The sequence below is a fragment of the Benincasa hispida genome, chromosome 10 (genome assembly GCF_027475165.1).
Source record: "Benincasa hispida cultivar pf3 chromosome 10, pf3_genome.v1.1, whole genome shotgun sequence".
In the NCBI taxonomy this organism is placed as follows: domain Eukaryota; kingdom Viridiplantae; phylum Streptophyta; class Magnoliopsida; order Cucurbitales; family Cucurbitaceae; genus Benincasa; species Benincasa hispida.
The window spans coordinates 57,975,530-58,047,618 of NC_143487.1; the positions used below are offsets into that span (position 1 = coordinate 57,975,530).

Consider the following 72,089-nt stretch of genomic DNA (forward strand, 5'->3'; position numbering starts at 1 on the left):
TCCATCCATTCATAGTGAAGCATCTTCTCTGTGCCGGGAGTGAGATTTAGTGAAAAGGGGAGGGGGAGGGGAATGGAGGATGGAAAAAAATTGTGGAGAAGAAAGAGGGAGGGGAAAAAATTCTAGAATTTTACTTGTTTTAATTAACTTATATATATTTAGTGCCACCTTCCTATATTGCTAAAAGTATTCAATATTTGGTGGTGTTGGCAGATACGTTGCTAATTCAATTGAAGGAACTCTTAGACAAGAGTACCTGTGAGCGAAAGCGGATCTTTCCAATTTTATTGTGACAGAATTTCCACACATACATTCTAACAAACAGATATGCATTGTAAACACTAATTGTTGGCATGTTTTAAAAGATAAATACAAAAGACCGAGGGAACGTACCAGTTGAAGACTTTCTTCAATAAACTCGATCTCACCGAGAGCGAACTCCTCACGCTCCTACTCATCTAGCAAGCAATCGCCCAACAACACCACGATCGTCTACACGATCAGCAGCACAAAAACACCAAGCGAACGGGGACGACACCACCACTCGAAGCCCTCAGTATTCTCGGAGTGAGAATCCAAAGGGTGAACTTTAATGGAATTGGTAGAGGGGAGGAGGAAAAGCAATTGTGTACAACAAACAAGCAAGTGGGAGAAAGGGATGACTATCCATAGTCGGGTACTTGATCGTTTAGGTTGGGGTATACGATCATGTAGTAAAATCTAAGGGATCGTCTATCAAAAGGTAAGCGATCGTTTAGTTATGCTCGGTGCTCTAAGCGATCGTCTAGCAAAGGTAAGCGATCGTTTACAAATGCAGGTGTACGATCATTTAGTTAGGGTGCTATCGTATAGGCTCTCAACACTAAGCGATCATCTAGTAATCACAACGTGAGTAAATTTCCGTGTCTTCTGCGTATCTCGTATGCAAAATGAAAACTATTTTCATTTTATTCTTCAGTTACTATAACTAAATTGAACTTCCCACTTTCGCACGAACCCGGAGAAAACTTCGACCAATTATCTCATAACCGCCCAATTATTAAAATAATGAATATAATCATATTTTATTCTTAACCTATAGTTTGATATCATATATCAATTATATTGTTTTCTCCTCTACTTGAAATAAATCATATTTATATCCAAATTCCTCCAAAATAATGTATCTCACACATTTAGTCAATCATATCGTATATAATTAACTAGTTCAATTATATCATATATAATCGAACTCCCTCTTGTCAATTCGAACATTTCAAACTGACTCAAAAAATGATTCTTAACTTTTATCCAAACTACCAAGAGGAACTAATGGACCTATGGCTCGAAGCTCCAATGGTACGTGAATAATTGATTAAACTCTTTAACACGAGATCCTCCATCCGTTAACTGCCAGGCATTCCACTAAAGACCAATAGTTGAACTCTTCTTACCACAAATATATTTATGTGTCCATCGGATATAACCAATCATGAGTATGATAACCCTTCACAGATGCTCGTAAGTACAGCTGGGCCAAATTACCGTTTTGACCCTGTAGTTACATCTCACTTCTTAAGTACCATTGTTCCCTCTAATGAACAATACAACATAGTCCAACTATGTGTGAACACCTCTTGGGCCAAGAGAAGGTGTGTGGCACCATATCGTTCAAGTCCTAGAATCAGCCCTTAAAGGAGTTATCTATCTACTCGCCCCTATTTCGGGGAAGGAGTAAATGTCATCTTGTGTAGCTGAGTTCCCAACTTCCAAATCAGACGAATCCCTAAAGTGGTAGGTTTGAGTCGGCGACCTGGCCACTCGCACCCATGCAAATCAAAGAATCACCCTCAATGGAAGAAGTTCCCAACTCACTCAGGATTAAGGTCATGTTACGTATGGTCATCCTAGTAAAGTGAAGTCTCTGTCATGAACGGTGTTATATAACGAGACATTAACACTTCGTGGTCAGGTCTTATACAAACTCTTTGTATAGGACACCCTCGCTCGCATGTCCCCTACGTGAATGATCAGGATCAGATCATCTGCGACAACTCACAACACTTGTAACTATTCCACAAAGCGGGCCGCATCTGTAGCGTTACCAAGATAAGGTTTCCCTCCTATATCCATATACTACAGACCATTTTGGTTATCTCTTAAGACATGATCCACTTGTATGTCACCACATATATGCCTAAGCTACATAAAGAAACCAGGGATTTCAGTTTATTGGTTTGTGATAAAGCAAATAAAATATTCAGATGAGCAAAATCAAGAAGTGAAGTAAAATATCATATATTATACAACACAAGTGTTTACAAACTATAGGACACGAGACTTTAGGGCACCAACCCCAATAATCTCCCACTTTTCCTAAAGTGAAGTGTTCGGATTCTTCCTCAAGGCTGCAACCTTGTTCATCACATTCATCTTCTGAATCAATAATTCCATTTCTTATGACCATGAATTTTTTATTGACACAATCTTTGCTCATGTGCCCAAATTCTTTTCACTTCCAACTTTGAATGGAACTAGATTTCTCTCTTTCCTCCTTTGAAGCTTCATTCTTTTTAGTATAGGTGCTCCCGGCTTCCACTCTTTTAGGAACCACAAACTTCCCTTTTGCTTCACCCCTATTCACAAAATCATCCTTGTTCCAAACATTAGAATTTGAAAAGGTATTAGCTTTAGAATTATACCTCTTGGAATGTTCCTTTTCTTCTCTCAATTTTAATTTTGATTGCATAATGATACATATCTTCCAAGTATAGTTGTGGATATCTATCGACGATATGAGCAATTTCTCTAAACCTCTAAGGAATCTAGACATGGTGTCTTCTTCTTCTTCTTCTCGAATATTTGCTCTTTCTATCAAAGTTTCCATCTCTTAATAATATTCAACTACACTTTTTGTTCCCTGCCTCAAAACTTGCAATTTAGTTCTCAAATCTCTTTCATAATGTTTTGGAACATACCTCTTTCTCATGGCTTCTTTAAGTTCTTCCCAAGTTTCAATGAAATCCTCCTCTTTCCTCCTTCTCTTGGATTTGAGATGTTGATACCAATTTCTCGCATGGTTAGTGAATTCGGCAATGGCAAGTCTCATCTTCTTATTCTCACTGAATGTGTTGCAATCAAACACATGTTCTATCTTCCTTTCCCATTCCAAGTATGCCTCCGCATCCGACGTTCCACAAAATGGTGGAATTTTGAGCTTGACTCCACTATCTCTATCTTCATGGATTCTTTCTCATCGTCTAGGGTGCATATTATTTCTTCCTCTTCCTCGAATTTGTCTTTCTTCTTCAACTAAGTCAATTACTTCATCATCTTCTTGTAAGACTCTTTGTTGTTGTGCCCTTCTTTTTTGCCTATCTTTTCTCATCATTTCCATCATACCTTGAATGGCTTGAAGAATAGCCATATTAGTATCTTGTACTTGTGGTACTCCTTCACCCTGTGATATTTTAAAGTTAGTAATAAAAAGATCTCACCACACTTCTCACCAATTTCACTCAAGAACACTCGTGTTTATCACTCAAGGGTAGGCTTTTGGTACTAGGTCAAAGATATAAGGGTTGGCTTATATTTTTGGTGCAATCTCACTAAAAGTTTGATAAAAACCAATTCAAAATGATCAACTCTCACAAACTAAGACTAGAGTAACTAAACTTAGGCTAAAAATAAAACAAATCTGGATTTTTTTTTCAAATGAATGACAATAAACTTTCATGTGCTTTGGATCTTTGATTTCTTTTTTTCTTTTTTTTTTTACTATTTTTTTTTTTTGCTGACTTTTTTTTCTTTATGATCCAAGAGTTGATTTGAAGAAGTTTTCAAGACAAGTTATAGTATGTCTTGTTACAAGATGTAAGCAATTGCTGTGGAGAAAAAAAAAATGAAATAAAAAAATTGAAATAAAGTAAAGATAACACCTCTAAAGTTGGCTAAGAACGATGAACAAATGCTCTGATACTAAATGATAAGTGCTTGCGATGCTTGTTGGATGCAAAGTTAGAGGTCCTTTTAGGATCCTTGCAAACACTCACAAAGAAAGCTAACTTAGATCAAACTTAAAATCTATGATGGTCACTCTTAGATCCTAAGAAAACTCACTCTAGAATTATCTTGATCAAGATTAATCCAATGAATTGATTTAAATATCAAATCTAAAGCAAGATTTGAAAGAAAAAGACAACACCAAAGGGTTGAATAAGCACAAGCTTTTACTATGGATAATCTGAGTTTTGAAGAACATTACAAGCCATTTTATAGGCCAAATGGTCGTGGATAGACCAAGAAACTCAAAGGTCATTCAGATACAATTAATTGCAAATTGTAGAAAATAACACCTAGAAACTTAAAACTTAATTGCATACTAAATTATAAGTCAAAATGCAAAATTAGGAATATAGAAAGTCTTCAAATTGCCTTAAATATCTCCTCTAGAAGGCGGCAAAGTAGATATGCACGTTTGACAAGGTTTGACATCACATTTCCCCATGCAGTGCACACTTGACAGCATTTTCTTCATAAAATCAGCATATTTTTTTTTACCACTGTGTCATCTTCCAAACTATAGGACTTTTCCCATACCATCTTCATGCCATTCTCTTCTTGACTCATTGAACTAACATTATATAAAACTTTGGTCTCAAAATTATTTATTAGTTCTTGTGAATTTGCTAGTTTTTAAAGATGTAGTGTGAATGGCTATTGAATCTTCTTTGTCTTACTTCTTGTAATTGGTCCTTTAGGTACATGCAATGGTTCAATGGTTGAATTCACATCACGAACCTTCTCATTTGCCCGTGTCCATCGCTCGTATGCCTCCCGAACATTTCGAGCGGCATTGAGAGTTGGAATAGAAGAACAGACCTCCGTAAGGACAAACATGAGATCCTCGATGATTAGTATCGTCGTGATCATATGTTTCCATATTGAAAAATTGTCGCCAGTAAGTTTCTCGACGCTAAGCAAAGCTAAAATGGTTGTAACCATTTTAAAACTTGTTGTTGAAAAATGAACAAACTTTTATAAGATTTTGCTAAACTGCATTTTAACCAATTAATTTTAACAAAACAGTTTCCAAGTACCCTAAGTGTATAGGACTTTTATTTTGCAATGGTGCCCCAGCAAGGCAGAACAAACATCACCGGTGGAGTGATCAGATGTCCCTTCACTAGGATGAGGCATTCTCAACCATTAGGCAGAACCAACTCTTGAAATTGAACCTAGCAACCACCATTTATTTGGTCCAGAACTGTTAACCCTCAATAACTATGCGTAAGTGTGACCCCTCGCTTTCGGTGCCAGAGTCCCACCCTAATGAGCCCACCGTAGGGAAGAAGTAGATTAGAACAAGAGATTAAGTAACCTTATCCTCTTCCAGGAGATCAAATAAAGAAACGCGCAAAACTGTCATTCTATAGGGGGACACTCCAAGGGTGCCTCGAGACGATGGGCATAAACTTTATCCAATCCAACGAGGGATACCGTGGGATATGTTGTCGCACTTCTCGCTCCTACTTACTATGAACATTCTCTCCATCCACCTTGATATTAACCTACCTAAACACCATCCTTTAGGGGGAGACTCCCAGGGTGCCACAAGGCCGAGGGTAGATCTCACGATGTGGACTATATGGGAGAAACGTGAAAGGTTTAAATGAAGCATCATATGCCCCAAGTACCTCCCACTGAATGTTCAACCTAGGGGTTCGTTAACCTAGACAATCCGACTACTGATTTTAGTCTAAGTCATCTTTTTAAGTCCGCTCATAAACAACTTTTGTCTATGAAATAAACAAGTTCAAATAGTCACATTTAAACACTTTAATGGACTGTTCTTAACTTGCATGCATGCATCAAATCTATCTAATTCACCTTTTCAGGTAGGTTCCCAAGTAAGGGTGTTACGTTTCCGTCAACTTAAATACCCCAGCCTAGACAGAACCCGCCTTAGACAAAAGGTCCCTTATAAATAGATTTACTACACTTTAACCTTTTATTAGTCCATTTAATCCTTTTAAACTGATTAAAATATTAAAGCCTAAAGGTTGCTAACCATATTAGAACCGTGAACTTAGGTCTATGTCATCAAGTTTTAAACATTTTAAAACCATGAATTAAACTTAAGTGAGCATGCATGTCTTTCTTGTTGCTTTTAGTTCTAATTTCTCTTTAACCATTAAAAAGAAACAACTAAAACATATTGCACATAACAAGGTATTTATAATGCTTATAAAGTAACCTATGTGTCATGCTTCATGCAATGTCCGGTCATTACTATACATAACTTTTATATACAAGTAATAACCAAGCAAACATGTTTTCCATACACCCTTATACTATAACAACTATAATATAAAGATGATGCATGTCAATGCTTTTTATGCATGCATAAATATAACTCTTATATTATATGATGCATGAGCATGCTCTTACGTAATTTAAATCATGCTTCTCTAAATTATAACATTTATAATAAAGAGATGATGCATGATCAATGCATAACCTAAGGTGGGATTTTCTATATGTGCATACCATATGACATATAAAATAAACATACATCTCATGTATAAACCAAAGATTAATGGACCAGGATGAACCTACACAAAACCGGAATGAAAAATTCTATCTATTACATTTTTCCGTCAAGCAAACCGGTTCACATGTGAACCAGGTCTTGAATCGCCGGGCGAAACTCCATCGTTTAGTAAATGCCTCCAGGTAAACGATCGCTTAACGCACACTAGATGATAGTGCGAAAAGCTAAACGATCACTTAGACGACAACGAGGCTGTGAAGCCAGATCATCTAGACGATCGCTTAACACGCAAAGAGGTAAACAATTTACCGTGCGATTACTCCGCGATCGTATAGTCAGTAACTATGCGATGAGGCTTGTTGAGCTATACGATCATCTAATGTGCGCATGCGTTAAACGACACCCGAGCATTCGATACTCAACAATCGCCTACCTCATCGTCTACACGACCCGACCAACACTTGGTCGTCTTCTTCCTCGAAGAACAGCAACCCTTGCTCTGAACTTCTTCACAAACGACTCAAAACTCAAACTAACTTTGAATTACAGACTCGATATCAATTAATTATGCCAAAAAATGCAGGGACCTTTACAATTAACTGGAAATGTAAAAGAATTAATTGAACCGAGGTTTCTTCCCAGAAAACTCCATTAATCAACATATCTATAAACGAGTTAACAATTAAAACGAAGACAGACATGTTGCACCCACCGAGAATGTCGATGCAATTCTTTGCATCAATGAAATTGGAATATCAAAAACCCGGCTCTACAATTAAAGGAACCCTTAGACAAGAGTACCTATGAGTGGAAACGGATCTTTACAATTTCATTGTGACAAAATTTCCACACATACATTCTAACAAACAGGTATGCATTATAAATACTAATTACTAGCATACTTCAAAAGATAAGTACAAAAAACGAGGGAACGTACCAGTTGAAGACTTTCTTCAATAAACTTGGTTTCACCGAGAGCGAACTCCTCACGTTCCTACTAGTCCAACAAGCAATCGCCCAACAACACCACGATCGTCTACACGATCAACAACGCACGAACTATAAGCGAACGGGGACTCCGCCACCACTCGAAGCCCTCAATATTCTCGGAGTGAGAATCCAAAGGGTGGACTTTGATGGAATTGGTAGAGGGGAGGAGGGAAAGCAATCGTGTACTACAAATAAGCAAGTGGGAGAAAGGGATACTATCGCATAGTCGGGTGCTTGATCGTTTAAGTCAAGGTACACGATCGTGTAGTAAAAGCTAAGCAGTCGTCTATCAAAAGGTAAACGATCGTTTAGTTACGCTCGGCATGCTAAGCGATTTTCTAGCAAAGGTAAGCGATCGTTTAGAAACGCGGGTGTGCGATTGTTTAGTTAGGCGGGCGCTTTCGTATAGGCTCTCAACACTAAGTGATTGTCTAGTAATCACACCGTGAGCAAATTTCCGTGTCTTTTGTGTATCTCATATGAAAATGAAAACTGTTTTCATTTTATTCTTTAGTTACTATAACTGAACTGAACTTCCCACTTTCGCACGAATCTGGAGAAAACTTCGGCCAATTATCTCATAATCGCCCAATTATTAAAATAATGAATATAATCATATTATATTCTTAACCTATAGTTTGATATCATAAATCAATTATAGTGTTTTCTCCCCTACTTGATATAAATCATATTTATATCCAAATTCCTCCAAAATAATGTATCTCACACATTTAGTCAATCATATCATATATAATTAACTAGTTCAATTATATCGTATATAATCAAGCTCCCTCTTTTCAATTTGAACATTTCAAACAGACCCAAAAACTGATTCTCAACTTTTATCCAATCTACCAAGGGGACCTTATGGACCTATGGCTTGAAGCCCAACGGTACGTGAATAGCTGACTAAACTCTTTAGCCACGAGATCCACCATCGATTAACTACAAGACATTCCACTAAAGACCACACAGTTGAACTCTTCTTACCACAGATATATTTCTGTGTCCATTGGATATAACCAATCATGTGTACGATAACCATTCACAGATGCTTGTAAGTACAGCTGGACCAAATTACCGTTTTGCCTCTATAGTTACATCTCACTCTTTAAGTACCACTGATCCCTCTAATGAACAATACAACATAGTCCAACTATGTGTGAACACCTCTTGGGCCAAGAGAAGGTGTGTGGCGCCACATCGTTCAAGCCATGGAATCAGCCCTTAAGGGAGCTATCTATCTACTTACCCCTACTTCGAGGAAGGAGTGAATTTCATCTTATGTAGCTGAGATCCTAGCTCCCAAATTAGATGAATCCCTAAAGTGGTAGGTTTGAGTCAGCGACCTGGCCATTTGCACCCATGCAAATCAAAGGATTGACCTCAATGGCAGGAGTTCCCAACTCACTCAGGATTGAGGTCATGTTACCTATGGTCATTCTAATTAACGGTTTTATATAGCGAGACGTTAACACTTCGTGGTCAGGTATTATACAAACTCTTTGTATAGGATATCCCCGCTTGCATGTCCCCAACACGAATGATCAAGATCAGATCATCTGTGACAAGTCACAACACTTGTAACTATTCCACAAAGCGGACTGCATCCGTAGCGTTACCAGGATAAGGTTTCCCTTCTATATCCATATATTACAGACCATTTTGGTTATCTCTCAAGACATGATTCACTTGTATGTCACCATATACATGCCTAAGTTACATAAAGATAACCAGGGATTTCAGCTTATTGGTTTCTGGTAAAGCAAATAAAATATTCAGATGAGCAAAATAAAGAAGTGAAGTAAAATATCATATATTATACAACACAAGTGTTCATACAAACTGTTTACAAACTACAAGACACGAGACTTTAGGACATCAACCCCAACATTAGTAACATTGATTTAAGATGCGCTGCTAATAATGAACTTTTTGTGTCATTTCTATAAAGTGTTGTTGTAGATTGGCTTTTAGTGACAAAAATTACAAGTGTTGCTAAAAATTTGTCACTGAATTATATTATGGGTTGATTCCATTGATTTCTTAGATGTGGTTAAGAGTTGTTGGAGGTGGTGGGATGAGGTATCGTCTATAATGAGTCTACAAAAGAATTTTTAGACTTTGAAGCCTACCTTGAAGGGGTAATATTCCATTTCAGTTCCCAAGTAGGATTTGAACCTACGACCAATCGGTTAACAGCCGACCGCTCTACCACTGAGCTACTGAGGAAGATCATATTAGTGTGCCTGGTTGGAATGTGATCGAGTCTCGCTAGAGAATGAAAACAGCACAACTTTAATTTAGAACCCAACTTTTATTGAGTTGCAATTGTCAAGCTAGAAAGGATCAGTAGCTTTGGGCTTGGACTCGATGAAAGGTATCTCCCCATCAGAAGTCTCTTGTAGAATGGTTGCCTTTAAGAGATAAGAACTCATATATTCTTTCATTCGGTGGTTGAAAATGGTATGCCCTTCATTCATCGGGTAGTTCAGAAATTACGCCCAAGTTATGACCACAACTTAACCTTACAAAAAGTATGTGTAGAAATCTCGAGATTTGCAAAATCTTTTACCAAATCAAATCAAATCTCTATTATATTCTCTTCTAAACTAATAAGGAATGATTTCCATATTGATTTGGAGAAACCCCAGTAGTCATTTGCATTTATTGATTTTATCGTTTATTGTTAATCTAAATTGGCCATTTAGATTAGCATACCATGTTGTCTCTAGTATTGAAAGAGTTGGATAATATGCAGATGTTATAAACATAATATAGGAGAAAAACCTAGATATAAGATTTCGTTTTACCCTTAGAAATAGGGTAATGACTACATAATAATTTACTAGAATTGCATGTTCATTTATCTGATTTTTAAATTAGTCATATAAATATGTCTTTAATTACTTGGTCTCCTAAAGGTAGTTCTCAAAGAGAGTTGAATAGGAGTTGAATTCGATTCATGTTACTAGCTGTCAGTTACGATAGATTGGGAATATAATTTGATTTCATACCTTAACCTCTTCAGGCTTGAAAGAGCAAAGATGCGGATGTATCTGAGTTACATGCCACATTATATCTGGGTCTAGTTGAGTAAAGTAAGTTATGGACTCAAGGTGGGTACAATTCTCCCTTAAGGTTAAAATGATTTGAATCCATTTTTTTCGTCTAATTTTTTACGACGTTTATTTTTCTTATTGTTTTCTCTTATTTTTCAACATACTTGTTTTTTCTTTTATTTTTCAAAACACTCACCAAATGAAATCATTTTATCTTTGTTACTTTTTAGTCACAAATTTTGAAGAAGGTCTTCTTAGTTAGATTATTGTGCTCTATTATCTTGGAATTCAATATGTGGATTCTATCCATTTTATACTACTAGTCAGCGACTGTATACTTACACCTAAGGAAAATTTATGGAAGCTCCTTTCAAAAAGGTATAGGAATAAGTACCATCAAAGTAACTCAAACAAACCAAAAACTTAAGCAATGATTTTTTTAACTCTGCACAATGTGTGTGCCGAAATAAGTAATGACTTCTTAACTCTATACAATGCGTGTGCCGAAATAAGTCAATCTCACTTAACTGTGTAACCTCTTTTTTTTGCATGATATATATAACCAAAGTTATAAGATTGAGAAGTATTTAGTATGATACAAAAATGAGTGACATCCTTTTTTCGCTTATGGCATAAAAATATCATAGTCCCACCTCTGGAAAAGCTTCGTTTAATGGCTCAAGCAACATATCAAATGATTTATCGCTCCAAGGATTAAGAATCTTAATGTGCATAAGTTTCACCAAATAAATAACTGAATTAAACTTTCGAAATCCCCAGATATAACTCCTCTTCTACTTCATGAAACATTCCATTGTTCTATCTGGCTCATCTTGATCAGCTGATTTTCTTGTAGTTTCTCCAAAAATTGGCCCATGCAAATCATAAATCATTTCTAGCATCTCATCATCACTGTATCTCTAACTCTAAAGTTTACTCTAAGATTTCAATCATCTTCTCTACTTTCAAGTGAATTGGAAAATGTTGCACCTAAAAAACTTGAATTAGATCTTAAAATTGGAGAAAGATCAACATTATCTCCATTGAATATCTATCGGCTATAAGTCGGAGATATGCCATATTTATATAAATGGAATTCTATGACATCTAATTTATTTCAACTGATAATCACATAGTTTGAATAACAAGGATATCTTGTTCTTCCTTCTTTGTCTAAATAATTCTTCGCAACTTCGATAAAATTATCAACACTATTAGAATATTGACTAGACATTCAATCTCTTAAATTTATCCAACTTCGATTCATGACAAGTGCAATAACTTCATATTACACACACTTCCACTAATTATAACAACTCCTAATGCTTTTTCTTTTGGAGCCAAATACCAAATAGTTCATTACATCCTTAACATTATAATGAAATTGAGATCTTACTAAAAAAAAAAGCCTAATGATTCAAAAGGAAAAGAAGAGTTACACTTGTTTTATAGAAAACCATCCTCCAACGAAAACACATATACTCAAAACATGGAATAATTTCAACATTGCTCACCAAAATAAAAGTTTTTCAGAACTATATTTCACTTTGAAAGTACCCAAAGAAAAACAATAGCGAAAAATACAAGTACCATCATGGCAAAACATAATAAAACCAAATCTGACCATAAACCAAGAGAGAAAATTATGTATAAGACTAATAGATCAAGATTTGTGCATTTAATATCAGAGAAGTAGGAAGAAAAAGGAGAACTAATAAATACACTTTAAAAAGGAAATGGATTGGAAGATGAAAGTAGATTGATAACTCCTAATGCTTAAACTCTTTACCAATTTTTCTATTTTTCATGGAAGAATAAGGAAAGATTGAAAAATATTCCTAAATTCTTAAACTTAACTTCAATTTTAGGGATTTTGTACAAAAAAATTTAAATTCTTCATCATCTTTCTTCTGCATACAAGAAGTATTTATTAACAAATAAAGAAAATAAAAGGCATTAATCCAAAAAAGTAAACTCATATGTTTTTTTAATTTAGAAATTAACTTGTTAAGTTCCTAATTAATGTTGTTTAGAAATTGATTGGCTATAGATGCTAACAAAATACATACTAGGTAATGGAAATTTCACACATAAAATCACCTGAAAATGAGTGGATTATTTGAAAATAAGTGGCTTGTGGTTTATTAAGATGGAAATCATCGAAAAGTTGTGTGAGTTTGGAAATAAATTTAAATGTGTATTAATTGATAGAAATTTCATATAAAAATACCTGAAAATGAATGGGTTCTCTACAACAAGGTTCCATTCGCGTTCGCCAGAGTTTCATTCTGTTTGATGGTGTTCTTTTCACGTTTGCTTGCATTCTGTCCATATCGTGTGCAAAACAGCTTGTCCAAACGAGTGCAACAGCGAGATTCCGTACAAATCATGTGCAACAGTGAGATTTCGTCCATTCCTGTTCGCCCGTTCGAGTGGCCGAAGTTCTGTGGAGAGAGGGTTGTTAGAGTTTGTTCGCATCTGTCCATTCATAGTACAACAGTCATTGGCATCCGTCCATTCACAATGAAGCTTCTTCTCTTCACCGGCAGTGAGGTTGAGTGAAGAGGGAGGGAATGGGAAATGGAAGGGGGGGAGGGGGAGGGGAATGAAAGATGGAAAATAATTGGGGAGAAGAAAGAGGGAGGAAAAAAACCTAAAATTTTTACTTTTTTTTTTTTTAATAAAAATATATATATTTAGTGACATCTTCCAATGTTACTAAAAATATTCAATATTTAGTGCCGTTGGTAGATACGTTGCTAATTCTTTTAGTGACTGATTTAAAGCGTGTTGCTAATAATGAATTTTTTTTGTGGTATTTTTATAAAATGTCGCTATAAAGTAGCTTTTAGTGACAAAACTTGCACGTGCTGCTAAAAATTTGTCACTAGATAATCAGTGGGTTCTTTGAAAATAGGTAGTTTGTGGTTTGCTGAAGGTGAAAATTATCGAAAAGCTGTGTGAGTTTGGAAATTATTAGGGTAAATATGTACTAATTGATTGAAATTTCACACAAAAATACCTGAAAATGAATGGGTTCTCTGCAAACAAGGTTCCATTCTCGTTCTTGGAGTTATGTTCTGTTTGGTAGTCTTCTTTTCACGTTAGTCGACATTCTGTCCAAATTGTGTGTAGTAGCTCGTCCAAACAGGTGCAACAGCAAGATTCTGTCCATTCCCGTATGCCCGTTCGAGTCACTGGAGTTTTGTGGAGAGAGGGTTGCCAGAGTCCATTCGCACCCATCTGTTCATAGTGCAACAACCACCGGAGTAAGTTTGGTGTCTATCCGTTCATAGTGCAACAGTCATGGCGTCCATCCATTCACAGTGAAGCTTCTTCTTTGCGCCAAGAGTGAGATTGAGTGAAGAGGAGAGGGGGAAGGGAATGGAGGATGGAAAATAATTGTGGAGAAGAAAGAGGGAGGGAAAAAAAAGTCTAAAATTTTACTTTTTTTTAATTAAATTATATATATTTAGTGCCACATTCCTATATTGCTAAAAGTATTCAATATTTGGTGGTGTTGGCAGATACGTTGCTAATTCTTTTAGTAACGTTGATTTAAGATCTGTTGCTAATAACAAACTTTTTGTGTCGTTTTTAAGTGTTGTTGTAGATTGGCTTTTAGTGACAAAAATTGCAAGTGCTACAAAAAATTTGTCACTGAATAATCAATTTCTTGTAATGATAGTTGGTTCACCTGGACCAATGGCCAGGATGGATCCAATTTAATCCTTAGTCAATTAGATCAGGTGTTGGTAAATGATGTTTGGGCCTCTACTCTACCTCTGCCTAAGGTCTCTGTTAATCCTTGGGGGGTGTTTGACCATTGTCCGATAGTGTTTGATGTTGATGCTTCTTTGACTTGTCGTGCATCCAATTTTCGATATTTTAATTATGGGTTGATTCCATTGATTTCTTGGATGTGGTTAGGAATTGTTGGAGGTGGTGGGATGAGGTATCACCTATAATGAAGCAACAAAAGAATTTTTAGACTTTGAAGTTTGTCTTGAGGGGTAAGTTTGATCATCATATTAGTGTGCTTGGTTGGAATGTGATTAAGGCTCAGTAGAGAATGATAACAATGCATGCAACTTTAATTTAGAACCCCACTTTTGTTGGGTTGCAATATTCAAGCTAGAAAGGAACAGTAGCTTTGGGCTTGAACTCGAAAGGTATCTCCCCATCAGAAGTCTCTTGTAAAATGGTTGTCTTTAAGAGATAAGAACTCACATATTCTTTCATTCGGTGGTTGAAAATGGTATGCCCTTCTTTCATCGGGTAGTTTAGAAATTACGCCCAAGTTACAACCACAACTTAACCTTACAAAAAGTATGTGTACAAATCTTGGGATTTGCAAAATCTTGGGATTTGCAAAATCTTGGGATTTGCAAAATCTTTGACCAAATCAAATCAAATCTCTATTACATTATCTTCTAAAATAATAAGGAATGATTTCCATATTGATTTGGAGAAACCCCAGTAGTCATTTGCATTTATTGATTTTATCGTTTATTGTAATCTAAATTGGCCATTTAGATTAGCCTACCATGTTGTGTCTAGTATTGAAAGAGTTGGATAATATGCAGTTGTTATAAACATAATATAGGAGAAAAACCTAGACATAAAATTTCATTTGACCCTTAGAAATAGGGTAATTAATAATTTACTAGAATTGCCTGTTCATTTATCTAATTTTTAAATTAGTCATATAAATATGTCTTTAATTACTTGGTCTCCTAAAGGTAGTTCTCAAAGAGAGTTGAATATGTGTTGAATTCGATTCATGTTACTAGTTGTCAGTTACAATAGATTGTCAATGCAATTTGATTTCATACGACTTAACCTCTTCGGGCTTGAAAGAGCAAAGATGCGGATGCATCTAAGTTACATGCCACATTATGTCTGGGTCTAGTTGAGTAAAGTAAGTTACGGACTCAAGGTGGGTACAATTCTCCCTTAAGGTTAAAACGATTTGAATCCATTTTTTTCTTCTTATTTTTACGACATTTATTTTTCTTATTGTTTTCTCTTATTTTTCAATATACTTGTTTTTTCTTTTATTTTTCAAAACAGTCACCAAATCAAATCATTTTATCTTTGTTACTTTTTAGTCACAAATTTTGAAGAAGATCTTCTTAGTTAGATTATTGTACTCTGTTATTTTGGAATTCAATATGTGGACTCTATCCATTTTATACTACTAGTCAGCGATTGTATACTTACACCTAAGGACAATTTGTTCCGAACCCCATGAATCTGCCTTTGTGAACAATATTATGGATAGTATTTTACTTTGTTTGGAGCTTGTGAGTAGTTACCATCAAAATAATGGTAAGGGTCATTGTATGATAAGGTGAATCTCCAAAACTCTATTAATTGAGATTTCCTATTTCGACATCCTTCTTATCATGGATGCTCCTCGTTAATTTATGAGTGGATTAGGGCTTTGTATCACTTTTGTATTCCATTTCAATTAATGTCTCTTTTGAGAGAAGAATGTTATAAGAAACAGAGTTGTGAACAATTACATGAGCATAATTGGTAATAGTATACTCTTGACCTAAAGTCAAAAGAAGAGAAATTTCCAATTTTACTCCTAAAGCTAGTAAATGTATTACTTATTTTTTTAAAAAAAAAAGGTTAAAATATCATTTTGATCATTGTAGCATCAGTTTCGTATCATTATAGTTCATATACTTTCAATTAAATTTAAAAATGTCACTTCTATTAGTTTATTGTTAATTTTTCTTAAAAAGAGTATTTATAACCATTATCTATGTTGATAAAATTTAGAATTACATTCGCATGATAGTTTATCTAAAGATTATTATTATTTAATCAATTTTCATAAAGATATGCTGTAAGTTTTTTTTTTTTTTTTTTTTTTGTTGAGTTCTATGTTGTAAAGTTGTTAATTATATATTTATATTCTCAAATCACCAATTGACCCAAAAGATTGGCAAATTTAATTATATCATGTAACACTCTCCTCACTTGTGGTCTTGAAATATGAAGAATGCTCAACAAATGGAAATCAATATTAAATGGGAAAAAAAATAATATTGCAGGGTTTGATTTGAATACATGACCTTCCGGAACCACCCGCTTTGATATCATCTTAAATTACCAATTGACCCAAAAACTTAAGTTAGTGAGTAAAGACAAATTTAATTATATATATATTTGTTTACGTCAAGTGCAATAGTTTCATGTAGAAAAATGTAAAATATATTTGAAGTTCTTGAGTTCACAAAAATGAGAAAATATTTGTGTAGTTTAACAGTGGAACAAAAAGTTGAGGAAAAAAGCCATAAAAAATTCACACATTTTATGTTACAAAAAAAACTTCACAAAAGCTTAAGATAGGTGAATGTAAATTTAATTATATATCAATAACATTGCATATAATTTGGATACCATATTAAATCATCGATTGACCTAAAAACTTAAACTCATTTTGTCCGGAGTGAAGTAGGTGTCTTTAGTTTTACCTAACCCAAAACAAAAACATATTTATAAAGCTCGAACAGCAACCTAACTAACTTGTAGTTAAGGTGGAAGTAAGAGGTCGATTCACAGAAAAATGCTATTTAATCATTTCTTTAACTAAGCTTAACTATGAAAGCTATAAAATGGGGGTTTTGATTAAAACAAAAAAAAATGCCAAAAATAAGAAGATAAAAGGATAGTTGTAACCAAGTTTAGAACACTCTTGCTTCTAATCCAAGTTAGACGGTCATTGCAATTCTTATTATTGAATTCTACAAATTTAATTCACAATCGAATTAAGCACGCAACTACTTATTTAATCTAGATTAAACTAGCCTCTACAAAGACGGACAACTATCATAACCTAGTTAAGAAAGGGTCCTAATCAAAGATTAAGGTAGAATATGGGTGAGGATCAAATTTTTTTTCCCTCTAAACTACCAATCTACATGATCACTTCAGTTATTGTTTTGTATACTTAAATTTTGTTAATTCTTTCTCATATTTGCTTTACCTAACTTAATGGGTAGAGTCACTCAATTCTTCACCATATTTATCATCACCTTTTAAAGCTACATAATTTATCAAATATTACAACAACATTTAGTTTATTAATAATTATAAACACAAGAAAGCTGTAAAAAGGGGGGAAAACCTGAATTACATAAAACACACATTTAATTTAACTCTGCCCTTCAGGACCCAAAATACCGTTAACAATCGACGTAGCAACGAGAACTCCAACGACCTCAGCTCCGGCGACCGCCCCAGCCTGCGATAACGCTCCGAAATTCACTGCCGTTTCAATTTCTTTCTCCGCCGTTTCAATTCCTCTCTCTGCCGCTACAATCCCCTGCTCCGCCGTCACAATCCCTCGCTCCGCCGTCTCCAGTCCTTTCTCCGCCGCCTCGAATCCTTCCCTCACGATCTCCTCCGCCTCCTCCTCCACCTTCTTGAGCTTCTTCCTCAGACCGAACAGAGGAATGTCCTCCGCCACTGACGGATTCTCTCTACCCACAACCGCCGCCGCCGCCGCCGTTGCCGTCAGGAACAACAGTGTCTGTCGCCGCGTTCTTCTAGCGGAGAGAGATTCTGGCAGCGATTTCACTGCGGCGGCGCGGACGGTGATGTTTAATCGGCATCGTGATGGGAGGATTTGAAGGACAGGTGAGATTGCTGTAGAAGCCATAGCTTTTTCTCACTGGAGCCAGTGTCTGATCCTTCAAGACGATTCAATGATAGCGATTCGTATTTTCATTAAATTTAAGTACGAAAATACCCTTTCCTTGAACCGCCAAAAATCTGACACGTCAACAAATGGGAGGGTAAAAGTGAGATTCAGAAAAAAGTATTGGGCCGAAGAAGCCATATACACAAAGCCCATTAGCACAATTTCACATGGAATAATTATAGTTGTAGACCACACAACTTATTTTCATTAATGTCTAAAGTTTTGGATATTTTTAATATTAGAATTTACTTAAAAAATAGGACGGAAATACTTTTTTATGGGGAGGGGACGTGCACTTATGTTATTTATGAGGATGAAGTTAAAAAATAATGTGTTTTTTCAAACTATTGAAAAATGGAGTATATGGGAAAGTATTTTTAAAAATAGATGGGAGTGAAAGTATTGACAAAAGTAGGATAGTTATTATCATTTAGAAAAATTTGAAAAAATCGTGTACGAGGTACACGATTGACGTTTAATCCCGTCAGCACCATATCGGCTGACTTGGTTGACCGATCGCATGGAAACTTGTGGACCGAGTCCATGATTGCCATAATCGTGGATCCAGTCCACAATTTTTTTCTTTTTTCTTTTTTCTTTTTTCTTTTTTTTAAAAAATAGATTAACTAATTATTTTTTTGTACAGCAATATTAAGATTTTAGGACCGGGTCCACGAATTCCTTCATTATTAAACTTAATTATATATTTAATCTACAATGAAAATATAATTATTCTGCACTCATATTAAAAAAAAATGTCATGATATTAAAAAGATTTACAATTAGTTCTCTAATTTGAAAATAGAAGTTTACATGAAATTTAAAGATGAGGCACCCAGGGGTTAAGAACGATGAAAAAAAGTCGTGCGCTAGACGGTTTTATGAACGGAGCTCATTTAGTACCCACATGGGGTTGTCTTCGTGTCCCTCTAAATTAGGTTCACCCTGTTGTCGTTAACGTCTACGACGAATACGTCTTCAATCGGTGTCAACAACATTGAGTCGTCTTGTTTGTTGAATAATACTTTCTATGTTGACCAATGTTTGCTAACACATTGAACCCAACTCTGGTAAGTGTGCTACACTGAATATTGTTGTACATCTCCGATAAAATTATTCTGTACAATGAAAAAAATAAATATTAAACAATATTCATATCATATATATGAAAAATATCTGATTTTAAATCTCTTACCATGCAGTAATAGTAAGCGTCGTATAAATCGCCTCGTAATTTAATCGTACTAGGAAAAGTAGTCATCTAATACAACTGGTTCATTTGTTATTTCTCCCTGTGTACAACGATCATGTCATCCATGCCAGTAGGATATATACTCCACGTGGATTCGACGCCAGTCTTGGTCATGCTTACCTCTCAAATTTATCTGATGTAATGTTAGGAGTGTATAGGACAACGAAGGTATCGTTTATCACAGACCAAACTGTCTCAACACACGATCTGAATGATGTCACTCTACTATATGGAAGCATATAAGAGGGCTAACGGTCAACCAGATGTCTTCACCATCACGACACTAATCAGGTAGTGATGACCAAATATGTTGTGTGTATGGCGTCCAATTAATTTGACAAAAAAAAAAAATAATAAGTATACATTCAAAATGTTTTAAATATTCATTTATATATACATTTGTTACCTTTGTGCATCAGTTTGTCAAATATTTTTCGGTATATAAGCAACATATTTGTTGACTGTTAAGAGGCAACTAATATACCACTCCATCTAAAATTATAAAAAAAATACAATTAATTTATATTCTTATATAAAATGATAAGAAAATAAATATATAAATAAAATAATATCTGGTACTAAGTGGATGATGATCTGGGGCCTGTAACTGGATTTGTGGTGCTATAATCAGAAATCTATCATAAGCCCATACCTGTAGTAGTATTAGTGGCCTCGCTATTTCCAATGTTTGTGCATTGGTAGCCCGACAAAGTTCTCTATACAACCATGCAATACATGTACCACCCCACAAGTACGTACCAGCATGCTAAAAAACAGACAACAGTGGAAGGAACATGAGATACACTAGAGTATTTGACTTGTCAACGAACAAAAATCCTCCAATAAGCTACATAATGTATGCTCGTGCATACCTACGTATGCTGATGTCGTTAGCATCGGGAGGTAATTCTGGAATCTAGGACGCCAACCAGGGGATACTCAATCTTGAGCCTTTCAGATCATCTAGTAGAACGCCTAAGAGCTCTTCACAAACATTCTTCCAATTATATTGTAGTGAACCTGTCAATGATTACCCGTACACTCGTAACCCAAACTATATGGCAACATCATGCAGCGTGATTGTACATTCCCCACAAGGCCGGTGAAATATGTGGGTTTCTGGTCTTCAACGCTCAACTAGAGTAGTAATGAGGTGCCAATCAAATTGGATAAATCCAATTTGTGTGACCCCAAGAAAGCCTGCCTGTTCAACATAGGGAATAATACGGTGATCAAATGGGATAATATGTTGTGCAGATGCCTCCCTTCTCCAACAACTCAAAACTACTATAGAAGAACTATCCCATATCGATTGTGAACGATGCATATTTTGTTGATATAGTTGTACAGGATTAGAAGGACCAGACTCTATTACCTAAGAAGTTCAAATTACAAGAGCACTCAACCAATACGGAAGCTCTAAATATGATTACAAGAGCACTCAACCAATACAAAAACTATGACCAACTGGATGAATTTTCACCTTCAACAATAGCAAAAGCAAGGAGAAATATATGTCCGTTTGCATCAATTGACAAGGCAGTCAATAATTTCCCCTTATACTTTTCGTAGAGAGGAGTTCCATCGATCTGGATTATGGTCTACAATGTTTGAACCTTCTCTTGCAGAATCGAAGGACCAAAAAACTCGATGAAAAATAGTCGTATCTAACACATCAGATGGAAGAAAATACCAATCTGATCGTGTTCCTGGATTGTAATGTACAAGAGCACTCAACCAATACAGAATCTCTGAATATGATTTCTCCCAATCACCAAACACAACAATCAACATTTTTCTCTTGGCTTGCCACACCCGTCTATAATTAATATTATAGCCATATTGTTTTTTAATTGCTTCTTGCAGTAGAGCTACAAGTACCCTAGGATGAGCTCTAACCAAATTTTGGATTTCGATACTCATAAAATTTGAATCAATCTTTGAGATAATGTGTCAATTATGAAAACAAACACGAATGTTCCCCTTGAAGTTTGGTGATTTCGAACATCCCACGAGTTTTACGCTGACATGCTCGTAACCTTCAATCACAACCATCCTTCCATGATTTACATCTGGCATACCAAAGATCTTGATTTGATTCCACTACAAAAATCTTGTAGTATTTTGTCACACAATATTTTTTTTACAGCAAGTTGTAAATCTTCTTTAGTATTAAACAACATTCCTTTCTGTATTAAACTACAATTATCTACACATATACTCTTTTCCTCCAATGTAGACCCTAGTTCATATGTTGAATTTGTAATTTCCCAATCTATTTGGATGAACATATCTGACGGTACCAACTCAAGATCATGTCCCCACTACTATCGTATCCAAATAACTATCAACTTCAACATCAATATCACTGTCTCCATCATTTATAGGTTCAAGAATAACTAAATCTTCAGGATGCATCAACATATTTATTATGATTTTTTCAATAGTTATAGTTGACAAAAAATATATTAATATGTCAACCCAACAAAATCCAATTTCTAAGTTCAGTATATAATATCTAAATATTATACATTTAAATCAACCCAAATCTAAGATCCATAAACTATACATTTAAATCAACCAAAATAAAAACAAAATAGTATATCCATGAATCATACCTTTAACTCAGCCCACATGCAAACAAAATAATATATATATATATATATATATATATATATGTCTTGCCCAAGAGAAAGACACTCTAAATGAACAGTGGTTTATCTCTATCAAATAGGATACATATGTTTGACAATTTCCCCATAAAATTATCATAAAGAGGAAGAAAGAAAACAAATATTGAAAGAGAAATTTAACCACAAAATAAATATCGCCGAGATCAATATCGTAGTGAAACTAAACCGTACATCAATTTACTCCCGAAATCAATATGGCTGCCGCAATCAAATCAGATTCAAATAAGATTCAAACATCGACAATTTACCACAAAAATTTGAACAAAACGCTAGAAAAACCTTCGATCTTCATGAAGAGAGAGAGAAAAAAAGAAAAACAAAATTATGAGAGTGGTTTATAACTTACAAATTTGATCGCCGGAATCGACATGGTCTGAGATTGAGAGGGTCTGAAATAGGGATATAACCACAGTTAGAATTGGAAGTTGAACAGGACAACAGATGCATACGGGAAGTCGAAGCGCTCGTGGTCGTTGGAAGAGGAACACGATGGGACGGTAAACGATAATATTAAAGAGGAGTTGGGTAGACAATAGTATTACGACTTTGCTTTCTATATTTCTTGTATTTTGAAATGTATATAATTGTTGTATTTATACAACATGGAATCCCTAATTTGGGAATGCAAGAATAATTCAACAACAAAAAATGGTTATACACTTGTTGTAACTAACCTATTCATTAGGTAAAAAGGTAAGGTTGTAATTTATGAAGTCTTTCATTGCTGACAGAGTTGCTGAGTAGATTTGCCTTTGGTGACGTGGTTGGCTATGTTGGCATCCTTAACATCCCCCTTCAAACGAGATGGTAGTTCTACTACATCGAGTTTGGATCGAAGGTGGAAGAATTGTGAGTGTGTTAAGGTCTTGGTGAGGCAGTCAGCGATTTGGTTGGAGGATGGTACATAACGAATATCAAGCTGACCACTGAGGACTTGATCATGAACGAAGTGAATGTCGATCTCAATGTGCTTGGTCCGTGCATGAAACACCAGATTTATGGCTATAGCACTTGCGCTGAGGTTGTCACACCACAGGACTGGAGCCGACTTCTGTTTGACACCAATCTCACACAGTAGTTGTTGCACCCAGATGATTTCTGCAGAGGCATGAGCTAGCGCTCTATATTCAGACTTCGTGCTGGACTGGGATACAACGGATTGTTTCTTTGAGGACCAGAAGATAAGATTACCATCAAGAAATATACAATAAGCAGCAACTAATTTTTGATCGTCTATATTGGCTGCCTAATCGGCATCGGAGAAGGCCGAAACATATAGGTCGGACCCCTATTGATGTAGAGGCCAAAGTGTCGAGTGCCACTCACATATCTTAGTATTCTCTTCACCGCTTGCCAGTGAACGTCCGTAGGTTGCTTTAAGTACTGACTTAGATGATTAACCACATATGTAATGTCAGGTCTCGTTGTGTTTAAGTACTGTAGGGCACTAATCGTGCTCCGATAGATATAGGGATCGTCAAGGGGAGTGCCATCAGAGATGGAGAGTTGCTTATTCAGAACACTCAGAGAGGGTGCCGATTTTAGATCTCCAAGGTCAAGGCGGTGTAGTAAGTCCTCGACATACTTTTCCTTATTTAGTATAACTCCATTTGCGATATTGTGCAGTTGGACTCCAAGGAAGTAGTGGAGTTGGCCAAGATCCTTTAGAGCAAACTTGGAGTCCAAGGCTGTTACAAGCTTGTTGATTGCCTGCAGATCGGTGCCGGTAATAATTACATCATCAACATATACTAGTAAGAGTATCAAGGTTGACGTGGTCCGATATATGAAGAGAGATGTATCAGACTTAGCATTCTGAAAGCCCCAGCTACATAGGGTTGTCTTCAGTGTGTTGTTCTAGGACCTTGGTGCTTGTTTGAGGCCATATATGGCCTTATGTAAGCGACATACATGATTTGGTAGTTGAGGATGAATAAACCCTTGCGGTTGGCACATGTAAACTTCTTCATCGAGGACCTTATTAAGGAAGGCGTTATTGAAATCTAACTGTCTCAGTTGCCACCCTTTGGAAGGCTAATGATGATCCGGATGGTAGACGCCTTTACCACTGGACTAAATGTCTCGAAGAAATCAATGCCCAGGATTTGATGGAAGCCTTTTACTATGAGTCATGCCTTGTAGCGTAGAATGTAGCCATTGGGACTTCGTTTGATTCTGAATATCCATTTATTCCTTACAATGTTCATTGACGGTGATGGAGGAACTAAAGTCCAGGTCTGATTTTTCATCAATGTTGTAAATTCATCACTCATTGCTTTGTTCCACTGCATGGTTTTGAGCGCATCAGTGACTCGTGTAGGTTCGGTTAGAGACCAGTCTTTGTGGGTGTGCGGAGGACAGGATTTTGGGTTTGAAGATGCTTGCCTTTCCTCGGGTAATCATGGGATGAGTAGATATGGGTACATGGTGTGGGACAGTATCGGGTGAAGACTAGGCAGTGGACGATGAAGGTAAATGATCGGCAGGTTGGGCAGTAGATGATGGTGAGTCAGGAGGTAAACGATCGAAGGGTAAATGATTGGTGGGTAAACGATCGGTTTGTAAACAATCAGTAGGTAAATGATCGGTGGATAAACGATCGTTTGGTAAACTATTGGTGGGTAGACGATCAGTAGGCTGGACATTAAACAATGAGGGTAAACGATCGGTGGGTAAACGATCAGTAGGTGAATGATCGTTGGGTAAATAATTGGTGGGTAGACGATCGATGGGTTGGACACTAAATGATGAGGGTAAATGATCGGTGGGTAAACAGTCGATGGGTAAACGATCAGTAGATGCACAATCGTTGGGTAAACTATTGGTAGGTAGACGATCGGTGGGCTGGGCATTAAACGATGAGGGCAAACGATCAGAATAGGGAGGTGGGAAGGTGGGACTATCTGTAGTGTTATCAGTTGGTGATTGGGTGTGAGTTGTTCTGATAATTGGTGAGGGTGAGGTTGTGGATGTAAAGGGCATAGAGTCACTGTGCGGTGTGTTCTGACTGAGGGGCAGCCAGGGAACCGGGTGGAAGGCAACTGCTTGCTTGGCTGTCCTGCAAGCTGAAAGAGACACTTGACAAGGAAAATTAGTTTCATCAAACACAACATGTCGAGAGATGAACAGCCTACCATTGGAGTTGAGGCATTTATAGCCTTTGTGATTCACAGCAGGGCCGAGGTAGATGCACTTTTCTGTGCGATAACTCAACTTATGTGAATTGTACGGTCTTAAGCAGGGAAAGCGTGCACACCCAAATATTTGAAGCTCCTCAAACTTGAGCTTCTTTTTTAACATCACTTCCATTGGAGACTGTCCTTTTAGGACAAGGGTGCGAAAGCCATTAATCAACAGAGTTGAGTATAAGAAAGCATCCCATCAATGATGTAAGGGAAAATATACTTGGGCTAGTAGGGTTAGCCCTGTCTCCATTATGCGTCTGTGCTTCCTCTCAGCCCTTTCATTTTGTGTTGGATGTATATGGACAGGTATACCTGGAGGTAATGCCAAGTTGATGAAAAACTTTGTGCATTTCGAAAAATTCTCCACCACTATCCGACTGTAAGGACTTGATCAGTGTATTGAACTGAGTTTGTATCATGGTGAGAAAGTGTTGAAAGGCTGCAAGTGTGTAACTTTTTAACCTCAGAGGATAAATCCATGTGTACCTACTGTGATCATCAACAAAGATAGCATAGTATTTGTACCCATCTGTAGACAAGAGAGGAGTTGAACCCCATAAATAAGTATGTATAAGTTCAAAAGTTGCAGATGCTCTTGAGTTAGAGTTAGGGAAAGCTAAAGAGTGCGATTTGCCATAGCTACAAGAATCACAAAATTTGAGCTCTTCATTAGATGACATAGGGAGATTACAGTCTTTGATAATAAATTCTAGTGTTTTTTTATGATGGATGGCCAAATATTCTATGCCATGTAATCTTAGACACCCTATGCTTTGAAGATATGCTAAGAATAGACAGATCTTTATTCTTGTGCACTGGCTGCGATGGTACTCCGTTTTCTACTGACTTCGAGCTAACTTCTGCACCTTCTAATTGATATAGTCCATCTTTAAGCACTCCCTTCATTATTGTTTGTCCCGTACCCTTGTCCTTAACAAGACAGTAATCCGTGTGAAATTCAATAAACACGTTATTGTCTTTTGTTAGCTTAGATATACTGACCAAATTTTTTGCTATGGCAAACACACATAACACATTATTCAGTTTCAAATTGCAGGTATCACTATACAGACATACAATTCCAACATGAGAAATTTCTAAAGCATTACCATTAGCTACAGTGACTACTTCAATACCTGAGTATTCAGTCGGGTTGCCAAGATTGTTGAAGTCTGAGGTAACATGATTGGAGGCACCATTGACAGCATCCCAATTTGCATTAGTCATGTTTTCTTGTCTTGTCAGAAAGGGGTTACTTCCATAAGTAGTGGCTAGGGCTGTTGGATGAGATTGTGTGTTTTTGGTCTAGTTGTTGGGGAAAGGTTGTCCCTTGTTTTGAGGAGAATTGGGAACAAATTCTCTATTATACCTGTTGAAGCAATAAAACGCTATGTGTCCTACCTTCCCACAAACTTGACACACAGGTTTGTTGTTGTTCCTTCCCCTGCCTCTACTTCTGCCATGGCCACCACCACCTCGTTGTCCTCCTCTAGTAGATTGGTTGCTATTATTGGTCTTTTTTTTTTTGTTGACATGTCTAGTATTTGTCATATCACTGACGCATTATTGACTTGGTTGAAGCCTATTGTCGTTTTTTGGTTTGACTGATGTTCCAACCTCCTTTCATATAGGAGAAGTCTCGATTGCATATCAAGCCATGACATGTTCGCTCTCCCTTGGATTGTGGCCACGATGGCATTGTACTCTTCATCAAGTCCTAGTAGCATCTGCGAAACCAAAGCTCTTGGTGGCACTGGACTACTAGCCTGCTCGAGATTATCAGTATTCATTTTTATAGTTCGAAGGTAATCTTCCATTTTCAAATTACCTTTTCTGATTGTTTGAAACACATGTCTCAGATAGTCTTCTCCAGCCCTGGACTGAACACCAAAGAGTTGTTGAATGCTGGTCTACAGATCCCTTGCACATTCACACTTCATCACTTGAATGGCGACCTTTGGTGTCATGGAGTTATACAGCCAGCCGAGGAGGAGTTGATCTACAGCCATCCACGCTTCGTATTGAGGATTTACCTCAAGTGTTGTCAACGAGCTGGAAGCACCACTACCAGAGCTTCCTTCTGCGCTGAGCGGAGTAGCTTCTGCTCCAATCGATCTAGTCGACATGCTCTCACCGACTGCAGGTTGCAAAAACTTTGGGGGACACACCTTTTTGTCCGGTCAGGTTCCCTTCAAGTCGGTAACTCTGAAGGATTGGAAGTGCCAAGTTTTTTCATAGAAGAAAATTGCTACAATCAAGTTTGATGGAGGTTATCTGATTGAGGAGTTGGTTTAAGGGTGGGCCGCTGAAGTTGGCTGTGCCGAGGGTGGTTCCCTTCCTTGATTGACGTTGGTCATTGTTTGCTCTGATACCAAGTTAGAATTGGAAGTTGAACAGGACGACAGATGCACACGGGAAGTCGAAGCGCTCATGGTCATTGGAAGAGGAACACGATGGGACAGTAAACGATAATATTAAAGAGGAGTTGGGTAGACAATAGTATTACAATGACTTTGCTTTCTATATTTCTTGTATTTTGAAATGTACATAGTTGTTGTATTTATACAACATGGAATCCCTAATTGGGAATGCAAGAATAGTTCAACAACAAAAAATGGTTATAAACTTGTTGTAACTAACCTATTCTTTAGGTAAAAAGGTAAGACTATAATTTATGAAGTCTTTCATTGCTGACAGAGTTGCTGAGTAGATTTGTCTTTGGTGATGTGGCTGGCTGTATGGCATCCTTAACAACCACCGGAATCAAATATCCCCTGGTATTTTTTGTGGCTGAATCGAGAGTGTCTGAGAGATAAAACTTGGCCGGGATCAAATATCCCCTACAAGATTGGCCGTCAGAATTGAGAAGACTGAGAGAGTGTCTTCTTGATTGTCGGAATCATTAGGGTTTGAGTGTGGGATTTTTGGTTGCCAGAACCCATTTGGTTTTGGATAAGATGGAAAGACGCTAAAAATATTATATTAAATATCTCTTATTATTAGGAGAAGATGAAAATGTTTTTTGGTAATAGTTTTGAAAATATTTAAAAAATATTATATTTTCCTTAAAAAGTGCGCTGGACCTTTTAGTTTCTTATTTTAGAAATCGTGTAACTAATTTATGGTTGAGGTCTAAATGGTAATTGAACCCAACTTTTTTTTTTTTTTTTTGTAATTTTTAAGCTAATTAGACATTCTTGTAAATTATGCAAAATGTGGACATTATTGAAATATAGGACCTTTATTAAGGCCTTATGTGTTGTTATCCCTTCAAAGTAGAGATGTCCATTTAATCCGTGGGCCTCGGACCTGCCCCGAACGGGGCGGGGAATCTCCAAACACACAGGGAATGAGTAAGGAGTGGGGAAATTTTTTCCCCATTTCCATTTCTTCCCCGGCCCCGGCCCCGCCTGACTCCCCGCCCTGCCTCGAGTGTGTATATATATATATATATATTAATTATTATATTATATTAAATTAATTTATATTATATATATATATATATATATATATATATATATATATTATAAAACCCTAAGTTGAGCAACTAGTCACTCTCATTTCTCATTCTTTCTCCAATTCAGTCGGTGGCACACGACACACGACCTCCGGTCCTCCACTCGTCCAGTCCTCGTCCTCACTCCTGACTCACGCTCACAGTCCACAGCTCACGCTCACGCTCATCCTGACGCGGCAGACCCTCACGGCCAGTCAACTCCCCCTCGTCGGCAACTTCTCAGCAGCGACACGACTTTTGGTCAGCGGTTACAGCCTCAACTCCGGTCAGCGGCGACTTCTTAGCAGTGACTTCTCGCTGTCACTCTCCCTCTCCTCACCCTTACCGTCAGCGGTGACTTCTTAGCAGTGACTTCGGTCAGTGACCTTCATCAGATCGTTTTAAGGTATATCCGACTGAATATCCAACATAAACAAATTTATCAAAATTAGATGTCAATTTTTATATTTTATAAGGTAGAGTTTGTATTTTATAAAAATATTGAGTCCCTAATTAATTTATTGATTTCTTTAGGCAAGAAATCTCATTAAATCTTAACCTTAATTTTTTAAAATAGAAACTAAGTTGTTTCAAATTTCAAAGTATTAGAACCAAATTGTTAGAAAATTGAAAGTTGAGAGGCTAAATCGTAACCTTCTAAAGTCTAGGGGCTAAATTGTTATTTTTAAGAAGTTTAGAGACTAAAAGTTCCAGCTTTATTTTTTCTAATCAAATTAGATTGTGCCACGTGTAGGGCATATTTTCTTAGCTTTAGGTTTTCTCTACATTTTGGAGTAGCCGAATGCTTCCTCTTGAGGCCATACAATTTTTCTGAATACTCTTTCTTCTTCTCCTTCTCTACAATTTCAATCAAACCTTCCAAAAACCCTAAAAAGAAGTTGGATTCAGATGTCGGACAGAGAAGATACCGATTCGGATGCCCCTGAGGAGTTCACTGCCGAGCAGGTTACTTGCTTTCAACTTTCTATACTTCTCTTTGCCTCTTCGCTCTTGCCAATTGCCCTCTTAACGATTCGGAACTTTTCTGTTGCAGGGAGTACAGCAGGATGAAGAGATTAGAAAAGTTCAAAAAGAAAGTAAAGCTAGGTGTGTATTCAATCCCTCTTTCCCATTACCGTTTTGTATTTGGTGTCGAACCTTGTGTTTTTCTCATTCTTTCAATAATGTCTACTTCTGGGTGTCGTATTTAGTCTTCACACTAGCAATCACGATGTTATTTTTCTTTCTTTGATTGAAGTTAAGCTGACGTTATAAATTTTTAAGATATGGATTGAGTTGGTTTTTTGGGGTGGACTTTATAGTTCAAAAGTATTTCTGTGCAATTAACATGTGATTATTTCTTGTGTTCTTCTATGTGACCTTGTTTTGCTGATTAGGAACCACAAACTCTTCAGTATCTATTAAATCTACTCGACCAATTTGCTTCAGTAACAAAGAAGAAGGATGAAAAGGAATGTCCTCAAGGCCCTTTGTAGCCAATAACTTAATCCTTTTCTTTTGTCATTAGATTCAATGTTGGTCCCTTGTTAGATTCAAAGGGATTCAAAGGAGTTCTTCTAGTGATATCGGTCCCTTATTAGATTCGATGTTTCTTTTTGCGTGTCGTAATTATTATTATTTTTTTTCACGGTATAACTTCTTGTTGGCTGTAAATCTGTTAAAGTTTCTTCACCTGAAATGTTATGTTGTTACATGTGATTAGATAAGGTACACGCTAATTGACTTGAACATTGATTACCTTTTGTTGCCTTACTGCTGTTATCAGTTTATCAGTTTTATGTTTTATTCTTTTGGCCCTTTGTTTACTTGGGCCGTAGGCAATTCAGTCTTTTCCTTTATGAGCTGCTCTCTTTTCTGTTTTCATCTTTTGAATTAATAAGAATAATTTTTGGGTCACCCCAGATACAATAATTTTCTTTAATTGAAAACGATTTATGGTCATGGCAAGAATCAAATGTACGGCAGTTTATACGTTGCCAGTAGCTGGCTAGGAGGCTTATTCTGTCATGCCCATTTCTATAGGGTGGACAATTGTTCATTCTCAGAATCCAGTATATTCAGAATTTTTACCTGCCCGCAACACAATCGAATGATGTTCTAAAGCCTTGTGTCCTTTACATGCTTGGTTATTAAGTATTTTTTTTCTTTTTTCTGACAGAATATAACTTTGTTTATGTAGGGTTGTTCGTGAAGGGAAAGAACGTCGTAGACTGTGGGCTGAAAAGAAAACACCACGCCCATCTAAAAAGGGTGAGACCGTTGAAGATTTAGCAGAACCTCCTAGAGATCATCATGATCAAATTAGCAAGTTGGGAATGCTTCCTAGTAATATTGTCCAACTGCTTGTAGACCGTGAGAAGTATGTCTCTCTCCTAGTTTTCATGTATTTCTGCACAGATCATGATTCAATGCCACTAATATAGTATTCTCTCCATCTATAGACAAGTTTTCTCATCAGATCCGAGCGACGAAAAGCCCGCAATTAAACCAAAATCAAAGAGGAAGAAAACCAAAAGCTCTGGGTGAGGGACCCGACCTGATTTAGAATGTCTACCTTTCAATTTTATTCTACCTTCTGATTTAGAATGGTCTCTTATTTTATGTTTCTTAATGCAGGATTGAAACGGTTCTTTTAAGCGAAAGAACGCCATCTCAATGTTTACACAACTCTTTGGAATTTTTGAAGAAGAGGAAGATGAATATCACAAGATCATCATCGGTTCTCGACAATCCTAACCAAGCGTTACGGCTTCTTTCTACATCTGGCTTACTAATTAAGAAATAGTATTTGTTTCAAAGTCTATTTGTTGCATCTCTGTTAGCTTCGCGGGACAATGTATAATGTATTTGAGAATTGGTTGCTGAGAGCAAGAAGGTTTATTGAGTTCTTATAATGGTCATAGCGTACCAGAAATTGAAAATGGTGTGAGCATTAATGCTGTTCGGACCGGGGGCTTGTCTTTGAATACGTTTAAATTAAAAAAAAAAAAAATCATTTACCTAACAAGTTGAAATAACTTAAAAAAATTGTATATAGTGAGCTTGGTGTGTACGGATGTTCTTGGGACAGAGGCTCTTCCGTCCTCGTCTAAGGTTTTAGTTCAAAGTATTTGTTGAAATAAAAATTGGAATTATTGTTTTATAAATTCATTTGAATGTCTCACTGATGAATCAATCAAGTTTCATGAGCTGAAACAATCTAAAACTAAAGATTTATGACTGATTGTTAGCAATTTTGATATGCAAGTTTGTCTGCTTAAACCGAAGCAAACCTTTTTGTTTGGACTAAATTGAACCAAAATTATAAATATTCAAATTTTTGGTTTTTAGCATGCGTCCTTATTTCATTAACTCATGTAGAAAATATCAATCTCTCGAAGATAAAAGCAATCGACAACATTTTGATGGTACAAAAATGACATTTAAAAGTATAAAACAAACATGAATTGATTTTAAGTGTTTTTTAAATACAATTTGTTTTAAATGATTTTATTTCAAAGTGCTTTTTGAATATAACAAAAGTAATTTTAATCTTTCCAATATCATCTCAAATATACCTAGAGCACCATTTCAAAATTATTAGTTGTTCTAAAAGTATTTAGGACCTCTTTGATTTGTCTAGCAAAGTAAATGTCTTTCAAGAAGTCTTTTATTATTATTATTTTTTATAAAAACGGTTAAAAATGAAAATAATTGTCAAAAGTATTATTATGCATGAGTTTATTTTATTTTTATTAAGTCAATTACTATAATGGACGACCGTTAAAGAAACTATTAATTAACTTGTATTAAAAACAATTAATGGAGAACTTTTTGTTTTTGTTTTTTAAAGTATATGATCGATCGAGTTGGTTAATATAGTTAGTCATTAGAGTTTGTCATTAGAGATGATCGACAAAGTTAGTTGCTAAAAGTGGTTGTTGCAGGAGTAAGTTGCCGACATTGGTTGTTGCAAAAGGTGGCTGATGAAGGACAATGGTAGCTAGTGAAACTATGGTATAAATGAGGTAGAGGATTAGTGATAGTATTTTAATAATTTTATAAATTATACAAATTAGAAAGAAATTATCTTTAAATATTAAAAATAATTATTTTTCAAAGTTGAATTCAAGTGTCTCTTGAATTAACTTATTTTATAAGATTTTTTAAATAAATAAATAAATAAATAAATATATATATATATTTTGAATGGTTGCCAAAGAATCAAATTTAATTGAAAATGTTGTTTCTTTTCAAGGATAGGCAAAAAGGTCAAAACCTCAAAGGCAGCACAACTCTGCGAGTATGTGGTCCGAATCTCTTTCTTTCTTTTCAATTTTTCTTTTAACGGAAAACAAAATTAAAAAAGAAAGAAAGAAAGAAAGAAAGAATGAAAACCCTTGATGTTGGCGCCGGCGGGAGGTAATAGACAGTCATCTGGTTGATTTCTGGACCCTAGTTTCCACTTCCTTCTTCGATTCCTTCCTCTTCCCCCCCTCTCTCTCTCTGCCCGCAACAATCTTCTGCTTTTCTTTCTCTTCTCTACATCCCTTAAGCTCCTTAGCTTCCCACAAACTTCAGTTCACTCCCTTATGCAAACCACCTCCTTCAACCCACTCTCAAATTCCCTTCAATTTCCACCTCCATGGATTCTCTCCGAAACCCATTTAGCTAATACGCCCAGATTCTCCTTTCGACCTCCAACGGTTACTACTTCTTTGAGAACTTGCTACAGAGCCGATGAAGGCGTTGATGATGGACCCGGTCCAAGTTCGCCGGTTCGTTTGCCCCTTGTCCTTCGCCGCTCCGGTAGGGTTTCTCAGTACGTCTGGGATGGGTTTTCTCTGCAGTTGGTCGGCTTTGATGCTGGTGCTTCCTCTGTTTCTTTTGATTTCGGCGATGGGTTTCGAACTTTTTACAGAGCCTGTAGTTTAGCTGTTAAAGATTTTTTTATTCCTAAGAATGTCAGTGAGCATTATGTATTTTATGTCAAATGGAAGCTTTTGCATCGGGTTTTCAGTTCCGCTCTGCAGGTCATTGCTACTCAGGTTAGTGGACGGAATTCTGCTGTACTGAAAGTTGAAACTTTAATTGAGTTTTCAAGTTGTGAGGAAGAAATTAGTGATGTTTGATCATTCTCTGTTTTATTTGTTTCTTATAGTTGGTTAATTGTTGGGTTTAGAATTAAATAACATGCTCAGTATTGCAATCATGCCGCATACTTTCTTTGTGGCAACATTAAAGCTTGAACTCATCCGGATGACAGAAGCTTGAATTGTTTGATGATGTGTGGATTGAATTGTTTATCTGGTGAAAATATTTGAGTATTCTTTTAGGGTCTCCACATTGGTTGTTAGTTATGAAATTTCTGATGTTACAGATGTCCAACTCCTGGTTTAATGATAAGCGTTCTGTTCAGATTATAAGGAAAACTGTTATTGATAGGCAATGTTTCGGGCGATAGGAGTTGGGCACAGTCGTTCGCTAGCATCTGCAGCAGCCCTTAATTGGGTCCTGAAGGATGGACTTGGACGGTTAAGTCGGTGCCTTTTCACTGCTAGCATAGCATCTGCGTTTGATACAAATTTGAAGGTTTGCTTCTGTTTGTTAATTTCTTGTGAACATGGAGTTTTATTTCAAGATCTTCCTTGGAAGTGCATTATATGTGTTACTCTTTTATATCTTTGTTTGATAAACAATTCTTTTCATGTTTCTCATTTCAAGAGAGTCAGGTTTTCGACAGCTGTTCTATTCAGTTTAAGCATTGGAGTTGAGTTGGTGACTCCGGCATTTCCTCAGTACTTCTTGCTTCTTGCATCGATTGCAAACATTGTGAAGCAAATAAGTCTTGGATGCTACTTATCAACTGCTGTAAGGATTTACAATTTTGTCAGTGATAGGAAATCTAGTCTGCTTTTTGTGCATTATATATTTAACATACTTTTCTGGAAAATCGATCACCACTCTGTATGATAATAATCAACATTTTTTTTTCTGTTGTTGGTACAGAGTGTTTGTTGGTCTACTGTTTGTTGTTCTTTTTTTGAGAAAAGTTACTCCATGTTGTTGATTACGTAATTGCGTCGCGGTTGCAATCCACCTATGATTACAGTAGCCTAGTTTATATATTTTGAAGAAAATGTGTTTGCTTTTTCCATATTTATCCATTAGAACCCCTGCCATGGCAACTTATTAGACAGTAGATTATATCCATGTGCTACACTCGACTCTCGTGTTGAGCCTTTTTTCTTCTAAAGTTGTATTAAAAATGTTGGGGCTACTCTATTCATTGCTTTGTTTTGAACTTCTACGTCAGTACTGGATGTTGTCGCCTATATTATTGAATTTGAATCAACATCAGCTTAACTATTTTAACTTCAATTTGTTCGAGTTTGTACAATCTGTGTGGATTTGTCTAAAAATATCCATTTGGTTAATTTATGAAGTTTCTGGAGGACTTTCAGTTTGAAAAGGTCTAATTATGTTAGTAATATATTCTTGAAAGTTTCATTCCAATAGATGTTATTCTTATTGCTTCATCACTTTAGATTTTATCAGTGTCATCTTACAGTTATCATCTATATGTAATCAGTCTGCTGTTCATAGAAGTTTTGCTGTGGCAGATAATCTTGGTGAAGTTTCTGCTAAGGCACAGGTTGGCTATATTCCTTACAGAAATGCTGATCACAGTTTGTTTTCATCCATTACATTTATTCAACCATCCATTTTATGCAGATTCAATCAGTGTGCTTTGACAATCTTGGTCTTGTACTCGCGGCTTTTCTTAACTTCTTGTCCAAGAATGATCAAAGGTTTTGTTCATCATTATTTTTCACATTTTCATATTTCTTTTCTTTTTTTTTCTTTTCAATGCCGCTCTACTTGGTGCATAATTTTTCTTAATTTTGGAATTTATCTCTCCAAGGTTTTTAACTCACCATTTTTGCGTTAGATTGCAGGCAGCTTTACCTTTTGTAGTTTACCCCATTTTTGCTGCAATGGATCTTTTTGGGACGTATCAAGGGCTTAAACATGTCCATTTGCAAACACTAACAAAGGTTGGTTTTGTTTTATTCAACTTTCTTGGACATTTGGAGGCTAGTTAAGTGTTTGAATTTGCTGCTAGTTCTCTTCTACCTGAGAAACAAAATTGTCCGTTAACTGATGTTTGCCTCATAGTATTGTTGATGTCTTTGTTCTTCCCCATAAATTTGTATCCATAGTTGTTGATTGGGACTGGGAGGGAGGTCCTATATAGATTATCACTAAGTTGTCAGTTTCGGATTACTTGAGTTTTGATAGGGCATTTTTCAAGTGAAACACTTCTGCAATTTGTCTATGTCACTACACTTTTAATGTAATTTTTATATCATCAAAATTAGTATTGTATTGAAATTCAATAAAAGCATGTTTCAAAGTAATTTTGAATATAACAAAAGTGATTTTATAACCATTTCAGAAGCACTATTTCAAAATCACTCTCAAACATGCCGTAAGTGCTATGACAATTATAAAGAACACTTTTTAATATTCTAAAAATTATTAGAAACTTAATTAAAGTGAAACTTTGTTTCTCGACCTTTGATTTCTTCATGTTCAGGATAGACTTGAGATCATATTAAGTAATTGGATTGAGCGAGGATATGTACCAACACCTGCAGAAGTAAGTGAGAGGGAAGGAATTGATTTATCATGCAGACAAGGTGACAACTCATCTCTTTATTATTCATTATACATAGATGGTTTACAAGTCATAGAGTTATCTTGAAACAAAGAAGCACAAACACTTTCGATTGGCTAGTGTGTCCGTGTCCAATATGTGTCAAACACTTGGATACTCTCGACACTTTTGGACACTTTTTAGCACAAATGGATGTGTTAAACACTGTTTTGAATAAAATTTTGAGAGCGAAAGGCATCAATCTCATTTTTTTATGCATATAAATGCATAAACCTATTTACTTTAAATTTTCTTGTTTGAATATGATGTATAATTTTAAAAAATATATATTTTAGGCTCCGTTCGATAATCATTGAATTTTTGAAATTTAAGATTATCGACACTACTTCCTTTCATAGTTTTTTTTGTGTTTTGTCATTCTTTTTCAATTCATGTTTCCAAAAACCAAGTCAAGTTTTGATAACTAAAAATGGTAGTTTTCAAAAACATGTTTTTGTTTATGGGATTTGACTAGGAATTCAAATGTTTCCTTAAAATTGGTGAAAACTACATAATAGAAAAATTGGGAGGAAGCAAATATAAATTTCAAAAACAGAAAATTGAAAACAAAATTGTTATTAAACGGGATCTAAAAAAACACATCCTTACCATGCCCTAGATTAAAAAAAAAAAAAAAATTGTGTCACCATGTCCTTTTGCATCATACTCGTGTCTCGAATTCATATCTATGTTTCTTAGTTGAAGTGCAGTTAAGTTAATATAACCTCAATATTCAGGTAAGGATTCATGGCCAATCAGAATAGGTTGCTTGAATCTGGAGTCTCATGTACCCAAGCTGTCAATTCTGGCTATGAGATCTGTATGCAGCAAGGACTATTATTTTATATGCATGGATGCCTTCTGCAGGGGTTTAACTACAAATACAGTAAGTATATCTACTACTGATGTTAACCTTTAAGAGCAGTCCACATTTATTTTACTCACTTTTTCACTTCTCTTGTTCGAAATCATAGCATGGTATTCTTCTTTGTCTCCGCGAAGGGGCTCGTGCTGCAGATATCTGCATGGGGTTATTGCAGGTAATAGAAAATTGATTAGATTATCATTTTTGTCCATCCATATGAGAAGTTTCAATTTAGTCTCCATCGCTAATACTACTCGTCAAGTTTTAAAATCATAGGGACTAAAGTAAAGCTAGTCTAGAGAGACTAAAATATCAAAACGTGATGCCACAACATTCTTTTCTTCCACATGCTTAATGAGGCTTTCTTCTTCGATTCTGATCTAACACGTCTTGATTTGAATAGGCATGTTATATCCGGAAAACAATTCTATCAAACAGAAGGATTTGGGAAGAGGAAATTGTGAAGGGCAATGAGTTTTCAGATGCAATGGGTAAGGAATGGATTAATTTGGTTGAGGATAGCAAGAAATATGCAGAAGAAAATGGTTGCTTTGTGCTTCAACAAATGTCAAGCTTAGGATGGGCAGTTAAGAACGTTCTGCTCAGTACAAATGAACAAATACGATACAGCTTTGTTGATGACCCATGATTATGTTATACCAATCACAAAATCAGTAGGCTGTGTTTGGATGGGGGAGGGTAATTCCCTACCTAAAGTTATTATTAATTTGTTTCATAGATAATTTTTTCTTTTACCCATACGAGGACACTTTAATCTAGGGATAGACTTAGAATTTGTTAGTTATGTTTTTCTTCTTCTTCTTCTTCTTCTTCCTTTTTTTTTTTTTTTTTTTTTTTAATATAATTTTTGTAATTGTTTACTCAAATCTAAAAATGAATAAAATTATGGTATAACTATTCAATTTATTAAATATCTAACGCCTTGTTTCTGGTGTCAAAATGACCGTAAAGTCGGGGTTTCAATTCTTCATATATATAGTTTTTAAAATGAAGCTTTACGATAATGGTTATATAAATTCTTATTTGAAAGGAGAATTTTATTTATTTATTTGATTTGGTCAGTTTACCAGGTTTTAGCTGGGGTAGGCCTGGATTGTCAACGAGGTGGGGCGGGGAGGGGTTCTTAGTCCTTGTCCCTAATGGAGGAATTTACCCCTACTTCCGTCGTGAGGACGGGGGTGGGGATTCCCGAAAACGGGCCTCTACAGGGACTCATTCCTCGTTTCTCCATTTCTTTCATGGAGACTTAAATTTTTTTTCCCTAAAATTATCTTTGGGAAATCGTCAGAAATAAAGTTTTTATCTAACAAAATTAGTATCTTTTTTGAAAACTCGTAAAATGGTTTTTTTCGGTCCATTTTGGACGAGATCGACCATAAGATTTTAGTTAAAAGATCAACTTTTTCAACTTATATTGTTTGAGGTTTTCTTGGTACATTATACATCAAGATTATGTGACTCAGTGTTAATCTCGGCAAAATAATATCAAGATTTTATATTTTTTTAGCTTTCTTGGTGAACTCTCAACACAAAATTCATATATTTGAGCTTTTTTAGGTGAGATCTTGGACAGAATTAACACTGAGATTCTATATATATTCGAAATCTTACCCAATTTTTCGAAAAATTGATCTTACCCAATTTTTCATATATTTGAGCTTTCTTAGGTAGAATCTTGGGCTTGGACACTTTAGTTGAGCTTAGATTGGATAAATGAAAAACTAAGCTAAATGCAAAAATCTAAAATACCTAATATATATATATATATATATATATTAAAAATCTAATCGGGGCGAGGTAGGGATACCCTCCCATCCCCAGTTTTATCAAAGTTACTTGCGGAACATCTGAAAGAAAATTATGCTCTAATGTTGGGAACACCAATTAATTTGCACATCAAAACTGTGTTATTATTCATAATTTGTTAAATTTATGTATGAGAAAATACAATCCACGATGAAAAGAGAAACAATAGCAACTCACTTTAGCTACAAACCAGCTAAGTGGTAACATAATTTGGAATCAAATAAAATATCCCTAAAGAACAAGAATTATTCTAACTGAATACAAGAAAAAACTTTTCATTCCCTCCTTTAAACTAAATGCTCTGAATCAATTAGTTTTTATCTAAAATTTCACATACTCGTCGCAACCATCTGCCTTTGAGTTTTGAACCAATTCAACAACATCGTCTTCAGCAAGATTTCTTAAAAAATGAATTCTCACATCAATATGCTTGCTCCGGCCATGCACAATGAGATTTTTTTATACAGTTTGATGGTTGTTATATTGTTACACAGTATGGTAATGCAACTTTCATCAGAGAAACTCATCTCTTCAAAATTCTCTTCATCTAAACTCCTTGATAAGCACACATCGCAGTAGCTACAAATTTTGCTTCGATGGTAGATAAAGTCACAATAGACATCATCACGAAACAACACCTTGAAGGAATTCTTAAACAAGAGTATCCATGAACACATTCAGATCTTTCCTATTTCATTTTGACCGAATTACCACACACATTCTAACAAACAAATATGCTTTGACAAATAACTAAAATTGATCTTCCCACTATCACACGATTCAGGAGAAATATCCAGTCAATTATCACATAACCGACTAACTAATTAATAAATAAATATAATCATATTATATTCTTAACCAATAGTTTGATATCATATATCTACTATAGTAATTTCTCCTCTACTTGATATAAATCATATTTATATCCAATTTCTTCCAAAATAATGTATCTCATACATTTAGTCAATTATATCATATATAATTAATCAGTTCAATTATATCATATATAATCGAACTGCTTCTTGTCAATTTGAACATTTCAAACTGACCCAAAAACTAATTCTCGACTTTATCCAAGCTACCAAAGGGACCTTATGAACCTGTGGTTCGAAGCTCCAACGGTACATGAATAGCTGACTAAACTCTTTAGCCACGAGATCCACCATCCGTGAACTGCCAGACATTCTACTAAAGACCAACAGTTGAACTCTTCTTACCACATATATATTTCTGTGTCATCGGATATAACCAATCATGAGTACGATGACCCTTCACAGATACTCGTAAGTACAGCTGGTCCAATTTACCGTTTTGCCCCTGTAGTTACATCTCATTCCTTAAGTACCACTGATTCCTCTAATGAACAATACAACATAGTCCAACTATGTGTGAACACCTCTCGGACTAAGAGAAGGTGTGTGGCGCCACATCGTTTAAGCCCTAGAATCAGCCCTTAAGGAAGCTATTTATCTACTTGCCCCTACTTCGGGGAAGGAGTGACTTCCATCTTGTGTAGCTGAGTTCTCAGCTCCCAATTCAGACGAATCCCCAAAGTGGTAGGTGTGAGTCGACGACCTGGCCACTCGCACCCATACAAATCAAAGGATTGCCCTCAATGGTAAGAGTTCTCAACTCACTTAGGATTGAGGTCATGTTACCTATGGTCATCCTAGTGAAGTGAAGTCTCTGTCATGAACGATGTTATATAACAAGACGTTAACACTTCGTGGTCAGGTCTTATACAAACTCTTTGTATAGGATGCCTATGCTCGCATGTCCCCTACATGAATGATCAGGATCATACCATTTGTGACAAGTCACAACACTTGTGACCATTCCACAAAGCCGGCCGCATCCGTAGCATTACCAGGATAAGGTTTCTCTCCTATATCCATATACTACAGACCATTTTAATTATCACTTAAGACATGATCCACTTATATGTCACCACATACATGCTTAAGTTACATACAGATAACCAGGGATTTTATGTTTATTGGTTTGTGGTAAAGTAAATAAAACAAACAACTGCGCAAAATCAAGAAGTGAAGTAAAATATCATATATTATACATCACAAATGTTCGTACAAACTGTTTAAAAACTACAGGACACGAGACTTTAGGGCATCAACCCTAACACACCTGAACTCATTAAGAATACATACCCAAATGTACTTTTTCGATCTTACATATCTCCAACATAATCACCATTTGTATATGCCAACAATTTACCATTTATTTTCTTGTAATGAATTTCATAATTCATGGTCCCTTTTAAGTATCGAAGCATTCTTTTGGCTGCTTGTAGATGAACTTCTATTTGTTTCACTATATACCTACTTATAAGACATGTAGCAAATATCATGTTGGGTCTAGTGGCTCGTGATGAAGCTTCAAGGCATGGAGATTCGCATTACTTCGAGGAAGAAGAAGACCAAGAGTTAGTCAGATCGTGTAAACGATGGGGGTAAACGATAGTTGAGTATGGGATACTCATTGCAAGGTAGATGCACACGCACTAAACGACCATGTAGGTCAGCATGCTTCATCGCATAGTCATTGACTACACGATCACTCAGTAAATATTACTCAACTCTTGTTTCGATCGTCTAGACAATCCTGCTTCATTGCATAGTAGTCGTCTACACGATCATTTAGACTTGCGTGTAAACTTTGGTGTGCTGCACGATCGAGTGGCCTTCATGCTTCATCGCATAGTCAAAGGTACTCAATCGTTGCTACACGATTGTGGTTACTCACCCATTTTACTAAATGATCATGAAGAAGACTTTGCCCGGATGGTTTAAGACCTGGTTCGCTTGTAGAACCATTTTGCTCGATGGTTTAAATGTAATAGATAGTTTTATTTCCAATTTTTTGAGGCTAATCATCCCGGTCCATTAATTTTGTGAATGTACATAAGATGTATGTTTTATTATATGTCATATAGTATGCCATATAGTTGAAATCCCACCATAGGTTATGCATTGGTCATGCATTATCTCTATATTGTAAAAGTTATGATATAGTAGTTTGCATGATTAAATTACTTAAGGGCATGCTCATGCATCATATAATATAAGAGTTATATTTAGGCATGCATTAAGCATATTCATGCACCATCTTTATATTATAAATGTTATAGTATAAGGGTGTATGAAAGCATGTATGCTTAGTACATTACCAAGTATATAAGAGTTATATATAGTAATGAATGGGCATTGCATGAAGCATGACACATAGTTAAATTTATAAGAGTTATAACTACCTAGTTTTTCTTAGCAATGTGGATGATTTTGGTTGTTTCTTTTATAAGAGTTATAATGGAAATTAGAATTAAAATCAACAAGAAAGACATGCATGCGAACTTAGGCTTGAATCATGTTTTAAAAGAGTTTTAAAAATTAGATGGAGATAGACCTAAGATTGCGGTTCTAATGAGATTAGAAACCTCACGTTTAATATTTCAATCAGTTTGATAGGATTAAATTGACTAATAAGAGATTACATATGTACCATATCTATCGATAAAGGACCTTTTATCTAAGGCGGGTTCTGTCTAGGCTGGGGTACTTAAGTTGACGGAAACGGAAGATCCCTTTCTGGGGACCTATTTGGAAAGGTAAATTAGATAGATTTGAAGCATGCATGTAAATTTGATGATAGTTCGTTAAAGAGTTTAATAAAACTTGATTTGAACTTGTTTAATGATCAAAGACAAGAGTTGTTTTTTAGAAAATTAAACTCACACTTAGATAAAATCAATAGCCGGGTTGTCTAAGTTAATGAATTCCTAGGTAGAACATTCAGTGGGAGGTACTTGAGGTATATGATACTTCACTTAAACCTCTTCATTTTTCTCCCTAATGTTCACACCATAAGATCTTTCCTCGACCTCGAGGTACCCTGGGAGTATCCCCCTAAAGGATGGTGTTTGGGTAGGTCAATACCAAGATGAATGGAGAGAATATTTATAGTAAGTGGGAGCAGGACGTGTGACAACATATCCCACGGTCTCTCTCATTAGGTTGGATTATGTTTCTGTGCATCGCCTCGAGGTACCCTAGGAGTGTCCCCCTAAAGGGTGATAGTTTTGCACGACTCTTTATCTGATCTCCTATATAAGATAAGGTTGCTTTAGTCTCTTATCCTAATCTACTTTTTCCCTACGGTGGGCGCATTAGGGCAGGACTCTAGTGCCTAAAATGAGGGGTACACTTACGTAGAATCGTTAATGGTTAACAGTTTTGGACTGAAAAATGGTGACTGTTAGAGTTAGTTACAAGAGTTGTTTCTATCTACTGGTTGAGAATGTCTCATCCCATTGAAGGGGCATTTGATCACCCTACCGGTGACTTTTGTCCTGCCTCACTGGAGCATCATTACAAAATAGATGTCATTTCACTTAGGGTACATAGGAACTATTTTTCTAAAACTAAAATTGGTGTTAAAAATGGTAATGCATAGACTTATTAAGTTTGTCCATATTTCTCAGTAATGATAAAATGGCTACAACCACATTAGCTCTTTTAAGTGTCGACAAATTGACTGGTGAAAATTACGCTAGTTGAAAAACCACGATAAATACTATTTTGATCATCGATGACCTGAGGTTCGTCCTTATGGAGGAATGTTCTCCTATTCCAACTCAAACTGCTACTCGAAATGTTCGAAAGGCATGTGAGAGATGGAAATGGGCAAACGAAAAGGCTCGAGCTTATATCTTGGCCAATCTAAACGACGTTTTAGCCAAAAAGCATGAGCCTATGGTCTCGATGCGTGAGATCATGGAGTCCCTACGGGGAATGTTCGGAAAACCGTCTAGACAACTCAAGCATGAAGCTCTAAAATGCATTTTCAACTTTAAAAAGGAGAAAGGTACATCTGTTCATGAACACGTTCTGAATATTATGGTCCACTTCAATGTGGCGAAGATGAATGCATCTTGCATCGATGAGGGCAGCCAGGTTAGTATCATTTTGCACTTGTTTCCAGATAGCTTCTTGCACTTTTTCAGCAATGCTGTGCTGAACAAAGTTGACTATACCCATACAACTCTCCTCAATGAGTTGCAGACATTCCAGTCCTTGTTGAAAAGTAAGGAGAAAAAGGTATGTGAGGCAAATGTTGCTTCATCTTCAAAGAAGTTCCATCGGAGTTCAACCTTAGGGACTAAGTTTACACCTTATACTTCTAACACTTCTAAGTGGAAGAAGAAGAAGGGTGGTAAGGGGAAGGGGAAGACACCTGCTAACCCACAACCTGTCGCACAGTGGGGTAGCTGACCAACGCTAGTTGAAAAAGGAAAATGTTTCCATTGCAACCAGGATGAGCACTGGAAGTGAAACTGTCCTTGCTGGTTGAAGGAGAAGAAGAAGGCTAAGGCCAAGGCAAAACAAGGTAAATATGATTTACTAGTTTTGGAAGCCTGTTTAGTGATGAATGATGATTCTGCCTGGATTATTAACTCTAGGGCCACTAATCATGTTTGTTCTTCTTTTCAGGGGATTAGATCCTGGCGGTAGCTTGAGGCCGGTGAGATGATATGTGAGTAGGCACCGGGTATGTCGTCTCAACTGTGGCAGTGGGAGGGCTCCAGTTGACTTTATAGAATAAATTTATCATTTTGAATGATGTGTATGTTGTTCCCAAGTTAGAACTTAATTTCTGTAAAGAGTCTGATTAAATGTAAATATACTCTCAACTTTTTGGTGAATAAAGTGTTTATTCTAAAAGATGGTATTGAGATTTGTTCAACAAAACTGGAAAACAATTTGTATGTGCTAAGGCCGTTAGCAACAAATTCCTTCCATAACATAAAGATGTTTAAGACTGTCGTAACTCAAAATAAACGACTTAAGGTTTCTCCTAAGAAAAATGCAAAACTTTGGCACCTTCTATTAGGGCACACCAATCTCAATAGGATTGACATGTTGGTGAAGAATGGACTTCTAAGCGAGTTAGAGGAAAATTCTTTACCTGTGTGTGAGTCATGCCTTGAAGGCAAGATGACTAAAAGACCTTTTACTGGAAATGGTTATCGAGCCAAAGAGCCTCTAGAGTTAGTGCATTCAAACTTTTGTGGTCCAATGAATGTGCGAGTCAGAGGAGGCTACGAGTATTTCATCACTTTTACTAACGATTACTCACGGTATGTGTATGTTTATTTGAGGCAACGGAAGTCCGAATCCTTTGAAAAGTTCAAAGAGTTCAAGGGCTAAGTTAAAAACGCATTGGATAGATGGATTGAAACACTTCGATCAGATCGGGGTGGAGAGTTTTTAGATTCTGAGTTCCAGAACTATATGATAGAAAATGGAATCGTTTCCCAACTCTCAGCACCTGGTACACCTCAGCAGAATGGTGTATCGGAGAGGAGAAACAGAACCGTGTTAGACATGGTTCAGTCAATGATGAGTTACGCTTCCTTACTGAACTCATTTTAGGGTTTTGCAGTGGAGACTGTAGCTTATATCTGTTGGGGTTTGTGCCCTAAAGTCTCGTGTCCAGTAGTTTGTTAACAACTTTGTACGAACAGTTATGATGTATAATAAAAATGATATTTACTTCACTCCTTGACTTTGCACATTTAGATGTGTTTTATTTTACCACAAACCAATAAACTTAATATCCCTGGTTATCTATATGTAACTTAAGCATGTATGTGGTGACATACAAGTAGATTATGTCTTGAGTGATAACTAAAATGGTCTGTAGTATATGGATACAGGAGGGAAACTTTATCCTGGTAATGCTACAGATACGGTCCGCTTTGTGGAATGGTCACAAATGTTTTGACTTGTCATGGATGGTCTGATCCTGATGCGTCATATACAAAGAGTTTGTATAAGATTTGACCTCGAAATGTTAATGTCTTGTCATATAACACCGTTCATGACCGAGACTTCACTTCACTAGGATGACCATAGGTAACATGACCTCAATCTTGAGTGAGTTGGGAACTTCTGCTATTGAGGGCGATCCTTTGATTTGCATGGGTGCGAGTGGCCAGAACGCCGACTTAAACCTACCATTTTGGGGATTTTTCTACTTTGGGAGCCGGGAACTCAACTTCACAAGATGGAGTTCACTCCTTCCCCAAAGTAGGGGTAAGTAGATAGATTGCTCTCTTAAGGGCTGATCCCGGGACTTGAACGATGTGGTGCCACACACCTTCTCATGGCCCGAGAGGTGTTCACACATATCAGGACTATGTTGTATTGTTCATTAGAGGGATCAGTGGTACTTAAGGAGGAAGATGTAATTACAGGGGAAAAATGGTAAATTGGCCTATTGTAATTACGTGAAGGGTCATCGTACTGATGATTGGTTATATCCAATGGACATAGAAATATATGTATGCCAAGAAGAGTTCAACTGTCGGTCTTTAGTGGAATATCTGGTAGTAAACGGATGGTGGATATCGTGACTAAAGAGTTTAGTCAGCTATTCACGTTCCGTTGGAGCTTCGAGCCATAGGTCTATAAGGTCCCCTTAGTAGCTTGGATACAAGTTGAGAATCAGTTTTTGGGTCAATTTGAAATGTTCAAATTGACAAGAGGAAGTTCGATTATATATGATATAATTGAACGAGTTAATTAAATATGATATAATTAACTTTATGTATGAGATACATTAATTTAGAGGAAATTGGATATAAATATGATTTATATTTAGTAGAGGAAAATATTATAATTAATATGTGATGTAATAATATGAGGTATTTTATTCACTGTTGTCTATGAAATATGAGATATTTTAGATGCATTTACCACAAACCAATAAACTAAGATCCCTGGTTGTCGTTGTAACTTAAGCATGTATGTTGAGACATACAAGTGGTTCATGTCTTAAGTGATAACCTAAATGGTCTGCAGTATATGGATAAAGGAGGGAAACCTTATCTTGGTGACATTACAGATACAACCTGTTTTATAGATGTTACAAGTGTTGTAAAGTGCTATAAATGGTATGATCTTGATCATTCATGTGGAGACATGCAAGCGAGGGTGTCCTATACAAAGGAGTTTGTATAAGACCAGACCATGAAGTGTTTAATCTCGTTATATAATGCCGTTCATGACAGAGACTTTCATTTCATTAGGATGACCATAGGTAACATGACCTTAATCGTGAATAAGTTGGGAACTCCTACCTATGACGACAGTCCTTTGATTTGTATGGATGCGAGTGGCCAGATTGCCAACTCAAACCTACCACTTTGGGGATTTGTCTGATTGAGAGCTGGGAATTCAGCTACACAAGATGGAATTCACTCCTTCTTCGAAGCAGGGGTAAGTAGATAGATTGCCCCCTTAAGGAATTGAACGATGTGGCGCCACACACATTCTCATGGCCCGAGAGGTGTTCACTCATAATAGGACTATAATGTATTGTTCATTAGAGGAATCAATGGTACTTAAGGAGTTAGATGTAACGATAGGGGCAAAACGATAAATTGACCCAACTGTACTTACGAGTGATATGTGAATAGTTGTCATACTGATGATTGATTATATCCAATGGATACAGAAATACATTTGTATTGAGAAGAGTGCAACTGTCGGTCTTTAGTGGAGTGCTCGACAGTTAACGGATGATGGATCTCGTGATTAAAGAGTTTAGTCAGCTATTCACCTACCGTTGGAACTTCAAGCTACAAGTACATAACATTCATTTTAGTGTTACTTCCTAATTTTTACTGAATGTCAAAAATCTTCGTTGAGCTCACTAGACAATGATTGATCCCACACATATAATTAGAACAACCGCAATCAAGAAATCATGTATATTCTCTTTGGACTCCATGCATTTTCACATGAGACATCAAAAGCATTTCTTCTTCCTCATCAAGTTCAACATAGTTTGTTTCTTTATTTTCAAGAAAATTCATATTGGAAGTTAATGCGTTTAAATTGTGATGTGTTATGGTGCGAGTTTGCGGTGATGTGTGTTATGCTGTGATCATGCAAGTTTTCCTAACAAGGCCTAAGTATAAGCCTCCTCAGGTTTCCTGGTAAGTCCAGGGTCGAACACAGGGACTACTAAGTAAATATACGACAGACTCTTCGATTCTATTGCGGTGATAAACAAATGAAGTGGATAGTGTTGAGTGAGATTTTTCCTATGCGACAGAGTTGAATGCAAAGTTGATGAAAGTGTGGAGTTACAATGAGTAAGCGATGAAGGGGTTGAGAAGGGGTTTAACTAACATTTCTTAAGATTGTGCACAAGTTATGCGATCATGCTACACACAAATATGAGTACTACATTTCTCAATGCAGAAGACCATTATTCCTATTTCTAGGACGCATGCGATATGTATACGAAATAGTCGATAGGACTTATTTCTAAGCCTCTACTCTTGTCTATGCGATGATGAATGATGCACACATAAAATAAGGTGACGACATACAATCATTCCTATTTCTACGATGCATGTGATGTGTAGATAACAATAAAGCTTATGTCTAAGTCTCTATTTCTTGCTTATGCGATTCTAATCCGACTCTCTCAAGCCTTGATTCTAATCTGACTCTTTCAAGCCTAGATTCTATCTTTAGACTACTCTCTCAAGTATGTTCAAATGATGAATGATGCATGCATAAGACAAGATGATCGCATAAAATGTAAATCTTATGTCATGCTAGCTAAGTACTTCTCAACCCATTCAAATATTTAGCTACTCATGCGTGATATGGAGAGATTGAACATAGATTGAAATGAGATTTTCATTTTCTGTAAATAAAGTACTGAATACAAAATATCAAATGGATTTGAGAGATAAGAAGCCCGGTAAGCAATGTCTTGCTTCCCGTGGCCTTTTACACTGCTCTTTTTCACTCCAACTCTATTCTAGATGTGTATTCTTACTCTCGCAAGTGTTGGCCCTCTCTCCCTTGTAATGCTTTTCGGAAGTTTCTTGATCTATCTGGGAATGATCTCTCGGCTTCCTCGTCTTCTTGCTCTTCTCCATCCTCCAAGTATATGTATGAGTATGTGCGTGAACAGACTAACTGATTCTCTGACTCCTAACTTGTTAACCCCTTTTACACTGGTGGCCTTTGGTATTTATAGATTTCAAGGTGAAGCAGCCTTTCTTGCTAATGATTGCAATGCATTAATTCCCTTGTTCTGATGCGCCGATTAATGGTCACTGAAAGTTGAGTGTACTTTCTACAGTGTGGCTTTTAACGGCTTGTCAACTAAATTCGGAATCGACCGTCATCAGCTTTCTGTCCCATCATGATTTATTATGTGTCACCTTGATGCGTAGTTTTTATGCGGCCACCTTTTTAAGAAGCTTCTCACGATCGCATGTCTTGCAATCACAATCTTCAAGCGCGCTGACACTTTGTTCCTTTGGATCATAATTTCACGTGTGCCATTGCATTGTTCCCGCACAAAATAAGTAAATTAACTGCTTTTATGCGATGGGCGCTTGCGATCACAATTCCTTTTAGTTTAGCGCTTTCGGACATGATATTTCTTATTTTACCATCGCATTCTCTCATTGTTTTACTTATTTGAGCTGTAATAACTTGTATTTCTATCAGTTATTAGAAGTGTCTAAGTTTTTGGCATCGATAACACTACACATTTGCTTTGCTAAAATTTCTCCGACTTCTTCCTCTTCCTCTATAGTTACCACTATCATGACCTCTTCCTTCGTCATTTGTCACTTTCAAGGCTTGCTCCTCTCATGTAATAACCCACACAACCATTAAAAGTATTTTTGTAATTTTATAATATTGTTATGCTTTTGCTAATTTAGATAAACTAGTGTAATAAATTATTTAAATTTAGTTTAAAATCCTTTGGAAAATTAAGTTTAGATAATTGAGAACTATTAAGCTGAATTTATACAATTCTTGTTCAAAGTCGATTTTAATACTTTTTTTGTATATCATTATTATAATACTCAAAATTCACACAAAATATTATTAACTTAGTTCTATTTATATTTATCTATTTGAACGCAGAAGGGAAGAATGAGTAAAAGTAGAAGATTAATTAACTTGGTAAGAATGTGATATCAATTAAGTTGATGTATGGTCTTATTATTTATAATTTTTGTACTTTGTAATTTTTGTCATAAGCTTTTAGTTAAATTATTAAGAATTTAAAACAAGATAATTAGAGATTTAAGAATATAAGAGTTTGAATTAATTCGTTTGTACTTGCTTAAAGAGATTACAACGGAAATAGGAAGAATCTTAGTCAAAACTCAAGTTGACTTCAATCATAGTATAGTTTTTCCTTAACCCAACCTTTTGAGCTTCCACCCTAGATTAAATAAGAGTTAAGGTGGTGAATTGAGGAGTAAAAAACTTGATTGGAAGATCACATAGTCATGCATGCATGGAGGAGGGAGAAAAATAGGTTTGTCCATTTTCCAAAAGTATTGTCTATTAGGTTTATCCCAAGAAAAAAAAGCCTAAAAAAATATGAAAATTTGCTCTGTAACTCTTATTCTAATGTCGTAAATCACAGTTCTTAGATAGAATAATGAGATTTAAAATTTGTTTCGATAAGTGTTCTTGGAGATTGTTCAACAGTAGTATCAAATTGATAAGAAACGATCACTTTTCAATCTAGTTTTGTAGTAAATCTTCCTATTAATTTTTATAGATCCCAAACATATTCATATCCTCTTTTCTATATATTCCAACACTATTTCAAGCTCTTTAGATATCTAAAGTTTTCTCCATTCATCTTTACAGTAGAGATGAAAACACATCTAATGTTAAAGACAATTATCTCCCGCTTTTAATTTTCCTAGAAATTGTTCTTAGCAAACCTAGATATTTTTTTAGTACTATTTAGATCTTAAAACGTTGATTTTAGGTCCGAAAATTACAATGAAAAATGGTTCATAACAATCTCTATAACTAATCTAAAATTTTATCGGTTTATGCAATCGTTCTAGTTTTAGCTTAAAATTAAAATGCGTTTGCTATGAAACTTTGAAATCATGATCAATATCTTAAAGTTAGCCAAAAAGTATATTTAAGACATTAAAAATAATTTTTATGATTTATTTTGCATAAGGCTTAAATTTGGAAGAAAAAAAACACCATTATTCGGGTTTTCAAGTTCTTTTATAACTAATCTTAAAATTTACAAATAATTTTTATGAACTTTTTTGGTATAAGTTAGGATAAGATCACTAAAAGGATTAAGTTATGAGATTTATATAATAATTTTATTAATAATGATAACTATGATAATTAATATGCAGTTTAGGTTAGCTAGATAAATTGGTGTACTTAGCTAGCTAATGAGCTTCCTTTAAGAAACTAAATTTAATTTGTTAAAACCTAATTTAAATCATGCTAAATGTTATATAAGAATATTTTAAAGGATTTAGATTTCAAGTTTGAGGTAAGTGAATTCTATCATAAATTACCAAATTGTGTGTTTTATTATTGTATTGTTCAATTGTATAGTTGAATGATTACTCATAAGTAGTTTCCACCATATGTTGCTTATTAAATATTTTATAATATATATGTGATTGATAGTTTATTGTTGTGTTTGACTTCTATAAATAATTATCCATTGAATTGTGATATGTTGAATATTTGAATTTGATTATTGATTATGATCGATCTCTATTATATTTCTTTTATATGGTTTGATTGAATATTGTAAATTTATGACCTTTAATGAATGTTTGGGAAAGAACATTACATTGTGTAAATTTTTCATGATTTTGATGTTGATTGGTAATACATGTTTAGGTTAAACATACCATAATTGTGTGTGCCACATTGCATTGAAGTCTAGTTAGTAGTCTTATGTGTCGTGGAATTAAGTAAGAATATGTTATGCATGAAATACTTGTAAGAGAAATGAGCTAAAAATTTTACCTGTAATCAGCTCAAGGTCCAGCTAAAGCTACTTCAACGAGCTCATCTTTAAAACAAATCCGAAATATCAGTCAGAAGAATTAGCTGAAACAAACTAACTACTTCTGTAAACAGAATTCTATGTGTATGAATACTGAAATATTACTAAATACAAAATATACTGAAAAATATGAGTGATTAGTTGAGAGAAAATATCTGTAATACAACTTAGAAGCTTTAATAAAGAATTTCTCATACCTTTGAAAGTGGACGTAGGTCTATTAGCCGAACCACTATAACCATTGATATTCTTCTCCTCTATTCTTTTCTTATGATCCATTCCATGCTTCGATTTATGTTTCTTTGCTCTCAAATCTACATAGGACATCAAGGAGGTTAGAGAGAAAAATAAGAACCCTAGCTTGATGAAGTTTCTCAACTGACACAAAAGAGGAAGACAAAAGATTTTTTTTTTTTCTTTCACTCATCTTTTTCTCTTTAAGTCCGCGACATGTCACAATATGCTTCACACATGGCAACATCAATTCTGTTTTGGGCCAGGGAGGAAATTTGTTTAATTGGGTTTATTTTAATCCTCAACAATTAAGCTAAAAGGCCCATTTCGCTTGCAACAACTGGTATCAGAGTTAAACCTCCTAAAAAATTCCAAGAAAGCTTCAAGAAAGTCCAAGGAAACTCCAAGAACCTGTCAAAAACACCAAGAAAGTCAAAAATGGTAGTAGCTCGGTATGAGGTGGAAAAATTCACAGGAAATGGAAATTTTCAACTATGGATGAAGAAAATTCAAGCTTTTCTAGCTTCACAGAAGGAATTAAGGGCTCTTAATGATCCTAAATCTTTTCCAAAACTCTAACTGAATTAGAAAGACAGGATATGGAGCAAGTGACTCATGGAGCATTGATTTTGAATATTTCAGACAGTGTGCTAAGACAGGTCATCAACGAGTACACAATCTATGAGGTATGGGAGAAGCTGAAGAAACTCTATATGAAGAAGAATGTGTCTAACAAGCTATATGTGAGGGAGAAATTGTTACCTTAAAAATGAGTTCTTCAAAGTCCTTAGATGCAAATCTTGATGAGTTCAAGAAACTCACAAATGAGTTTGATCAAACCGGGGACAAGTTGGGAGAAGACAATGAGGCTGCAATCCTGATAAACTCTCTACATGAGTGTTATAAATATGTGAAGGCAACAATAAAAATAACAAAGAAGTCTATCTTCTACTATATGTAGATGATATATTATTGGCAGGAAGTAACATGGGTGAAAATGAAGTTAAAGCTCAAATGAGCAAGGAATTTAATATGAAAAACCTAGAGGCTACAAGAAAAATTCTTGGGATGAAGATCTAGAGAAACAGAAATAAGGGAGATTTGTTCTTATGTCAGTTAAACTATGCATCTAAAGTAATAAAGAGGTTCAACATGGCAAATGCCAAGGATGTTAGCACCCTCTAGCTCAACATTTTAAACTATTTGCCAAAAACTCTCCATCTACTGAAGAATAGAAAATAGTAATGGAGAGAATTCCCTATCCAAGTGCCACAAGTAGCCTAATGTACTTGATGGTATGCACAAGACCTGATTTTGCTCATTGTTCCAACTGTGAGTAGGAATATGGGAAATCTAGGGAAGGCACATTGAGAGGCAATAAAGTGGGTATTTAGATACCTAGTGGGCACTCAAAAGAAGAGTCTTTTATATAGACACCCTAATTCAACTAACATAAGTCTAATAGGCTACTCTGACTCAAACTTTGCTGATGATTTAGACAAAAGAAAGTCACTCACAGAGTATTTCTTTCAATTTGGAGGGAATACTATCAGTTGAAAATATGACCTACAATCTATTATGGCTTTATCTTCCACAGAAGCAGAATTTATTACTTTAACAGAAGCTGTAAAAGAAGATAAATGGCTATGAGGACTATTATCATATTTTGGTTTCAATAAGAAGACAGTAAGCACTAAATGTGACAATCAGAGTGCTATTTGCCTAACTAAAAAGCCTAAGTTTCATGACAGAACCAAACATGTAGAAATACGTTTACACTTTATTAGAGATGGAGTAGAGAAATGCGAAATCAAAATTGAAAAGGTGAAGATAGAAGAAAAATTATCTGATTTTCTGACTAAAATCGTGCCTCAGTCTAAACTTGAATACTGTCTAGATATACTAAAAGTAGTAGATCGTCCAGCTGAAGAATGAAGCTATAAGAACAAATTAAAGGTATGAAAAGTTTTTAGCTGAAGGTGGAGATTTGTAAGAGAAATGAGCCAAAAAAATTACTTGTAATCAACTCAAGATCCAGCTGAAGCTACTTCAACCAGCTCACCTCTCAAACAAATCAGAAATATCAGTTAGAAGAGTAAGCTCAAACAAACTAACTAATTCTGTAAACAGAACTCTCTGTGTATAAATACTGAAATATTACTAAATAAAAAATAAACTAAAAAATATGAGTGGTTAGTTGAGAGAAAAGATCTGTAATACAATTTATAAGCTTTAATAAAGATTTTTCCATACCTTTGAAAGTGGATGTAGGTCTATTAGACCGAACCACTATAACCATTGTGTTGATCTTATTCTCCTCTATTCTTTTCTTATGATGCATGCTTTAATTTATGTTTCTTTGTTCTCAAATCTACATAGAACATCAAGGAGGTTAGAGAAAAAAATAAGAACCCTAGCTTGAAGAGTTTCTCGTTTGAAATAAAAAAGGAAGACAAAAGAATTTTTTTTTCTTTTACTCATCTTTTTCTTTTTAAATCTACGACATGGCACAATGTGCTTCACACATGGCAACATCAATTCTGTTTTGGGCCAGATAAGGAAGGAAATTTATTCAATCGGGCTTCTTTTAATCATTAACAATTAAGCTAAAAGGCCCATTTCACTTATAACAATACCCAAATTAAACAGTTATGTTATGTAGCAAGATGCATGATATGATAAGTATGGTTTCTTCTAATGACTGGGCCTAAAAACTAGTTCAAGTTAGTGGTATTTATAAGGGGCAATTACCATGTAAATATTACATGCAGAATTGATCGTTATGGTATGGGGTATTTCTACTTAGCATGACACCATTTCAAGGATATGAATATGTATGTGATGATATGTATGGATATGCAATCAAGTGCAAATAAGTTTGATTAGGTTGTCTTAGGATCTATATGTTAGGATAGATTATGAAAGCATGCAAGCATGATGTGTGACGGTTCTTTATGATGGGAACCACTTCTAGAGTATTTTTATACTACCTCTCGTGATTTTCCGTTTTTCTTCTTCAGGTAGTCATGTAGATGATGATAATGAGTTCATTAGAATGAACTTGGCACTAAAGAGGAGGAGCCATAAGGCATCTCGTCTTAATTTTAATTTAATTAATTTAGAACCACACATCTATTTTATGTTTACTTGATATTTAAGACCATATTGTTTTTTTATGATTTCCTCTCTTAAATTTTAGTTTCTTGGTAATATATGGTTTTAATAGAGAAAGTGAGATTTAATTTTTAAGAAATCATGTTTTTATGAGTAGTGATCTCAATTTATGTTAACTAAACATATGTAAAAATTAGGTCATTACATCTCCACTTTGTCTTTGAAATTTTTGTTCATTAACTATTAAAGAGTTATGTAATTCATCAATAGTGAGAGTGTCGATATGCTTTGACTCTTCAATAAAACGAACAATATAGTTAAAATTTTCAGTTAGGGAGTGTAGAATTTTTTTAACCATTTTTACATCTTGCATATCTTTTCCATAAATCCGCATCTTATTTGCCACTGTCACCTTGGAGAAGTACTATATCACCCCTTCAATAGACTTTATCTCAAGAATTTCAATTCTCTACTAAGTACTTGAAGATAAAACCGCTTGACTCTTGCATTTCCTTCCTACCTTTTCTTCGTAGCATCCAATACTTCTTTGGCAGTATTTTCTTGAGAATGGTGCCCAGAATTATGTGATTAATTGTTTGCATGAGATAAATGTTCACTTTCAATTCTTTCAGCTTCATTTCATCATTTTTCTTTCGTTGGACTTCCGTTTGCAACGACTCGCTAACTGGTTCAATATATCCAGGTTCTACCAACTCCTAATATTCCTCATATCGAAGAAAATTTTCCATCAACAGACTCAAATGATCATCGAAATGTGGAATTATCAGCTGTATAATACTTCATTCTTATTTCCTTCCATGGTCATTTTTGCTGCTGCAAAATTCTTAAGACTCTTACTTTGAATAACAGACCCATGATTCTGATACCAGAATGTTGAGAGCACAAGTTAATTTGCACGACAAAATTGTGCTATTATTCATCATTCTGTTAAATTTAAGTAGTACAAAATACAATCCATCATGAAAAGAGAAAAAATGGCAACCCACTTTAGCTACAAACCTGATAACTGGTAACACAACTTGGGAACAAATAAAATATCCCTAGAATAGGATTTACTCTAAATGAATACAAATATATATATATATATATCATCTAAACCATTTTATCCTCTCAAAGCACTTTCATGGAAGGTATGTAAATCTAGACATCTTTATTTCTTTATTTCTTTATTTATTTTTTAAAATTACAAATAGGGTTGGATTTTAAAGTTGGATATAGAAAGACTTTGAACTCTAATTTTTTGAGTGTTTTGTGCAACCATTCAATTATACTCACATGTTTTCTAAGTTTTCAATAGACACAACTTTAAAACTTCACATATCTTTTATAAGTTTGTGTATATAACCTTTGTACTTAAGGTACACAAAATGTCCATATTTCATAATAACAATCAAATTATGATTTTAGTTACACTAACTAATATATTTGAAAATAATTTTAATTGAATATTGATACACTATTGATGTATTAATTCTATACTTTGAATGAATTTTGAATGAGTGTTAATATATTATTGATATATTACTGCTGATATACTTGAATTACATTTTGAAAGTGTATTAGTATATTATTGATATAGTCTTGATACAATAAGGTTATACTTAATTTTCAATTTTTTAATGAATATTGATATACTATCGATACACTAATAATATACTTAAAATGTAGTTTAATTGATTAGTGATATACTATTGACATGTCAATGTTATATTTGAAATGAGTGTTTGAATGAGCATTGATATACTTTTTGGTATATAAATTGTATAAAATATATATGATTATTATTATTATTTTTGTATATCATAGTTGATTAATATAGGAAATATCAAACAAATCAAATGTACTATTGATATATCTGTTGATATACAGATGAAGTTTGCCTCTAAATATACAAAAATATGAAATTTAGGTTGTTTGTATATTAATGTGTTTTGATATATACGATGGTTAAATGCTCTATGATGTCTTTAAGAATGCATTGTTTTGCCTAATTAAATCCAAGTGTAAATCTAACTAGGCACCTGATGAGTTTAGGGTCAAACACAAAGATTGCTTACTATTGATGCGATGACACTATTGTTTCGATCTTGACGCTAATTTGTTGTTAAATAAAGGCGATGAGTTTATGTTACTAAGTGTTGAAATGAAAGATGATGAATGCGCTGGAAATCACAATCGTAACGGAAGCAGCTTATGTAGTGTATTTAGCCACTTTGTCCTATTTCTCAGTGTATTTAGTCACATTGTCCTATTTCTAGGATGCATGCGATGAGCTTTTAATGTAAGAGATATTTCTTTATTTCTAAAGACAATCTCTTCTTATTTTATGTAGTCTAAATCATTTACTTTTTCAAGTATAGATTCAATTTATTTAAAGCAATCTCTCAGTTGATTCAAATAGCTTATAAAACATGCATAAAATATGTTGAACACATGATCAAGCTTTACTTAGTTCATGTTAGTTGCAATGATTCTCAACCCATACAAAAATTAGTTACTCATGGATAAAAATGAAGAGACGGATGAATAATAAACTGTGAATGCATTCATATTGATAAAATGAGTTCTTCAATATTTTACACAATATGAACAACTGTAGTAAAAAGAAAATATAGAGATAGAGATAGAAAGTCAAGCCGTAAGTGATAGTTTCTTGCTCCTTTTGACTCGTTAAACAATTGCTTTTTGAGGATTGTGTTGAAGAAGATGACTTACCTTCTGCTCCAAGAGAGCTCTTGAGCTTTCACTCAAGATTTCACGAGGGCGTGAAAGAAATATGTGAAGATTTTTGTAGAGTTTTTCCAATGTCTCCTTCTTATTAATTTTCATAGATCCTTGACGCGCCGTCTACTTTGCGTCAGAAGTTCATTCGCTCTGCCGTGAACATTTCTTGTCAGCTACCAACTCGCTCTTTGATTTGACTTCCACCTCCTATGCGTCATGTCACCTTCCCTTTCTTATCTTACATGAATCTATGTGTTTCCAACTATGTAGTTTCAATGTTGGCATCATAAATTTCTTTTGCGATGAATTGTTAATCGCATGATAGGATTTCTACATTTCAAAAAAGCACAATTTTATAACTTTTAAGGGTTGAGATGTTGTTGTTGGAACCAGGAAGTAGGAAGTAGAAGTAAAACAGGATATTAAGCATTCTAATTCATTAATTTTGGCTTCAAATTAAGCATGCTCATAAACTAAAAATAGAGTTTCAACACTAACCTTTAAAGTACTTTTGATTCACGATCTTCAGCTGCAATCTCCTTCTTCTTTGGATGTTAACCACCACAAGACATTCCCTACTATCCTCTTGGTGCATTGGATTGAGTTGTGGGACTTAAAATAAGCTTGGATTAAGGGAATAAGGAGAGGAGGACTGGTTTATCAGCTGGTTGGGGAACAGTTTTTCAATCATTATTTCTTTGCAAAATTGCAACTGATTGCATGCCATATTTCCACTCAGATTTTAAGTTTATATTTCATGATTTTCATGCAAAGATGAAACATGCATGGATTGCAGCAGCTGCTTGAGAAATTGAGTTGAAATATAATGGAATTATGTGTGAGCTAGTTTGAAAGAAAGTGGAAAAATCCCTCTTTTGGGATTTTTCAATTTTCTTAATTCTTACAATTTTGAACAAATTTCAAAATTATAAATTAATTTAAGTTTTTAATTTAACATTTAAAACAAAAATTAATTCAAAATTAATTTTTCTAATAAAATTAATAATTAATAAAATAATTTAATTAATTCTAATTATTATATTAAATATTAAATTAATTAATCACCAATTCCACTATCACCATGAATCCCTATTCATGAATTTAATATTTAAATCATATTTAAATATTAATTGATTCTTCAATTCCATTTAATTCTAATATTAAACGTGTAATTATATCATATATAGTTACTAATTCCTTCGATTCTAATTTGAACGTTTCAAATCAACTTATCCCGTTACTCTAAGACTAATCCATTTATGAGCTAGTAGGGGGACCTAGTGGACCTACAGATCATGGGCTCCAATGATCTGAGATTAATTGATAAATTCTTTACACTGAATTAACCCCCATTCGTTAACTATTGGGTCACTCCACTAAAGCTCGTAGTTGCACTCCCCCTATTCTAGATATATTGTGTCCACTCGATATAACCATGATAAGTAAATTAACCCTTCACAGGTTGTTCGTAATAACAACTGGGTCAAAAGGCTGTTTCACCCCCGAAATTACCTCTTGTTCCTTAAGTCTCACTGATCCTCTAATGAACAATTGATTTGTGATCTGTTCATCAAACCGAGTCCTCTTAGGCCAATGAGAAGGTGGGGCCCCTTGTTCAAGACCCGGAGTTAGTACTTAAAGGAACTACCTCTCTACTATCTCTGAAAGCGGGTAGGAGTAAATTCCATCTTGCACCCTATGTCTTTAGCTATCTACTCGGTCTTACCCCTGAAATGAGAGGCTTATTGAGTCGGCATTGTTGAGCCAACTCTCACACATGCAAATCTAAGGATAATCCTGAATAAACAGCAGTTCATAGTTAGCTCAGGATTCAGGTTAAGTTTCCTAGGTCATCGTTATGAAATAGTCAGTCTTAAATAGTAAACATCGTTATAAAGTAAGAGTGACTTATTTCGTGGTCCGATATTGTGCAAACTCATTGCACAAGACGCCCCCACTTCTCATGTCATCACATGTATGAATTAGGATCACTTCGTTTGTAACAACTACAGAGTGGGCTGCATCCAATAGTATTACCAGAATAAGGCACCCAATCTTATTCATATACTATAGACCAATAGTGTTACCAGAATAAGGCACCCAACCTTATTCATATACTATAGATCATATTGACTATTTACTCGAACTTGATCCACTTTTATGTATCACATAAAGTTCAAGTACTCATGTAATAATCATGGATTTTTAGTTTATTGGATTTATTTCTAAAACGAAATAAGAAATTCATATATTCAATAACAACTTATTGAATTTTCAGAATAAGTTTATTATTTACAAACCACGAGTTTTAGGACATAAAACCCAACAAACTTCCACTTAGACTAAAACTCCAGTGGTAACACATGTGTTCACATAAGTTGTTTGAGTTTCAGAGAGAAATTCAATAAACTAGGGCATCACGTATCGATGGTTTGTCTTTACTAGACATCATATACCTATGGATTTTTCTCCCATTTGCCTTAGATTATACAACTCATAGTTCTAGACTCACTATGTGACCATCAAACACTTTAGTCGTGAGGACCTTTGTAAACTTATCAGGATATAATAGATTTTTAACTTCAAATATCGAAGAATGCATCTTAACTCATTGAGGTGATTCTCGATGCTATTATAAAAAATTGATTACATGAGTTTCTGGTAAACCTATGTTATGGTCAGACTATCGCACAACCATCCCATTACATCAAGACACTCTAAACTCTTGAGGAAGATGAATCTGACTAGTTTTAACAACTCTTGCTATAAGACCAACTAAATCAACAACGCTTGTTGATTTTCTGTAACTTCTATGGAAATCTTAACACAATACTAGCTTATCATAGGATGGATGATCGCTTATGTGAAGAAGTATTCAACTTTTGGGTAGCCTATAGATAGGCATACTTTTGAACAACATTCCATTTACTTAGGGTTTTACACCAACACATGTGTCGATCGTCCCCAAATTCTGAAATAACATAAACAACTTTTATGTGTCGTAAAAAACTTTTACGACCTCTCTATAACTCATATGGAGTTTTAGAAATCCTCTTAATGGAAACTATGTTTAAAAAGTATATAGCAGTCTCTATTGAGTATCCCCAAAAATAATTTAGGCAATTAAGCATAGCTCACTTATCAACCAAACCATGTGTAACAGGGTTCTATTTCTTCTTCCCGATACACCGTTCTCCGAGGCGACAGGTGCAGAGAGTTGTGATTGGATTCCATGTTCTAGCAAATAGTCTTGGAATCTAAGGTCTATGTACTCTCCACCTCGATTTGATCAAAGTGTCTTAAATGTTTTACCTAACAAGTTTTCAACTTCAGTCTTATACAGCTTGCACGTTTTAGGTACCTTTAGACCTATAATGAGTTTAGGTAAACATAATCATACTTTGAATAATCATCTGATGAAATATTCATACCCTTCTCATGCTTTGACATTCATCGAACCATAGAGGTCTAAATGCACAAGCTCTAAGAGTTCTTTGGCTCTAAGACTAATTGTTTTCTAACTGGTTTAGATGACCATTTTTAAACAATCTCTCAATCTCATTGAGATTAATGTGGTCAAGGCTTAAATGCCAAAGATATTTTGTATAATTGTTCTAACAAGAGATAGATATAAGATTTATTTTCATTTCAAAAACAAAAAAATACATTATCTAATATAATGAATCTATCTCCGGATAACAATTTAAGAAACTCCCACTGATTTTGCTAAGATAATCTCTCATGTTCAACTTGGAGAATTATCTCTTATTTTACAAGCGATCTTCGGGAACTAATTTCCTTGTTTTGCTTTCTCTGCTTTCTTTTTTGCAAGGTACATTGGGCAGCTTCTTTTTCAGTGCCCGTCTTCGCTTTAGTAGAAACATTTTCCTTTATCTGCAGCTTCGACCTTGCCTTTGCGGCCAGTAGAAGTTTTCCCTTTCCCTTTACCCTTTTTCATTAGAACACTATTGTTCTTAGAAGAAGAAGGGTCAGACTTTGTCTAAGAGGACAATCCTCTTTAGACTTTATTCGTGTGGCAACAATTACCTCAGCTTCCTGTCCCTTAGATTTCAAGAGGGGCTGATATGTCTGAAGCTCATTGAGAAGAGTAGTCAAGTTATATTCTATCTTGTTCATCATCACATTTGTGCGAAACTATAGGAAGCTCTTCGGAAAAGACTCTAGAATAAAACTGACTTGACTTTTCTCATCTATGACAGCTCCGTTTACTTCTAAATTGAAATGAACCATTATGTCCAGAACATGTTCTCTAATAGAGGCCCTTTCTTTCATGCAACAGTTGTAAACATACTTGGTGGCATCATATCTAAGGGAGAAGGATGATTGTTCAAACATCCACCACAAAGTATCCATAATCTCTTAGCCGTATGCATGCGATCGTGTTTCTTAGCTAAAACATCATATATGCTGGCAAGAATGTAGCCTCTGGCTTTTTCATTCGCCCTTGTTCACTTGTCATATGCATCCCAAACAGTTTGGTTTGCGTTTGAGCCAGGGTTTTAAGAACATTCCTTTGTTAAAATAAACCTAAAATAATTGATTACCAGTATTGTGTTCAAGTTTGATTTTCACGTAGCATAATTATCCCCATTAAGCTTCTCAAACGCAAGTAATTGTACTAAAGAGCTAGTCGTGCTGAAAAAAAATAAACAAATTCTATTAGTGAATTGCATTCATCTCTTTTCCTTTCGTTTTCTCTTCTTTTCGTCACTCTCTTCCCTCATCTCCTTTTCAAATTCAAGTGTGGCACGCTCTACACTGTCAATAGATTTTGTGGGCTGATCTTGTGTCATGGTGCCCACTTCCTCAATGTTCTCATCGCGCATTTCATGGTGAAACTTAGTTGTTGCGATGAGAACTTCGACTTCTTTTCTTAGTTCTTGGAAGCTTTCCTTAACCCTTTTTGTTTTGGAAGCCAAACGGACGACCAACCGCTCTCTAGATGAGGCGGCCAATCTGATCACTTCTCCCTCGCTTCTTTTTTCTTCTTTGGGTTCCTTCATTGCAAGGGCTCCTTATCCTTTTCCACCAATTCTATGTGCTCCATGGTGGTTCTCTCAACACTATCACCTTGTTTCATGGCTGTCTTCTTTTGGTCGAATGCAATAAATATTTTTTTAAATAGCGAAACTTTCGATCTAGCCTCCACCTTGCTGGGCTGGTTGACAATGCCTTCATCATCAAGAGACTTGAGTGGCTTCAAGTTTTTCAAGATCTTTCCACAGACTTCTTGCTCATCTCTTCGTCGTGCCTTACTGGAGTTTGATGTTGATGGTTGGATTTGGTTGTGTGGCGATGATGATTGAGACAATGCGGCTGTGGATGAGTTGTGGGGGTAGTTCTAAGTAATGTGGGGTTGAATGATGGGTGGGCCACTGCGTTTGATGGTGGCATGAAGATTGGTGCAGGGACAATTTGGAAGGAAATTGGTTGGGAGCTCGCTGACGGCACCACCACTTCGTAAGAGGAGGAAGTAGCCGCAGAAGTGAAGGAAGATGGGTTTTGGTTGGCATTTGTGCAACAAGAAGGGCTAGGGAACTGAAATGAGGGTTCGAAGATGAAAAAAGTTACGATAGAGAGGCTGTCGAAAGGAATGATCACCGAAAAATTTGAAAAAGCAAGGGTTCCTTCAAAAATGTAAGAAGAGAAATGAGAAGGAGGAATGAGTTTATATAGGCGTAGTGGGGAAGAAGAAATGATCAAACACTTTCTTCAATGATTATCATCATTGTGATGGGTGTACATCAAATGAAGGTTGATGTGAAATCGTGTCAGACGATGCTCATGATTGCATCCTTTCAGAGACCCTAACAGTCAAATTTTTGACGTTTAAGGTTCCCTCTCCTACGATGAGTCATGCTTGGATGTGCTAAGCTATGTTTTCAGCGTATCCAGAAACTCATCACAACGCTCATCGCATTTTAAAACCCAATTTCCAGCCAATCTCAATTAGATAATTTGATGAAGCAATTACAAAAAAAAAAAAAAAAAAGATACAAAAAGATATGATACGTCCCTGAAAAGACAACAACTTTCTGAACGTAGGGACTATCCACTCGGCATCATTTAGGTTTTTCGAGATCAGTGGAGGTTTTTTCTTGATTAATATCACCCCAGTTTGATCTATTGGCCGTTGACTCTAAATGCATTTGATCCATCCTTATGTGTTAGTTCCACTACTCCATAAGGATGGATTTCTATGATAACAAATGATCTTGACCAACGTGACTTTAATTTTCTTGTAAACAAACAGAGTCGTGAGTTGAATGATAGAACTTTATGTCCAATTTCAAAAATTTTCTTACTAATGCGTTGGTCATGCCAACGCTTCATTCATTCCTTGTATATTTTGGCATATTCATAAGCTTGTAGCCTTCATTCATCCAACTCATGTAATTGCAACTTCCTTGCTTCTCCAGATGCGTCAATATCAAAATTGAGTTCTCTGTGGCCCAGAATGCCTTATGTTCAAGCTCCAAAGGCAAGTGGTAAGCTTTACCAAATATTAACGCATACGAGGACATTCCAATAGGCATTTTATACGCCATTCGGTAAGCCCACGACGCTTTATCTAGCTTTTGTGCCCAATCCTTTTGGAATGTCCTCGTATGCGTTAATATTTGGTAAAGCTTACCACTTGCGGTAAGCCCATGACGCTTTATCTAGCTTTTGTGCCCAATCCTTTTGGAATGTCCTCGTATGCGTTAATATTTGGTAAAGCTTACCATTTGCGGTAAGCCCACGATGCTTTATCTAGCTTTTGTGCCCAATCCTTTTGAGTTGCATTAACAACCTTTTCAAGTATGGATTTAATCTCTCTGTTGGACATCTCAACTTGTCCATTAGTTTGAGGATGGTAAGCTGTCGCAATTTTATGATGGACATTGAATTTTATTAGAAGCTTGCTAACAATATGATTAATGAAATGAGTTCCTTCATCACTTATAATAGCATGTGGTGTGTCAAAGCAGGTGGAAATATTTTTTTTGTAAGAACTTAGATACTGTTGCCGCATCGTTTGAGGCACATGAAATTGCTTCAACCCATTTTGAAACATAATCAATAGCTACTAAAATGTAATTGTGTCCATTGGAGGGTGGGAATGGGCCCATGAAGTCAATTCCCCATACGTCAAATAGTTCATCTTCTAGAATAACGTTCAACAACATCTCATTTCTTCCGGAAATGTTCCATGTGTGTCGGTAGCTGTCACATTTCATAATGTAGTCTCTGGCATCCTTGAACGGTGTGGGCCAATAATACCCACTCTGAAGTACTTTTGCTACTATGCGTTGACTTCCAAAATAGTCACTGAATGGTGACTCATGACATTGATATAAAATGCAATGAAAGGAGGTTTCTGGAACACATTGCCTTAGGATATGATCTGGGCCTTGTTTATAAAGATGTGGCTCATCCTAATAGTAAAATTTAGATTCATGCATAAGTTTCTTCTTTTGTTGCTACGTATAGTCCTCTAGAAACTGCTTGTAGCACTGGAAGAAATTCGGGCTTTAATGTCAGTTTTAAACCGACATTAAAGGGCTTTAATGTCGGTTGACAACCGAAATTAAATATAGTGTTATTAAAGCCCTTTAATGTCGATTGCCTTTAATGTCGGTTTTAAACCAACATTAAAGGGCATCAATAACACAACCTTCAATGTCGGTTGTAACCGACATTAAAGGTTTTTAATGTCAGTTGCAACCGACATTAAAGACCTTCAGTGAAATTTCCAACCGACATTAAACGTCTTTAATGTCAGTTGCAACCAACATTAAAACTTGTGTTTTTTTTTTTTAAATTCTTAACCGACATCGAAGCTCGAATCTATCCTTTTTTTTTAAAATTCCGTTGCTGAATCCATTTTTTTGGTCAAAAAGTATAACATGATACATCATTATCGAACGCTGTGTCTATGACATATTATTCATGTATGGATTGTAAATCTATTACATTTAATCCACAAATTCTGCTATAAAATTATAATTTAAATGGTTGTACAATAATTCAGGCCTTGAAAACACAAATTACAAGTAATACAAACATTATGATTTTACAACCATTATGAGATTACTGTCCCTCTCCACTTGGTAAGTATGGATCCCTTCATAATTATTCTTGAACAAACCCCCTAGCTTCAGCAATGTCTGGTTATAGGCATCTTTGTCTGACCACTGTTGTTCAAAGGATCACAAACAAAAAAGGTTTAAGACAAAGGATTGAAAGTGAAAATGTGATAAGAATTCATATTCAACTAACCGTGTTTATTGGGAATGTGCATAAATGGTACATTCAAGGAAAAATTCTTGTAGTGAATGTGTTGGATCTAAAGTTCCACAAAAAAAAGCATAAAGAGGTTGCGATACTAAATATTTACTCCTTTGTTGCACCTGCATAATAAGAAAACTCAATAGTTGAATAAATGAAAGAATATTCTTTTTCAAGATCTTGAAGAAGAGAAGCTTGGTTACCTAGATATGAGATACGAAGATGATGAAAACTTTTCGGCAGCATGACGATGCTACCACAACAAAACAAAAAATTTACCTTGAACCTGTTCAAAGAAACACACTCCCAAAAATATTTTACAACCATTTGTTCTCAACAGAACTATTAGAATTCCCAAAAAATGAATATTCAATAACACATATATCAATAAGAAAATTTAGCTCACAATGTACTTCAAACCTCAAAAGTTGTCACAAAGACTACCATAGTGCATGAATAACTCACAAACGACCATAGTGCGACGTACAAACTCGAGCACCTTGAATCAAATCTAAACTACAAATAAATAGTACCCATGATTCGTAAACTACAAACCTCACTATATACCCAGGTGGTTAAAACTTTGGCATTTCCATGCATGGGTGTAGAAATCTCATCATCTTTTCCATCATAAACTAAAGGTCCATTTAAGGTCTTTTTCTACAAACATCTGCGTACGTCTATGCAGACTTGAGAAGTCACAGGAAAACCAAATAGATTATAGGAGCTTAGAGATAATTTGAAGAAAGAAGTTGGCTATCGTGTTCATTACCTTCTTTAAAAAAGTTGAATATGTATTGTCCCAAATCAACTTGTAGTCCCTAGCAATGCAAGTGCATAATCTCTAACGATACTCCCATCAATTTATGTTTGTAATTTCAACACTAAATAAAAGCAATATGTTACCATTAACTCACTTGGTCAGACTCGTAACGTTTATGAGGCAATATCAACTGCAAGAAAACATTTCAAATCCATCATATAATTTGAAGTAAAAGAGTATGAATGGAAAAGACACCAACAGGAATTTGAGGACCAAATTAAATGATCGAAAACAATTAAACACAAGGAAATTACTAGTACGGAACTTACAGGGTCACTAATCAATTTACCGTCTTTACCCCTCCAGGACTTTCACACTCCACACAGAATCCAATATCCTGAGCAAGCATAAAATGCAACTCCATTTTAATAAGAACATACGAACATTCAACCAAAATGACTATGATGGAGACAAACAACCATAAAAAAGAACACGAATTTAGTGGATTTGAACAATGACAAAGAAAATGACATCTTTTAGATTTGGTCGACGAGCGACGACACAAAGGTCGGATTGACAACCAACGAAGATCAGATCAACGAACGGAGGCTGGAACCACAGCAAACCTGCACGATCGACGACAAATAGAGGCAAATCAACGAACGGAGGTCAGATTTGCACACGAAGGCCATATCTTAGAAAAAAATAAGCTAGCATTTAATAGGAATTCTCATTGTGAATTAGCATTTTTTTTGGTCCCAATTTCTAAGCTTTTCTACATTGACTTCAATAATTATTCATGAATATTTTGGCATAACTAAGCAGAATAGTTTTTAAGAGTACCTTTGCATCTCATTTGGAAAAATTTCTGATTAGTGAATTGAGAACAAAGCACCTGCAATGTAACTTTAAAACATCAATTGATCGCTATAAAATGTGTACAATATTATCATGTAATTAATAGTAACCTAAGAGTTCATAAAATATATATATCTCAAATAATACTGTTAGAATTGGTCTTAAAGAGTTCATCAGAGATAATATAGTAAAATGGATAGGAAACATACACTTATAGCTAAAGGTAGTTACTTGGTTAAACACATGACTCATGCATAAAAATCAATGTTGTTTTATGGTGTGAACAAACCTAGTTGAAAGAATCCACCAAAATTGAGTTGATTACTTCAATTATTGTGAAGAAAACCAAATGCTGACTGCAGAAGATGTAAGCACTCAAGTTTGTAGCCATAATGAATTTACATAATACAACTGTTTGGAGGAAATTCATGACAGAAGACTTAAGAGAATTGTTGCTAAAAGAAGAAAGAGAAGCTTTAAACATGTTTCCTTAGCAATGCTCATCCAAAAGTTTAAAAATAAATGTCTTCTTAACTTTTAGGAGCTTAGATTTTCAATTTATCTCCAATTAAACTACTACTAGCAAGATCCAAGCTAATCCAAGTCTAGGTAAAACTTCAACAAAACAATATCCAAAGGGTTAAAGCTAATTGATAAGAATAAATTCAGACAACAAATAAGATTACTTCTCAATTTTAGCCTATCAGCTTATGCACTAATCACTAATCAGAATGGTAAAAGAAATAAGATCTTGATGAAAAAAAAATAAGAGAATACAATAACCCCAACAAAGTAGATGAAGAAGATGAAGAAAATTCAACTGCACAAACAAACAATTCCAAGAATTAGAAACAAACCAACCTTAAACAGGACTGTCTCACAAAACACTTGAAACCACACAAAATCGACCTAATCTTTACCAGTTGCTTTGGTCAATAGTTGCTTATTCCAATTGCTAGAACCAAGCCCTATGAATCACTTAACTTTATGAGTATAACATATTTCTTAAACAAAACAAATGTAAAATGGTAAAGAGATATACCTAGTATATATGAGAATGCTTTGTTTCGACATTATATGGTGGAAGACTATCTAGTATGTATAAGTACAATCAGGAAACATACAAATGTAGAAACGTTTCAGAGTTTAGAAAATACAAGTAGCCAAAAGAAAATATAACCAAATGTTCTAAATTTAATTGATTTAACATATAAGGGTAAGAACATTCTTAATGAATTTTTCCCCACCCGACTCTTTTACATGGAGAAGTATACTCACCCTCTTTCAAGATTCAAATCCAATCGCTGTCCAGCTGTGACTCTGTCAATTTCATACCTGCACTATAGTTAAAGGTCTTTGCACAAATAAGATTAATTTAGGAGAGTACAAGATAATGTCTAGATTCAAAGCCAGTATACATTTGATACAAACTGAGGTACCGTAAAACAGACCTCAATTCACTACACATCTTCTCAATATTGAGTTTTTCAGACCTCAACTCATTGCACATCTTCTTAAATGTAACTAAATATAACAAAAAAATAGCATTTTATAGTCAATCTTGCATTCAATGAATCAAAATTATAAATGCACTTTACCAATAAAATCTATGGAATATGATCAAGATTTTTACTCAAATTTATTTTGAGTATATAGTTCAATAAAAACGAGTTTTAATATTAAGATGAGTACCTGCACTTATTGAGGAACCATATTCCAATGCAAAGATTTTTTTGCTTCTTTATTTTAATCTAAAACCAAACATCTCAGTTTTTATGGAATAACCCACCTGCAAAGATCTATAGAGTAAAAACACATTCATAGGATTAAAAATAGCAAATTTGAAATGGAAGAAGAAGAGGAAAACCCAAACTCATTGAAGAAGCTGAAGTGAAGATAAGAGAAAAGAAAAGGAAAGAAAAGAGAGATCTTGAAACAAATATGATGGAAAGAAAAGAGAGACATAAATCACCCTTTATGTAAAAAAATCATGCTTTCATCACTAGTACAAAAAAATTATGCTTTCATCACTAGTATAAAACTGATACAAATCGGACCTTGAAGATCTTGAACAAATCGTAGCTTGAACAGATCTGAGCGGAGCTCAAACATTGGAACATATCTGAGCTGAGATTGGGTTGAAGAACGACAGATTGGCAAATCTGACGAATGAATTGATGATTTGAGGAATCAACAACCTGACGCACGACTCACGACGATGGACAAATCGGCGTAGCCCTAACGAACGAATAGATGGTAGACCTGGTGAAGCTAACGATTGGACGAACGAAGTTGGAATGCACAGAAAGATGGTGGAGTTAGATATAATGAATGATGTGATGGACTGATGGAGATGGTGGCGAGAGGGTTCTGAGGGAGAGGAAATTTGTGAGAAAAAGAGAGAAAAGAAAGTTTGATAAATGAAAAAATTGGGTTTTTAATAAAAGGGAAGAGAAAATGGTAGACCTAGTGAACCTGACTATCGGAAGGACGAAGTTGGAATGCACACAGATCTGATGAAGGAATGGAAGACGGTGGTAAGAATGGAAGATCTAATGAACAATGATGATGGACTGATGGAGATGATGGCGAGAGGGTTCTGAGGGAGAGAAAATTTTTGAGAAAAAGAAAGAGAAGAAAATTTGATAAATGAAAAAATAGGGGTTTTAATAAAAGGAAAGAGTCGATAGGGTTTTGCTATAATGTCAGTTTTAAACCGACATTGTAGCCTGATTAAATATATATTTAATGTCGGTTTTAAACCGACATTAAAGATCCATTTTTTTTCTTTTTGCAACCGACATTATACATCCGTGTTTATTTTTTCCAACCGACATAAAAGGTCAAATTTCTTATAGTGCATACAAGAAAATTAACAAGGTCTGCATATCAGGGCAAGAATTCATCAACTTTGAATATTGTTTCATTAGGAAAATAGGCGTTCACTTCTGGTTGGCAGCGATCAATTTCAACATTCTCCAGTTGTGATAGGTGATCAATAACTTTGTTTTTTGATCCTCTACGATCAATGATCTCGGTGTCAAACTCTTGAAGTAGTAATACCCATCTAATTAGACGCGACTTTGCATCCTTTTTGGTCATCAGGTATTTAATTGTTGAGTGATTTGTATGAATAATCACTTTTGATCCCAGCAAGTATGGTCTTAACTTTTCCATTGTAAATAAAATCGTGAGCAACTCTTTCTTTGTTGTTGTGTAATTCTCTTATGCATTGTCGAGAGTCTTGCTTGCGTATGTAATAGGATGCAGAATTTTTTCTTTGCGTTGTGCCAAGACTGCTCCTATCGCATAATCACTCACATTGCACATCAATTTAAATGGATTTGACCAATCTGGTGCGACCAGAATAGACGCTGGAACCAGTTTGTGCTCCAGTGTTTCAAAGGCTCCTAAATAGCTTTGATCAAATTCAAAAGGTCTATTAACTTCTAATATTAGGTTCAAAGGCCTTGCGATTCTAGAGAAATCTTTGACAAATCTTCAATAGAATCCCACATGCCCAAGGAAGCTTCGAAGTGTTTTCATGTTAGTAGGCAGTGACAATTTTTCTGTGGCTTCAATCTTAGCCTTGTCAACTTTCAATCCCAATTTAGACACTTTGTGCCCAAGAAAAATCTCTTCAATTACCATGAAATGATAATTTTACTAATTCAGCACTAGGTTGGTGTCTTCATATCTTCTCAAGATTAGCTAGACAAACTTCATATGTCTTGTCATATATAGAGAAATCGTCCATGAAAATTTCAACTGATTCTTCAAGGTAGTCTGAGAATATGGTCATCATGCACATTTGAAAAGTGCTTGGAGA

General features: G+C 35.3%; 3 protein-coding genes and 2 long non-coding RNA genes across 7 annotated transcripts; 2 read left to right on the plus strand and 3 right to left on the minus strand.

Moving 5' to 3' along the window:
- Positions 1-10,938: 10,938 nt before the first annotated feature.
- On the minus strand, positions 10,939-13,230 carry LOC150033497 (uncharacterized). Its single transcript, XR_016523801.1, has 2 exons — positions 12,815-13,230; positions 10,939-11,574 (listed from the first exon to the last, which is right to left on the minus strand). It is a non-coding gene; the product is annotated as an uncharacterized LOC150033497 (long non-coding RNA).
- Positions 13,231-17,625: 4,395 nt separating this feature from the next.
- On the minus strand, positions 17,626-18,316 carry YCF37 (homolog of Synechocystis YCF37). Its single transcript, XM_039044807.2, has one exon. It carries the CDS (start codon positions 18,260-18,262, stop codon positions 17,756-17,758), a length of 507 nt encoding a protein of 168 aa, XP_038900735.1. The 5' UTR covers positions 18,263-18,316; the 3' UTR covers positions 17,626-17,755.
- Positions 18,317-29,689: 11,373 nt separating this feature from the next.
- Positions 29,690-31,872, plus strand: LOC120088571 (UDP-N-acetylmuramoyl-L-alanyl-D-glutamate-2, 6-diaminopimelate ligase). Its single transcript, XM_039045964.2, has 5 exons — positions 29,690-29,896; positions 29,985-30,037; positions 31,131-31,310; positions 31,393-31,473; positions 31,568-31,872. Exons 1-5 carry the CDS (start codon positions 29,840-29,842, stop codon positions 31,734-31,736), a joined length of 540 nt encoding a protein of 179 aa, XP_038901892.1. The 5' UTR covers positions 29,690-29,839; the 3' UTR covers positions 31,737-31,872.
- Positions 31,873-33,212: 1,340 nt separating this feature from the next.
- RUS4 (root UVB sensitive protein (Protein of unknown function, DUF647)) lies at positions 33,213-38,447 on the plus strand. Its single transcript, XM_039046702.2, has 10 exons — positions 33,213-33,978; positions 34,376-34,522; positions 34,655-34,801; positions 35,523-35,585; positions 35,666-35,742; positions 35,883-35,988; positions 36,531-36,633; positions 37,388-37,536; positions 37,625-37,690; positions 37,919-38,447. Exons 1-10 carry the CDS (start codon positions 33,523-33,525, stop codon positions 38,162-38,164), a joined length of 1,560 nt encoding a protein of 519 aa, XP_038902630.2. The 5' UTR covers positions 33,213-33,522; the 3' UTR covers positions 38,165-38,447.
- A 10,640-nt stretch (positions 38,448-49,087) lies between these two features.
- On the minus strand, positions 49,088-54,927 carry LOC120087960 (uncharacterized). Of its 3 annotated transcripts, none has more exons than XR_016524003.1 (5): positions 54,742-54,927; positions 53,251-53,365; positions 52,452-52,899; positions 52,215-52,260; positions 49,088-49,702 (listed from the first exon to the last, which is right to left on the minus strand). It is a non-coding gene; the product is annotated as an uncharacterized LOC120087960 (long non-coding RNA). The 3 variants fall into 3 exon arrangements; XR_016524002.1 differs by lacking the exons at positions 49,088-49,702; positions 54,742-54,927 and adding exons at positions 50,348-50,628; positions 54,505-54,711; XR_005484742.2 differs by lacking the exon at positions 49,088-49,702 and adding an exon at positions 50,349-50,628.
- Positions 54,928-72,089: the final 17,162 nt, after the last annotated feature.

Excerpts from the sequence above, each read along its gene's own strand:
- YCF37 (XM_039044807.2), bottom strand. The coding sequence starts at position 18,262 with ATGGCTTCTACAGCAATCTCACCTGTCCTTCAAATCCTCCCATCACGA.
- LOC120088571 (XM_039045964.2), top strand. The coding sequence starts at position 29,840 with ATGTCGGACAGAGAAGATACCGATTCGGATGCCCCTGAGGAGTTCACT. Across the intron at positions 29,897-29,984 it reads AGGAGTTCACTGCCGAGCAG|GGAGTACAGCAGGATGAAGA; the intron begins GTTACTTGCTTT and ends TTTCTGTTGCAG. Across the intron at positions 30,038-31,130 it reads CAAAAAGAAAGTAAAGCTAG|GGTTGTTCGTGAAGGGAAAG; the intron begins GTGTGTATTCAA and ends TTGTTTATGTAG.
- RUS4 (XM_039046702.2), top strand. The coding sequence starts at position 33,523 with ATGCAAACCACCTCCTTCAACCCACTCTCAAATTCCCTTCAATTTCCA. Across the intron at positions 33,979-34,375 it reads TGCAGGTCATTGCTACTCAG|GCAATGTTTCGGGCGATAGG; the intron begins GTTAGTGGACGG and ends TGTTATTGATAG. Across the intron at positions 35,743-35,882 it reads TTGTCCAAGAATGATCAAAG|ATTGCAGGCAGCTTTACCTT; the intron begins GTTTTGTTCATC and ends TTTTTGCGTTAG.